This window comes from Euphorbia lathyris, chromosome 2 (assembly GCF_963576675.1).
Source record: "Euphorbia lathyris chromosome 2, ddEupLath1.1, whole genome shotgun sequence".
NCBI classification, from domain to species: Eukaryota; Viridiplantae; Streptophyta; class Magnoliopsida; order Malpighiales; family Euphorbiaceae; genus Euphorbia; species Euphorbia lathyris.
Genome location: NC_088911.1, coordinates 13,914,547 through 13,986,635, shown reverse-complemented (window position 1 = coordinate 13,986,635; position 72,089 = coordinate 13,914,547). Strand labels below are relative to the sequence as shown.

The 72,089-nt window shown below is 35.5% G+C and overlaps 3 protein-coding genes and 1 pseudogene across 5 annotated transcripts; 2 read left to right on the top strand and 2 right to left on the bottom strand.

Moving 5' to 3' along the window:
- Positions 1-23,864: 23,864 nt before the first annotated feature.
- LOC136216676 (uncharacterized) lies at positions 23,865-28,335 on the bottom strand (annotated as a pseudogene).
- Positions 28,336-44,061: 15,726 nt separating this feature from the next.
- Positions 44,062-48,256, bottom strand: LOC136216749 (uncharacterized). Its single transcript, XM_066003315.1, has 8 exons — positions 48,084-48,256; positions 47,907-48,011; positions 47,152-47,299; positions 46,420-46,509; positions 45,834-45,888; positions 45,591-45,713; positions 44,669-44,725; positions 44,062-44,383 (listed from the first exon to the last, which is right to left on the bottom strand). Exons 1-8 carry the CDS (start codon positions 48,254-48,256, stop codon positions 44,253-44,255), a joined length of 882 nt encoding a protein of 293 aa, XP_065859387.1. The 3' UTR covers positions 44,062-44,252.
- Positions 48,257-48,472: 216 nt separating this feature from the next.
- Positions 48,473-55,012, top strand: LOC136216748 (DNA repair protein RAD51 homolog 3). 3 transcript variants are annotated; one of them, XM_066003313.1, is made up of 10 exons: positions 48,473-48,604; positions 49,052-49,150; positions 49,863-49,985; positions 50,118-50,151; positions 50,392-50,462; positions 50,552-50,772; positions 50,989-51,120; positions 51,772-51,838; positions 53,020-53,235; positions 54,660-55,012. In XM_066003313.1, exons 1-9 carry the CDS (start codon positions 48,493-48,495, stop codon positions 53,193-53,195), a joined length of 1,035 nt encoding a protein of 344 aa, XP_065859385.1. In that variant the 5' UTR covers positions 48,473-48,492; the 3' UTR covers positions 53,196-53,235; positions 54,660-55,012. The 3 variants fall into 3 exon arrangements, with proteins under 3 accessions (XP_065859385.1, XP_065859384.1, XP_065859386.1); XM_066003312.1 differs by having other exon boundaries at positions 50,546-50,772; XM_066003314.1 differs by lacking the exons at positions 50,118-50,151; positions 50,392-50,462 and having other exon boundaries at positions 50,546-50,772.
- A 10,647-nt stretch (positions 55,013-65,659) lies between these two features.
- On the top strand, positions 65,660-69,508 carry LOC136216747 (transketolase, chloroplastic). The gene is made up of 7 exons (XM_066003311.1): positions 65,660-66,297; positions 66,603-66,693; positions 66,807-66,912; positions 67,045-67,327; positions 67,529-67,677; positions 67,756-67,909; positions 68,205-69,508. The coding sequence occupies exons 1-7, from the start codon at positions 65,800-65,802 to the stop codon at positions 69,162-69,164; spliced, it is 2,241 nt and encodes a 746-aa protein (XP_065859383.1). The 5' UTR covers positions 65,660-65,799; the 3' UTR covers positions 69,165-69,508.
- Positions 69,509-72,089: the final 2,581 nt, after the last annotated feature.

Genomic DNA, 72,089 nt, shown 5'->3' with positions numbered 1-72,089 from the left:
AATCAATTGTATGGAAAAAAATTCTTTAAAATGATACTTATTTTATTACACTTACATACAATCTAAAAAAAACATTTCATATAAAAGAAAAATATTTTATATCACTTTAAATATTTTATATCACTTTAATTATCCAGTTTCTCATACAAAACAATGTATATGAGTATTTTTAGATGTAAAATCATTAATAATATTGTGTACATTAGTGTGTTCTAAAACACCTCTCTCAATGCATAAAATGGTTAGAGCATTTAACCTACATCGACAATTTCAAATAAATTTTCAATAATTTTAACATTTCAATAAAAGACCAAACTTGAAAAATTGATAATTAAAATTCGATTAAGATGAAGAAAAGAAAAGAATGATAAACAGAAAATTGAAAAACTAAATTCCAAAATCACTTCGCTTTAGTGGGTAAGTTCTTGAAATTTGAAGATTTTAATGGGTTATCCCAAATCACATCTGAAAACCAAAGTAAATCAGAATTTTATAAATTTCTCAAAGACAAAAAAAAAAAAAGTCTATTGGCAATGGCAAGTTTCACCGTTATAGTGGTGATGGGAGAATAAAATTGATTATATAATTGACGAATTTAAGATGAAGATTAATGAAAATATTATCGTTTAATCGTTGGGATTGATAGGTAATTAAAGAAAAGAAGAGTTTGAGAATTTGGAAAGACTCAAATTGGAAATTGATATTTTACATCCATTTATGGCTTAATAATCATTATCTTATTAATTTTTTTTTTTTGAAGTAATTAATTTTTTTAATCATGTATAAAACTAAAAATCTATTACTATATTTGGACCCTCCCTCATCCCTGGGCCCTGGGCAGGCGTCCCTCCTGTCCAGGCTCAAGGACGGGCACGTGCATAACATGCCAGAGTATGGGTTGCACCGTTCGCTAACCTTGAAATAAACTTCATTGTAAATCTAGGGTGATTATGAAGTAACTCTCTCACATCGATAATTACTTAACCAAATGTCGTAAGGTCTCTTCGATGTGCCAATACCGAGTGAGTTACGATTTTAGCATCCGTCTCAAATACTACAGAGCTGTAACCTAAAGATTGTACCCAACCAATGCTCTCCTTCAAGGCGATTGCCAAAATCACAAAATCATTTAAGTCACGAAATCATTTATTCTCGTAAGTCAAAAGATTTAACTTAAAATTTTAAGTTTATTAACTAATATTTTTAAATTCAATACTTATTTTTAGTATTTACTCAAACAGTTATATCATTTAATACTTTCGATATTTATAAAATTTAACACTTAAAATTCAGTACTTATTTTTTCATTACTTAATTTTAAGTTTTATCAAATGCCACCTTAGTATTTATAATACTATATTTTCTTAATAAAACTCAAATATAAAAAGTTGATGCAGCCTTGTTTGATAACCAACTTAATCACTTAAATTAAAATGGTAAACACTTGTTTAATTTAAGTGTGTTTCTCTGGTAACAGTGAATTTGTTGAAACAAAAGAAAACCGAGGTTCCATGGAACTTGATGGTTGATTGGCTGTTCTGTGTAGACATCATTCGTATCCATGAGGTGGTTATTACTCATGTTTTCCATGAGGGAAACACGACAGCTGACTATTTATCCCGTGTTGGGGCATCAGCTCCGTTGGATCGATGGTGGAGTGGATCTCCGTCGTTTTGTTCAATGCAGGTCTTTAATGACATTAGTAGAACTTCATATAGGAGATTTTATTAGTTTATTGTTTTCTTTGTTTGGGTAGATATTCATTTTTTCATTCTTATACTCTTTCTTTGTAATTCTTTCATTTTTTTTCATTTTTTAATAATATCCGGTTTGCTGGTGATCAGGCTCCGGTTCTGGTTCCAACCTAGTTGGGACGAGGTCGGTTCCCTTTTCCCTGGTTTTTCTGCCTTTACTTAAAAAAAAAATTAAGTGCGTTTGATAACGATTGTTTCTTCACCTCTTAAATTAGTTAATTAAGTCAAAAATCACTTATTTTGATAAGTCAAAATATTTAACTTAACATTTTAAATTAAACATTATCAACTAATATTTTTATAAAAGTTACATCATTCAATACTTTTAGCACTTATAATATTCAACACTTAAAATTCAGTAATTATTTTTTCAGCACTTAACTTTTAATTTTATCAAACGGCACCTAACTTATAAATTGTAATTATACAATATAAATACATGTGAATAAATTATGGCCCGAGCCAGGTTGAAGCAGGCTTTTATAATAAATCTCAAACTCAACCCACAAATTAATGGGTAGTTTCAGGTTTGGATCTGGCCGGCAGGACCGGTCCTAACAATTTATGGGTCCCAGACGAAATAAAAAATAAAGCCCCTTTAAAAAAAATATTTCTACATAAAATTTTAAAATATATTCTTATAAATAATATACAAAAATGTATTTTATTAATGATTATACGGTACATATTATTACGTTCACTAAATACATTTGTTTACGTAAAATCGAAAAAATATTTCACAATTTCTTTAGATTAACCATCAACCTATATTCAAAACATCAATTGGGGCACTTTTATGTTTACAATATCAATTATTTAGGTCCTCTAAAGTCTAAATGTATATGAATAAAAGTGTCAAAAAAAAAATGTATATGAATAAAAAAATTAAACTATGTAGTCCTAGAATTTTTTTTAGCCCCCTCCAGTCCTGGACCCTAGACCGATACATTCCTGGCCTAGGCTTAGGGCCGACCCTGCTGGCTGGACCGGGTTAAATAGAAATTTAATTTGATCAAGTCCGTCCTATTGTATATAAGTTCGGACGGCCTAGGCGGGCTATCGGATCCATGAAAAACTCTTAGATTATCCATAAAAAAAATCAATTAAAATTATAAGCTATTTATTTAACAAACAATATATATATAAAATGACTAGGAGATGACATAAAGAAAACGTCATATTTCATTTTTGTTTTCCAAATAAATAAGAAATATGATTAGGAGGAAGTCATTTCAATAGCCCCACCAAAATTTGGTTGTCCTAATTACAAATTTGATTTGAGTAAAAAGGACAAAAATAAAAGGTAAAAGTTAAATAAATGAGTGGCTTATAGTGGATCCCCTTGTTTTCCATATTTGTTTGTTTTCAAATAGAACAAAATACAGAAATGACATTCATAAGTCATATATCATGACAAAAATTTCCTTACTTTTTTCACATAAAGGGATGTTGCAGGAAATAAAACCTGCACATGTCTTTCCTTCCTGAATAACAAATCTGCCGATTGTTGTTGCGATTTGATGTTTATTATTACAATTTACTGTTTACGGTTGGAAAAAATTGTTTTTTTAAAAAGCAAAGATTCCATACTTTTATTAAAAAAAGTTACGTTTCATGTATAAAAGGCAATAGAAAATCTCTAACCAAACGCCTGAAACTCTTCATTTTAAAGTAAAAAGACAAACAAGAGGAGAAAAAACTAACGGGTATTTGTTTCGAAGAAGCCTTTAATATTTTACTTCAAACCGCAAGAAATATGATGTTTGGTTTGATTTATACAACAACTTTTAGTTTTTTTTAGAAATAGTAATGTTTTGAAGCTTTTTACGAAAAGCTCGTTTTTAGAGCTTTTCATTGATATTGATAAATTTATCTTTCTTATTTCCACAGATAATAAACATGACCATGCTAATAACACTATTATAATATAATAATTTATTTTGAAATCCTAAAATATGAGGCTAATAAAAAAGGAAATACGGATAAAGCATAAACCTAGTGATTTAAAAAATCCTATCATGAAGGTTTTTCCTCCTTTTGAGAGGTCTTCCTCCTTTTGAGAGGTTTTACGATCTTTTTTAGGGTTCCTCCATTTTGAGAGGTTTTCATCCGGTCAGTGGTGGATTGTGGGCTCTGTGATTGTGCTAAGATGGAAGACGATCTTCAAAACTTGAGAATTGTGGAGGACGGATTCGAGTTCGTGGCGGCAGAAGAATCGGCGGTTTCTAACTTGAAGCTCTGCCTTGTCGGCTCTCTCATCACCGATAGACCTTTTAATTTCCAGATTTTTAAGAATCGGATGGCAAGTATTTGGAGGCCAGGGAAGGGGATCTCAATTATCGAATTAGGAGGTAAACTCATTCTATTTCGATTTTTTCATCAACATGACTTGAGATGGGTGTTCGATAATAGCCCGTGGACCTTCGATAACCATTTGTTATTGCTGCATATGCTGAAAGAAGGGGAAAACCCGTCTGATGCCCCATTGACACATACCAATTTTTGGGTGCAATTTCACGGATTACCCCCGGGTCTATTTACGGACACAGTGGCGAAGGCGTTGGGGAATTTTGTGGGAGTGTATGTGGCTGCTGATGTGAAGAATGTCTGGGCTAATGAACAGAGTTTTCTTAGGGTCAGAATCTGTATTGACATTCGTAAACCATTAGCGAGAGAGAAGAAAGTCCGTAGAGCAGGAGGAGAATGGATCACCTGTAAGTTCAGATACGAGAAACTTCCCATATTTTGCTTTATATGTGGCCTCATTGGTCATCTGGATAGGCATTGTGAGGTTTTTTTCAGAACTCTGAGGAAGAGGTGGTTAGACTATGGGATGTGTCGCTTAAGGCTCCGTTTCGCAAGCATAATCTACTAGGAGGTGAGCGTTGGCTTAGGGAGGAAGGGGGGTCATCACATCAGGAGGGTGTAGTTAATCCTGGTCCGGAAGGGTTTCAGTTACAAACTATCATTCAGCCTCCGAGAGCCAGGAAGAATTTGCAACATTTAGCCCGGAACTTTGGGGTCAGCATCTTTGAGGAAGGTGAGATTAATAAGAGGGTAGCAGGGATTCCTGAAACGGAGATGGGTCTGGAAATCTTAGAGGAAAGGAAGAGGAGAAGAGGTGAAATTAGGGTTGGGAAGATGGTGGTAGGCGAGAAAGTCCAAGAGACTGTGGTTCACTCGATGGAAGTTGATAGCACAGTTGGAAGACAGGAGGATAAGGAGCAAGTGAACCCCAATGTCCAGGAATCATCTAGAAGTATTAAATCCATTCCGGCGGACCGAAAGGTCTGCCCACAACCATGAAAATCTTCAGTTGGAACTGTCAAGGTTTGGGCAATGCCAGGGCAGTTCCTATTCTCCATGAGCTTGTGAAAGCTCATAAGCCTGATATTGTATTTTGTTATGAAACTTTGGTTAGCAGCTCGCGTATTGAGAGTATCAGATGCAAGCTCGGGTTCGCAGGGTGTCAGTCTGTGGATAGTATTGGGCGTAGCGGAGGAATTTGTGTTCTCTGGAGGAATGCAAACGATTGCTCACTACTCTCTTTCTCCTCCAATCATATTGATCTCACTATTCAGGATTCTGTCAATGGTGACTGGAGGCTTACTGGTTTTTACGGGTGTCCGGAGAGAGCTAGACGAAAGATTTCTTGGCAAATGCTCAGGAATCTTGTTGCCGCCTCTCCTCTTCCTTGGGCTATTTTGGGGGATTTTAATGATCTTCTTCATCATAGTGATAAGAAAGGTCTTCATGAGCATCCAGAGTGGTGCTATAGGGGGTTCAGAGAAACATTGGCGAGCTGTGGATTGCAGGACATGCCTATGTTAGGGTATCCTTTCACTTGGATCAGAGCAAGGGGGAAGCCAAATGAAGTCCAGGAGAAATTGGACAGGGTGCTTTCAAATGAGGAGTGGTCGGCTAAATTTCCTAATAGTAGCTGTTCTAATGCTATTGCTCCAATTTCGGATCATTCTCCTATTATCATGCACACGAATGAGGAGGTTCCATTTGTATTAAATCGTAAATTTCGTTTTGAACAGAAGTGGATAAGGGAGGAGGATTTGAATGATATAGTGGAAATGGCTTGGGTGGGGAACAGTCAGGTAAATTTAGAGGGGAGGCTTCATGACATGGCTGGAATTCTTAGTAGATGGAGTAAGGATAAGCAGGGGAATCTTCGTAAATGCATTTCGAACCTTGAGAAGCAGCTGTTGTGGCTTAGGGCTAGTGGGGATCCGATTGATGCAGTAAGGTATGAAACCTCTCGAATGGAATTGGTTAAATTGCTAGTTCAGGAAGAAGACTATTGGAGACAGAGATCTAAGCTAGTATGGCTTCAAGAAGGCGATAGAAACACCAGATTCTATCACGCTTTTGCTTCGGGTCGTCGAAAAAACAATAGGATCAACAAGCTTCGTAAACATGGGGGTGAGTGGGTTACGGACAATGACGCCATGGGTCAGATTGCTAAAGACTATTTTGAGTAGCTATTTTCGGAAAGTCATAGTGATTGGGGGCCGGTGGTTGATAAAGTTCAGTCCTGTACCTCAGGGATTGATAATGATATGCTGCTCCAACCATTCACAAAGAAAGAGTTCAGGGATGCTTTATTTGCAATGCACCCCGATAAGGCAGCCGGTTCGGATGGATTTAATTCGGGCTTCTATCAGCACTTTTGGCACATTATAGGAGAGGATATCTTTAAAGCGGGGATTGGTTGGCTCGAACAAGGTATTTTCCCTCATGAACTGAATAGTACTATTATAACTTTGATTCCTAAATGTGAAAATCCTGTGGATATGACTGAACTTCGTCCAATTGCGTTGTGTAATGTCATTTTTAAAATCATGTCCAAAGTGCTTGCTAACAGATTGAAAGAGGTTCTGCCGTCAATTATATCTGTGAATCAATCTGCTTTCATTAAAGGTAGATCTATCCATGACAATGTGCTTATTGCGTTTGAAGTAATTCATAGCCTGAATAGTAATGTTGCGAAAAAGAAAGGGAATGTTGCGCTAAAGCTGGACATGAGTAAGGCTTATGATAGGATTGATTGGAACTATCTTAAGAGTATGATGCTGAAATTGGGTTTTGATGAGAAATGGGTGAGTATGATCATGCTTTGCGTCTCTACTGTGAAATATATGGTTAAAGTGAATGATCAGTTAGTTGGACCTATTATACCTAAGAGGGGTCTAAGACAGGGGGATCCTCTATCTCCCTATCTTTTTTTGATCTGTATGGAAGGGTTGTCTGCTTTGTTAAAAGATAGGGAATGTCGGAACCAAATTCATGGTTGTCGTATTGTCAGAGGGGCGCCGACTGTGTCTCATTTGTTATTTGCCGATGACGCATTTTTGTTTTGTGGGGCTAATATCGAAGAGGTAAGGGAAGTTAAGTTGCTACTTGAGGAGTTTGAGAAAGCATCTGGGCAAGCTATTAATTTCAGAAAATCTGGAATCATGTTCAGCAGGAATGTGGCATCAGATTTAGCTACGGGTTTGTCCAGTATAATTGGGGTGTCAAATCCTCTTAATACGGGAAGGTATCTTGGGTTGCCCTCACTAGTTGGGAGGTCTAAAAAAGCTATTTTTGCCCATTTTAGAGATAAACTGTGGCAGCGGTTACAAAGATGGCGAGGTAAGGGCATATCTAAAGCAGGTAAGGCTACTTTAATCAGAGCTGCCGGGCAGGCAATACCTATATACTTCATGAGTGTTTTCTTGCTTCCTATCTCAACAAGTGAGGAACTACAGAAAATGCTAAACTCCTTCTGGTGGGGTAATAAGAAATCGGGTGAGAGAGGTTTAAACTGGTTGAAATGGGAGAGGTTATGTGCACCCAAGCAGTTTGGGGGACTCAGCTTTCGTAACTTCACTACCTTCAATCTTGCTATGTTGGGAAAATAAGGGTGGAGGTTGTTTACCGACACTACTTCGCTAGTAAGTCGAATCTACAAAGCTAAATATTATCCACGAGGGGATTTCTTGAGTGCCTCTTTAGGCCACTCACCTAGCTTTATTTGGCGAAGTATTTGGAGTTCTCAATTGATCATTAGAGAAGGTGTGAGGTGGAAGATTGGTAATGGTCTCTCAATTAATGTTTGGAAGGATAAGTGGTTAAGGGATGAGACGGATGGCTTTATTCGGACACCTGTGTTGGTTGGGCTGGAACAATTGAAGGTCTGTGATCTGTTTATTCCTAATTCAAAGGAATGGGATATTGAGTTACTTAATGAGCTGTTCCATGAGCGTGATATTCAAGAAATGCAGAAAATTCCGATAAGTCGGGCTGCTGGTGCTGATAAATTGATTTGGCTTGCACATCCTTCTGGGCAGTACACGGTTAGGAGTGCTTACCGGGTGGCTACGGACATGGAAGGCAGTGATAGACATCACATTGCTGGGCTATGGAAGCGAGTTTGGAGTGCAGAAGTTCCACATAAGGTCATATATTTTATTTGGCAACTGGCTCGGAATTGCTTACCGGTTAGGGTTAATCTGCAGAGAAGAGGGGTTATGGTGGATTCGTGTTGTACGATTTGTAATGGCGGTTGGGAAGATGAATGGCACACATTTATTGAATGTGGTTGCGTGCAACGAATTTGGAGGAACAGAGGGCTATGGCGACTGATTCAGGAAAAAGCGACTGGTGCGGACAGTATCTCGGATTGGTTCCATTTAGTTCTTAACAGCCTTAACAAATTAAAAGGTGAAGAGTTTCTAATGCTGCTTTGGAGTATGTGGAGAGAGCGGAACGAGTGCTTATGGAAGGGTAAACAGGCGTCTGATGAGGGGATCTGTTTACGAAAAAAGATTACGCTCGAGGACTGGAATAGAGCCTGTCAGCTGAAAAATGCAGCAGCTCAGCAAGGAAAATCCCAGAACTGCAATTTGTGGCATAAACCTGTACATAATAAGGTTTCTTGCTGTGTTGACGCAGCGCTTTTCTTTAGTGATGTTTCTGCAGGTATCGGGGCTGTTATTCGGGCGACGGATGGAAGTTTTGTGGTTGGTCGGAGTGAAAAGCTGCAGGGCTGTCCGCTGGTACAGGAAGTGGAGGCGGAGGCCCTGTTGAGGGCGATGTTGTGGGTTCAGGAGTTGCATTTGGGTGAGGTGATCTTTGAAACTGATGCTAAACGGGTTATTGACGCGATTCAGACTGAATCGGGGAATGACTCTGAATTTGGGGACCTCATCTCATGTTGCAAGAGTATTCTTAGTTCGAACGACGCATTCTCAGTCAAGTGGATTAGGCGACAAGCTAACGAGGTGGCGCATGCTATTGCAAAGTCAGCCCGTTTTAATACTTGTCCGTTATTCTTTAATTCTTTACCGAGTTTTATTTCACCAAATGTACTTCTTTCTTTCCAGTTATTGGCTCATTAATTCATTGATTCGTTGGTTTCAAAAAAAAAAAAATATGAGGCTAATATTATATGCATGAATAATAGTGTAAAAGTTACTCTTAATTCCTCATGCACTAAAAAAAAGTTTTATGAACCTTTATTTTGTTACATATGCATAATTTGATGGCTTAATAGGCACTCAACCCTCTAAACTTGTAACTTTTTTTTACCTGGCCCCCTCAACTTAGGGGACAACCTCTCAACCCCGCAACTCTCCAAAAACATCACATACAACCTCTTACACCTCTCAACCCCCTTTGCGAGCAATTACCAATCGAAATCCATCTCCGGTAGTTGCTCGCCGAGCAGGGGTCTCAATGGAACATAGGGGTATAAGAGGTTGTATGTGATGTTTTTGAAGAGTTGAGGGGGTTGAGAGGTTGTCCCATAAGTTAAGGGGGGCAGGTGTAAAAAAGTTACAAGTTCAGGGGGTTTGGTGCCTATTAAGCCTAATTTGATTGATTGATTGATAATACATCAATTAATGTAAGTTGACGAGCTAATAATAGTTGATTATGTAGAATTAAAGTAAAGTAAATTAAAGTGAAAAGGAAATGAGAGGAAAAGTGGTTAAAACATTGGGCCTAGTAAAGCAAATTGAAACAAGTGAAAAATTCACGTGGTGTTTTGATGTTTGTTTTCGAAATATTACACGTCTTATGCAAAATTACAGAGACAACTTTTTTTTTTTATATGAAAGAATGATTGATGTATATATAGCCAATTTTGAAATTGCAGCATCCTCTCATTTCAATATCACTTTTGAGGTAAGTTAGTTTCTGAGTCTAAGACATTTCAAAAAGAAAATTATCTCACACTTTAAGAGCTCAACATATGCACGTGAAGTTTGTATGATTAGACTTAGACATTTCTGCATGCATCGCCCAATAATAGGTGCCCCAAGGCTTCACGCTTCAGATATTCAAGGACTGTCTTGAGTGTTTGAAGCACAAAGAGATAAAAATAAAGTTACTGAATACAGTAGTAGAATGGGATGAATCACCGACCGGCGAGTCGTTGTAACGCAGTTTGTCAAAATTGTGAAAATTGAAACAATTTATATAAACAGTTTATAATACTGGTTAAGTAGAGCAAAATCGGGAGTAATATTTGTTGAGAAAATTCATAAATTTTTAATCAAATCAATAATGGTGGTTAAGCATCATGTAAGTGTCTGTTTCTCTTGGGACACACCAAAAAAATGTGAGGACACTTTTTATATATTACACTTACAAGTGATAATTTTTCAACCTAGGAGGCTTACCCCATTTATATCCCCTTAAGAAACTCAAGCAATCTTATGTCTTTTTAGTCTCAATAAAAATTCATATTGACTTAATACATCATTTGTCCATTTCTGAACTTTTAAAGTCTTCCGATAGCATCCTCAATTTGCATAAAATGTTCATTGAACCCTTAAAACTTGCTTAAATAAAATCAATTAATCACTCGGTTGCAAAAAAGTAATCTGCATGCGGAAGATGTGTTGCACGCATCTTAGAATGTTATTACATAATTCACAGAATAGATTAAAAATGAAGTTTTTACTTACTCAACTGTAAAACTTGTCTTCTCTAATATTAGAACCACATACCCCGACCTTGGTCGTTTTACTTTTTTTTAAGACTTGTGCAATACATCTTCTATATTTAACTTACTTTTTTTTGCAATTGAGTAATTAATTGATTACATTTTATGCAAGTTCAGAGCTACCTGGACATTTTATGTAGGTTGAGGAGGCTATCATGACACTTTAAAAATGCAAGGGACCAATCAAGTTTTTTGAACAAATTCAAAGAAAAAATGATGTATGAAGCCTTGATTCAAAGTTTAATAGTTATTTAATTTGATTTAGTGGTTACGAAAAAAAATATTTAATATATTTTAATTAATAGAATTATTAAAGTTAATAGTTAATAAATAAATTAAGGGTTATTAAAGTTAATAGTTAATAAGTAGATTAGCGATTATTGTTTACGGTTTAAATCCCAGCTAAAATAATAAAAGTATAATTAAAGTGAATATGTAGTTTTTTTTTAATTTTATAGTTCTCATGATTTATTCATATCTAGAAAGACCTCCTTCTCTCTAGATCTGCAGCTCTTCCTCAACCACCATAGACCTCCTCCGTCTTCTGTTTCTTTCTTCTCCTTCAACCCTACTTAACCACCGATTGTCCTTTTGTTTGCCTTCCTTTTGCTGCTATCTAGTTGAGGAGGAGGAAGGAAGCTTGTCTTCCTTCTTCCTCCTCCCACCGTCTTTGTTTTTCTGTTTTCGTAGTTATTTTCTTTTTGTTTGTGTCAGTTTTTAGTTGGATCCTATATATTTCATCGTGTATCTGAATCCATTTGAACTGCACCAGTTGGTTAAACTCTCTGTTTTTGTAACATTTTCTGGTTTAGAAAGGATAGAAACGGTAGATCTTATCCGTAGATCACTGGATCTAATTGGTTGTGAAAGAAATGACTTAGATCCGAAGGTTCAGAAGGGTTCAAATGCTGAAGAATGGACTACAGTTGCTGCGCGGCGAATTTGGAGTTACGATCTATATATGTTTCCAATGTTGTTGATGTTTAATGTATCTTTAATGGCTTTTCTTGTTTTTAATAGTCATTTTCTTGCTTTTAATAGTCATTTTCTTGCTCTAGTGGATTATGTATTAGACTTAGCCTATATATATGTGAGGTATTATTCTTTGCTGGTATCATTTGTACTTAAAATTTTATGATTTAATGAAATATTAGCTTTACTATAAAGTTTGACACGTATGATCCATAATATCCTGTCATTTTGGATCCTAGGTGTCAAAATTTAGTAAAAAAAGTTGAATTGGATTAGCTTTATTTAACAAATAGAAACTAAAGTATATCAAATAAATAAAAGATCAGAGGATGTAAGAATTCTAATTTGAACAAGTTTAAGAGTCAAAACTACCATTGGGAGGATACCTATTAATGAACGAATGCTTTACATCCCAACAAATTCACATATGTCAAGTTTTTCAACAAACTAAATTTAATCGGATGGTACGAGACTACTAACAAACTAGAAATAATTGAAACTGAGAAGTTATGGAACAGCTTTTACCACGTGATGCACTAAATGAATTGTTTTCAGTAGTTATTTTTCAGGAAAATGAAAGGAATGATTCTTAGTATTGGAGAGAGACAATGACAGGGAATTATTCAGTCAAAACGGGATATGACCTGTTCCAGAAGCCGGATGGTCCTAATCCGACCTTTTATCATTTTTTTTATTCATTTGGTCCATAAATTTTTGCCTATTTAAGAGAAAGTCAACCCTAATCTGACACCTAAAAATGTACGAATTACAGTCAACTCAAAACTGACTCATTATCTATTTAATAAAACACTAAATCATTAAATTTGTATTGAATTTGTGTCATACTGACAAATCATATACATAATTTTCACCTTAATTCAGTCATAACAAAGGTTATGTTACCGTTGAACCGAGCTTGATAGACGTGTTTCATAATACAAGTTCTTTTATGAATTGCTCAATATCTCTTTTACTACTATTTATTGTAAGAATCTGAAATGTATGGCATTGTATTATGGTGTCCCAATGATAGAGACAAGAGGATAGTTTGAATTTTGAAAAACATACCAAAACAAGTAATGAATCCTATCTCACTTCCTTTTCTTCACTTTTCGCTTTCTAACCCATACCTTTTTATGCTTTATTTCTAGCACTCTCTAAAAGCTAATACTCTTTAACTTGGTGTGAGTAAAGCCATCAATATTTCACACAAAAATAATAATAATAATAATCCATTCGCCACGAAAATTCACTCCAATGGAAACGAGAAATCTCATTTATTTTTTCCATGGGATGATCATGAGTGAAAATTTTCCCAAATGCGGGAATAGGACGGGGATAGGGACCCGTACAGGGACCTCTATTCCTATCTCATGTGGAACCCTACCATATCCCTATAGAAATTTTGCATTGGAGATTTTTAAATTTTAAATTTATATAGATTTTCATATATTTATTTTTATATTTGATGTATTAAGTTTTATAAATTATATTTACCTAATTCTATTATACAAAAAATTTAAAATTTCAATAAATAAAATATTATTTAAATTTTGAATAATATTAAATCAGGAATACCATGTGGATGGGGACAAGACAAAAATTTCTTCGTTTTAAAAATAGGGATGAAGATGGAAATGGAAGAAATAGTCTCCATCTTCGTCCCAACCCATTAACATACGATCTAGTCATACTATTTTTACCAGCAAGATAGACCGTGATATAGTCAAGATATAAATAACTCTCAGATAATAATTTTAATATTACGTGACATATTAATTAATAAAACATTAATGTTATATAATTAACTATATATTTTTTAATTATTTATTTATCTAAAATTTTAGATAAACATAGGTTATGCTTCTTTACACTCTTAAATATATAACACCATATTAAATCAATAAAGTGACACATGACAAGAAAAAACCTCTCCCTCCACTAGATATAGTATAAAAAAAAGGTTATAAATTTCAACAACATGATAATTATGATGGAATTTTTCGAGGTTCCCAATTTGATTTCAACTGAAAAAGTTTCACTTAAAAGCCAATGACAAGAAAAGGTAAACAAAAAGAAATTATATTCTCTTTTCTCGCAATTATATTCAAAAGGAAATGATTACTACTTGTATAATATGAGTAAAATGCAGCCTTTTAAATTTAATTTTAATATTTTCAACTAATATTAATTTTAACTTTACAAGTATTAAAAAAAATAGTTTAGTTGTTATTTAATTGTTATATCAAACATTCTAAATATCAATTATATCTAAATTATTTAATGTGTTACTAATACGGTTATAAAAAAAAACCTACTCATATAAATTAATCATTTTTTTTTGTCAAAGTGTAAAATAATTACTGTATTACTAATATAGATACAAAAGGCTAATAAAAATGTATAAAACTGATTTTTATTTATCAATCATCATTTTCAAATTTTAAATAGAGCTAAAATTGAGTATATTTGGAAACACTAATATTAAATGTGCTCCATTTTATAAATTAGGACTAAATGCAAACTTCTTTAAAAAAAATATTAAAATCAAATTTAATCTTTATCTGTATTATTATCAAACGTGAGCCTTAAATTTTATTTATTTGAACCATTTCTATATTTTATACTTTAGATTAATGAAATACCTTCTTCCTCAATCATAATCACCAAAGAAGTCACGTGAAGCAGCAGAAAAAAAAAAAAAAAAAAAACCCTCAAGGGCTTGTATGTTCTTACCTACATCTGATGCAGTGATTTGTAGAATATCTCAGATGTATTGCTATCATTCATGGTTGATAGGAAGCTATCACACTGCCATGTGACATGAATATCAGATCTCATTTAGAGCACACAACTGAATAATATAAATATAAAGTACATAGTATATTAACATGTACTTGTTGGTCCCGTGTGATTAGTTCCAAGGAGGAGTTAGTAACTAATATAACTTTTTCGTATTAATTACGCTGACTTAATCAATTCTTTAAATTACTTAACTCAAATTTTAGTCAGCACGGCCGAGAGATGTAAGACAGCTTTAGTCAGAGGCTGACTAGAACCGTTTTACTTGTGAGTTGAGAATTAACACTTAAGGTCAGCTTCCAACTCAGCACTCTGATTACTCAGTGTCAGCTTATACAATTTATATCCTGAGTAATTTAAGCAAACAACACATACATATATATTGAGAGAAAGGGTTAGAAATTACTCAGCAAGATTTATCCTGGTTCGGCCTCACCGCCTACGTCCAGTCGCCAGAGTCCTTCCGGGTTTTTTCAATCCAATACTGAGCTCTTTAAAGGTAGAGCACAAACCGTTTACAAGGCAGTTGAATATGCAAGAGTACCTTCCTCTATTCGTCTACTCAACTCCTACTGAGCGCTATAACCGAACACTCAGATTTTTCTCTACCACTGAGTACTAAAACCGAGTACTCAGCACCACTCTCTCAATCTTTTACAATTGATACAAATCTGTTCTTTCTAGATGAAGAACACTTTAGATGAATACAAATTCAATCTAGCTTTTACACAGAGATAGAAATTTGGTATAAGATCTTCTTTCTTGTTTGAATGTGCTTTGTATGTATGCTCTTTTTCTCTTGTATTTTCGGCAAAGGATCCAAGTGGAGCACTTGTCCTTTTATGTTGATTCTGAAGCTCTAATCATTTGAATCTGGAAGTATCCGTTGGATTCAAACGGCTCTCTTGCGTCACATGCTTGGTCAGCATTCAGAATACGCAGGCCAATCCTGTCTTCTGAAATTAGCAGGCGTCAGGCTTGTCTTCTTCTGCCAGGTTCGTCTTCTAGCGCCAGTTTCGTCTTTTAGCTAACGGCCAGTTGACCCATGCATCTCGAAATTGTCTCCGTGCGTAATTCCAAAGCTTCTGTTATTGGTGCAGACAGTTGTCGGATCTTGTCTTCTAGCAAATAGATCATTCGCGCTGTCCTGACGAATACTCAGCTTGAACTTTATAGACGTTTCTTTTGTTCTTTGTCTCTGGCGAGACTAAGTTTGTAACATCCCCACAAAGTCATCTTCTACTCTGCTTCTTCAGTCAGCTTCGTCTTCAAGCTTTAGTTTAGAGGAAGACTTCTCTTCTTTGATGCTGAGTTGTGTTCCACTCAGCTTCTTCAGTCAGCTTCGTCTTTCTTGTTACTTCTGAAGATGACTCTTCTTCTATAATGCTGAGTTACACTCCACTCAGCTCGTGCTGTGTTCTCATGCTGACTTCGTCCTGTCTTACTTTTTATTTCTGTTTTCATTTATACTTATACTCAACATTGAACAAACACATTAGTACAATTAAATCAAAGCACTTAAATTTAATTGCCCCTTAATCATGGATTAACTTAAATAATTTTGTCAAATCAAAATCATGTGGAAAAGTGTTTCAACAAACTCCCCCATTTTGATGTTGGCAAAATATTTAATTGTGGAACTCAGCATTGAGGTTCCCCATGATTGAAATATCTTTTATTCTTCTGAAGTTACTCCCCCGTAAGGGTTGCATCTACTGACTTAAATAAACTCTAAACCTTCTAAGATTTAATCGAGTAAAATTAAGACATGCCTATACTGACTTAGTTCAATTCTAGACCTTCCAAGATCTAATTCAGATGAGCCTAGGTCAGCTTTCAGAAGATTTCAATGCTTGACACATATGTTTACTCAGTTTGATACATAGTCAAATCAGGTATCAAAGTTATGGAAAGATATATCGGAGCTAATGTGTACTGAGTATATTCCTTTTTAATTTTATTTGTTTGTTCATTTAAGACAGATCAGCACAAAGCACAATAAGTAAGTAAGCATCACATAAGATTTGTCAATTTGAATAAAGGATGCATAAATATATATAGATGGTCAACATTAACAAAATAGAACACACCAGATAAAACTACAAGTCAATAACTAAGGCTAGTTAATCTATTTTTTTCTGTTGACTTGAGCTTGGTTAGCTATCCCTTTGCCTTTGGCGGTTCGTTGTTGCTGACCCTGAGTTGCGGAACCAGATGCCTCTCCCATTTTCTGCTGAGTTCTAGCAGCTTGCTTTTCTTTCTCCCCCGTTTTGCCAGCATCAGATGAAGGAGGAGTAAATGTCTCGCGAAGAACAGCACGAGTCAGTTTTGATGAGTACATTTGGAGTTGACTCGTACTCTCCCGAAGACCATCGAAGACTGCCATGCCATCATCTAGAGTGAAAGCGGGGATCCTAATGGTGGAACTGAGCATACATAAAAGATACTCTTGAGATTTCCCGATCCAAGTTATAGATTCTGACAGCTTGGCATAATATTGATGATACATTTTGAGCAACGCAGCATCATAAAACTCACGTTGAGCGTTGGTATGCCGAACTTGCTCAAATGTAGACTGACTGTACTTCAGAATCTCATTAGTCTTCATTTGGTTAGTGTCCATTTCCTCTTTACTTAGGTTGAGTAGGCGAACTGCTTCACTAATTTGCTCAATGGAACACTGGGAGGAGGAGGAGATCAGTTCTCGAGCTCCGGTCAGCTCAGAAGTTAGCTGGGTAAAGAGTTGATTAACCTCAGCAGAGGTTGCATAGATTCAGTGCGCAGCTGACAAAGTATTGAGTTGGCCCTGGATGGAGTTCATATGATTGACCATTGTCAACTAGAGTTCAGCCAGCTTAACTATTGATTCTTGCTTGGGTTGTTGAGATGCGAAGGATGTCATGACACTCATCAAGTCCTTGAGACCCTTGATTTCAGTCAAAAATTGAGTGACAGAGGAAAGTTGTGTTGGCTCAACATTAGCAAACCCAACAGCATCGGTATGAGGTTGATGAATATCCTGAAGTAGGGCTTGAGCTGAGTCGATGATTCTTTGTCCAGACTCAGTGGCATGCAGGAAAGCATATGATTCATCAGTATGTGGTTCAGAGGCCAGAATTGGAATAGCACCGGATGGAGGAGGAGTTTGATGCTGTCCGGAAGCAGATGTGCCAGCTTGGTCAGCAGCTGGACTTTTATTCAGATCACCAGCAGGAACTGACTGGTTATCATTCTGCGATAAAGGAGTAGGAAGAGGTGGATCGGTAGAGATATTGACCTGCTCGGAGTCAGTCTAAAGCTGATTAGTTTCAGAAGGTTGAGGTAGTTCAGTGCTGACCTGAGCAGGATTTTCCTTTGCTAACTCGTTGTCTTGAGTAGCAGGAACTTCGAGCTCTTGCTCGGTAGAAACAGGACCTTGAGGAGCTTTGGGGTCGGCTTGTTCCTCAGCTTGAGAAATAGAGGCTTGCTTTTCCTTAAGTTGATCTGGGGTTGGCTCAATGACGGTGGAGAAGAATTGAAACTGGAGTTTGGTAAGGTCAGTGATTGGTTCCCTTAGAGGAGAATCGTCCAGAAGGTCAATGACTGGAGATTTTTGAGCCTTTCGTTTGAGCCGTTTGCCTGTGTTGTTCTTATTTGTTGGAGGATAGGGATCAGCAGCAATGGAGTCAAGAGATTCAGAGGCTGAGTTAATACCTAGGTTGGCATCAAGGTCTTCTACCACCTTGTCCTTCACTGGTGGCTTTGCATTATGCTCAGCTTGATCAGTTTCAACTTGTTCACTTTGCTCAGCAGCAATATTCTCATTCGGCTCAGCATCAACTATTTTATTTTGCTCAGCAGCTACTGACTCACTTCGCTCAGTAGAGCCTATCTTATCAGCATGAAACTGACCTCCAATATCACCCGGTTCTTCTTCTTGGTCAGTAGGAGTTTTCTCAAGATCAATTTCTTGACTTCTCATAAAGTGTGAGTCTTCAGAGATTACGAAGTCAAGAGGAGGTGCATCAATTGGCTTTAACCCAGAAGTCTTCTTCTTCTTTTTCAGCGGTTGCTCAGGGGTTTCCTCACTTTCTTCCTCAGGCTCAACTTGCCTTTTCTCCGCTGACTTAGGTTCATCTTGAGTTTGCTCATGAGCAGCTTTCTTCCCACTGGATATTATTCTCAGCTTCCTCGGAGCTATGTTGACATCCCTTGCGGATTGGTCAACTTTTCGCTTTTTATCTTGTCTTGTTCGGTCAACGGGCTCTTTAGCAACTTTCTTCCCCTTTATGGTCAACGCATCCTGTGCCGCTTCAACCATATTATCTCCTTTCCTTTCTTAGACTTGATGGGTTGGCCGTATGCTAATCCGAATAGCAATGCCGCTGTGATTTCCGTACCCCAAGTCTCAACTTCTTTGACCGTGCTCACCTGATGGTCCTCAAGAATTCTTGTGATGAGGGAGCCCAACCTGAGTTTCCATGTGCTCCGTTGGAATGCACCGATAAGAAACACGGGCATGTTGAGCGGTTTGGGCATTTATACACTTTATCCCATAAAAAATACTAGAGCATTTATACACTTTATCCCATAAAAAATATTAGAAATTTTTGTTATTTCTTTTTTTTTTTTTTTTTCATCTCATTAAAGAATGACATTAAAGCATTTGTTAGGCCCAACTAACCTGTTTGGGCCTCATAGGTGTAAAAAGCAGAAAATCCAGAAGATGCCATTTTGATCTCTCAATTTCACCTAATATTTAAAATCAATTCTAAAAATAAAAATAAATAAATGATATCTTATTTTATTTGATAAAATCAGTTTAGTAATTTTGCAATAATTTTAATGCTGAAATACTGCTAGTTGACGTACCAATTTTCAGATAATTCGACATATAAAGGGTGTTTGTTTCAGCTTTTCGGAGCAACGTTTAGCGGTTCACTGGATAATTCGATATATAAGGGATGTTTGTTTCAAATATTCGGAGCAACGTTTAGCATTTCACTCCAAACCGTAGGAAATATAGCGTTTGGTTAGATTTATATAACTGTAATGTTTAACATTTTCTCTAGAAATCGCAACGTTTGAGAGCTTTTCATGAATAACTGTTTGTAATTATTTGTTATTGACAAAATCATCATTTTCATTTCCACATAATATTTTTCTTCTTTAATATTATTTCTATTTTTATAACATAATTACTGAAAGAACAAGGTTTTATTGCGTTTAATAAATTTTTTATATTTTTTTTATTTAGATTGTTTTTATTAATTTGTAGAATGAATTTTTTTATTGATTAATTTAAAAATGCACATATTACTATTAGACATTTTAAATACTAACAACAACAGTTTAATATAATTTTATTAAACACTAATAAATAAATAATTAATAACAAACAACAAATAACAACAAAAAACAGTTTTCTGCAACCGCAAACAGTTAACAGCAACTATAACAACTATTACTAACAGCAATCTCGCCAGTTATTACTAACAGCTGAATCAATAGGCTCATAATGTTATGGTAAAAACAAATACTGAATCAAAACCTTAAAGTATTAGGTGAATACTTAAACACATAATTTAACTTTTGTCTCTCCTAACGCTCAATGTCTACTATGATAATTGGTGTCATTTGTCGTCTATTTATATGATTTCATATTTCGTGTAGTGACGGAGCCAGTGACCCATATTTGAAGGGTTAATTTAATCATTAGATTGGGAGTAATTTTTTAAAATCGGGTTAGATAAAAAAAAAATTGACTTTCAGCAATCTAAAACTTACACATTTTAATGTATTGGAAGCTAAAAAAACCAAAAGTATCAAACCTAAAAATGGTATACATTTTTAATTTTTATTACTCTAACGCTAAGTTCTTAAAACATTACAATATTTTTACCTTTTTAAGTTTTAATTTTTTTATAATTTTCACAAATTAAAATTTAATTAAAAAATTATGTTTTTTAGGTGCCCGCTATGGTTACTTTGTTTTTTACAAAGTACCGTTACTTGGTGTGGTTTTCACCATTGGATTAATTTTATGCTCCAATGGTGAAAACCACACCAAGTAACGGTACTTTGTAAAAAACAAAGTAACCATAGCGAACACCATGTTTTTGAAGATAACTGAGTTATTTGAAGTAATTTGAAAGTACTTAATTTCATTTTCAGTTCAGTTTAACATTCAGTTCATTTATTATTATTTATTAAAATTAATATTATTTATATATAATTGTTTATAATTTATTATTATTATTATTATTTATATATAATTTATTATTATTATTTATCTTTAATTTATCATTATTTATTATAATTATAATTATTTATAATTGGTATAAGGTAGCAAAATAGACCTATGGTTTTTGGGGAAGTATCAATTTAGGCTCCACGTACAAAATAACACCAATATAGGCTTAACGTTTAAAAAAGAGTACTAATTTAGGTCTCGATAACAGCACGAGAAACGTCATTGATATTACTCCGTTAAGTTCTGTCAATTGTACGTGGAGGGAGAAATCAGAACTTAACGGAGTAATATCAATGACGTGTCCAATCCGTTATCGAGATCTAAATTGGTACCATTTTTTAAATGTTAGTTATATATTGATGCTATTTTGTACATGTAGCCTCAATTGATACTTCCCCAAAAACCATAGGCATATTTTGCTACCTTATCTCTTTATGTAAATTTGTGTTTGCATGTAATTTGTATTTTTAGTGAAAATTAGACTCATTTTTATTTAATTTTATAGGCTTTTATCGAGCCAAACTTTTATTTGATATTAAATTTAGTTTTATCTTTAATAATATATTTATTTATTATTATTGTTGTTATTATTATTAGAATCATTATTATTATTATTATTATTATAAGCTTATTAATGTCTAATATTATCATTAAAATTATTTTAAAGTCTAATATCACCATTATTGTTAAGTTCAGTAATATTAATGACGTGTCCAATCTGTTATTAATGCCTAAATTGGTACCATTTTTTAAACGTTAGACATATATTGGTGCTATTTTATACGTGGAGCCCTCAATTGATACTTCCCCAAAAACCATATGCCTATTTTGCTACCTTATCTCTTTATGTAAATTTGTGTTTGTATGTAATTTGTATTTTTAGTGAAAATTAGATTCATTTTTATTTAATTTCATAGGCTTTTATCGAGCCAAACTTTTATTTGATATTCAATTTAGTTTTATCTTTAATAATATATTTATTTATTATTGTTATTATTATTATTATTAGAATCATTATTATTATTATTATTATTATTATTATTATTATTATTATTATTATTATTATTATTATAAGCTTATTAATGTCTAATATTATCATTAAAATTATTTTAAAGTCTAATATCATCATTATTGTTAAGTTCAGTACCATTCAGTTAAATTCAGTTCAGTATTCAGTAGCATGCAAGGGGTGTTTGGTTGCTCCTTTTCAGACTCATTTTGCCTTTTCACTTCAAAAGTGAGAGTTTTAAGTGTTTGGTTAGTGACCTCCTGTTTGCTTTTTAAAATTGAAAAGCAAGATTAGGTGTTTAGTTAGTGGTCTTCTGTTTGCTTTTTACACCCGAAAAGCAGCCTTTTACAAAAGCAGAGAATCTCTGCTATTTGAAAAAGCAGCTTTTTCCAACAGCAAACAGCAAACCGTAACAACAACAGCAAACCATAACAGTAAACAGCAAACCGTAACAGTAAACAACAAACAGCAACAGCAAATAGTAGGTAAAACAAACGAGCCCTCAGTTCAGTAACATTCAGTTCAGTTCAGTTTTTTTTTAACGATAAAGAACAGAATCTTATTTAGAAAGTAAAATTCAAACAAATAAAAGATTTATTAAAACAAAGAATGAGTGTCATAAGATTAGAAACAGCTACCAGAAACCGTAAACAGCTACCAGCAATTGTAAACAGCAAACAACAAACGATAAACAGTAAACAACAACAGTCGAACCAAACGGACCCCACAGTTTGCAGTGGTGCAGATAAGAGGACTGCAATAGAGTGAAGGTATGAGGAAACTTGATGCTTGCAGATGATACATTTTCGGTAAACAGATACGAGCTTTTGTAAACAACAACTGAATTAAACAGACCCTAAATATTGCACTGATCCAGATAAGAGGTCCGCAATAGAGTTAAGATATGAGGAAACTTGATGGTTGCTTGAATAAGCAGATGATACATTTTTGGCAAATAACTACTAATAACCGTAAACAGCAAGCAGCAAGCAGTACACAGCAACAGTCGAACCAAACGAACACCAAGTTTGCAGTTATGCAGATAAAAGGCTGCAATAGAGTAAAGATATGAGGAAACATGATGCTTGCTTATTCAAGCAGATGATACATTATCGGCAAGGCAAAGGTAACAATTTGTGTGAATGACTCCTATGCATATCAAATTAGTGTTTAACAAGTCAAATCTTACTTCGACCCAAAAATTAAAGATAAATTCATGGCTCTTAAACTTTACACTTACTTTCATTATAGCCTCTAAACTTCAAAACATGACATTTTGACCCTTAAACTTCGCACTTTACTAACATTACGGTATTTTACCGTTGACAAAGTCAAAATGCTTAATGACGATCTCAAAATGAAAAACTCCCAACAACTAAAGTTGTTTAGAGCCATATTTCTCATGCAACCACTATTTTCAATTTTCAAACTTTCGATCTCTTAACCAAAAAAGACTTACTCAAAACTAAAATGTTCAAAAATTAAAGTTTGATAGAATATCGTTTCTATTAGCTCTAATCTAAGGTGAACAATTACCCATTATTGGAGGAGTCATTGTAATCTACCTTAAAAGGAGACCATTGTGCTAGTAAAGTGCAAAATCTAAGCGCCATAATTTTTTATTTTAAAGTTCAAGGACCATAATGAAAATAAAAACAAAGTTCAGGGAGCATGAATGTAATTTACCCAAAATTATTGGTATTAATTTAGGGTCTACCAAAATTTGAACCAAATTTATTTAACAAAACAACAACTTGTTGATTTCGCTTACATTTCATATTTTACCAACTCTATTCAATATATATTAATAATTTTAAATATTCGTGTTTTTTTTTTTTTGTTGGCTTAGACTTTAATATCTTACATTCACATGATAAGGGCTAAAAAAGATCAATTTTATCTTTATAGTATAAAATAGTTCAATTTTACTCCCATACTAGAAACCTTAGTTCAATTTTACTCTGCACAATAAGACATCAAGCAGAAAAATGGTTCATCCAATAGAAAACTTCCATCCTATTGATTTTGCCATTACAGTGTCAACAATATTCATGCCAAACTTATCATTTGAGGAACTGAAAAGAAAATTACCAGTCCATAATCAAAGGCTATGTTTCGAAAAGTATCGGTCGTCTATCTGGCCATGATTCCATCTTTTCAAAGAACTTAACAGGCACGACACCATCAAAACCTTCGGTCAGGATCACCCTATTGTCCGAAATGTAAAGTTTCAGTCCCTCTGAAGTTAACAGAACATCAAAGAAAAGGGAAATGCATCAGTTTGTTATTTACCATGATCAGCAAACTGAAAGGTAGAAATAATGAAAATGCATGTGGTTTTTATCATGGACTTGAAAGATAAGTAAGGTTATATTACCTTCTAAGCCTTTGTTTGGGAGTTTGGAGGTTAATGGAGGTGAAAGTTAAAGAAGGTAATGGAAAGGGAAGGGAAGTGATGGAATGGAAAGTTAAAAGTTAACCTTGTTTGGGAGTTTATAGGATGTAAATGAGGTTAAATGTTTAACCGAGTTTAAATATGGAGGGGAATGAAGGTTAAATTTACACTGCAGAGACAAGAAATTTTAAAAAACTTTACGTTACTCCCATTAACCCCCAATTTGGAGGTTAGAGTTTGGAGGTTAGAGTAAGTAAAGATTTAACCTCATTAACTTCCATTTACTTTCAAAAAATAACTCCCAAACAAGGTTAACTTAATACTTAACCTTCCATTACTCCTGTTTACTCTCATTAAACTCATCCCAAACAAGGGCTAAAGCTTTTTTGATATCAAGATATATCAAAACATTAGAATCCTGCCTCATACCTGACAACAATGAAAACCATATCAGAAGCGATATACAGTGTCCATCTCTTATGATAAATCTTAATGACTCATCGACTAAATATAGAATAACATAGCGAAAAACAGTTTTACCCCTAACATTATAAATGGTATAATTGAGGACCTAACGTTGGCCAATGGGGCCAATTTCAAACACCATTAATAAAATCCCCGCATCAGTCATAAATCATATTATTCCACTCTACATGTGTGCTATGTTATCACTCATAATTAACCATTCAAAGACACGTGTATACATGTGGCATTATATGGGTCTCATCTCAGCTGGATTCTTATCACACATTCTGAACGAATTGGACAAAAAAAAATTAAGGAGGACTAAAATACTATGTCAAGCTTAAAAGCATTCCATCTCCAGATGTATTATGAAATCACAAACAATGCAAAACCTTTACTTTATGAACCAAGTTTACCAAGTTAGGCCCTCAATCGTACCATTAACGACAATAGATGTAAAATTGCTCTTGACTAGCAATTATAATTTATATGGATATTTTTGTACCTTATCCCATTAAAATATCATGTGCAACATCGAAATGTATTATTCTAGCAATTAAATGATTCGGTCTGTTTTCTTTTTATTTGAGAATCGAGACAAATTCCACATATAATCCACGACTGGTAAAGAACACCAATACCATGCATGACCACTTGAAGGTTGCTCTAATATCTTACCACTTATCACTTCACTATCAGTTAGCAAGCCAAATGAACATGCAATCTCTGCATGCGCTTTGAGCCATACTTCAATATCGACTCCATGTTCTTTTTATAGGTTCCATGTACACACACTACAATCACAAGGAAGAGCCGGAGCAGTAAAACACTTAATAACCAAATCTAAGAAAATAAGAAAAGGGAATAAATGATAGTATTCTTTCAGAAGGTAAGAACATCGCCAAAAACTTATTTTTTTACCTGGAAATTCCTCAGCTGAAAGGATTGGTTTTAACAAACTGTCGGATTCAATTGTCTACATGCATATAATTAAAAGGTTAAAAATCCCAAAAGAAAAATGCAAAATCAAAAAAGTGATTTCATTTTATAACAGTTTGAATCATTACCTTTATGGTATGACCTTGGTTTGCACGAATCAGAAGCTCCCCATTTTCCTCAAGGAGGCTGAACCGCTGCTTACTATCCTTCCTGACAGCCTGCAATTAAAGAAATCCTCAAACTTAAAATACACATATATAGGGAAACAGGAAAGAAGAAGATACTAATGATTGAATTGAGGAACAAGGCTTAGAGAGTAAAAAACAGAAAATATAACCTCTTTAATGTCATCAATTGTGTGTGACCTTAGTGGAATATTGGCAAATGTTTTCATGTTCAACTTTAATAAGTCTTCAACTTTCACAAACCCATCGTTGCGCACATTCAAATTCAACTCATGGCGCAAAATTCGCATTCTGAGAATAAGAACCAAATCATACACAAATATTAAGATACTTAAATATTAAACTAAATATAACACTGCCTATCTTGCTGCCCGAATCATTTCGGGACAAAGGCTTTGTTGTTGTTGTATAACACTGCATATCTTGCTCCGTTAAGAAAGTGACAGAGCAAAAGGAAAAAGACTAATTAAATTCCTCACTAACATATTCACCGGTGAACTTGTGATACACTATCATCAATGTTTAACATGCCAGCAGAATTCATTACTAAGATCCTTCCTGATATCAATAACAAGGAGAGTAGTTCAAGAGCTCCTTGTGTTTGAGTTCATTTCATGGGATTCTAGTTTAGAAAACAAGAGTAAGTTTGTCTAAATGCGAGAAAATAGGTGTCAAAACAGGTTATCTGTGTCATGTGAATGTTTTTCACATGATTCTTCATAGGGGTGTCAATATGGGTTCGCAGGTTGTAAACCTGTCGTGTCGACTTACTCAGGTGACCCATTTATCCCAACCCTGACCCAACCCATTTAATAAATGAGTCGACTCGGTACGATTCGTTTAAGAAGCGGGTTGAACGTGTCAACCTGGCTAACCCATTTAATTTTGCAACTTCATACTAAAAAAAATTCAACTAAACAAAATGAAAAAGGAAATAAAAACATGCATAATTGCATATGAAAATATAAAATCCAATACAAACTAACAAAACTTGGGTAGTACTAGTCATCTGTAAAAATATAATTTTCTATCATTCTCACTTTACTAACCCAGTATCGTGAACAAAGTGTAAAAACAATGAGAAACTAAAAAAACGAAACAAATAAATTCAGTATCTAATTTGATTAAAGCTAGCCAAACAAAGAATAAGAACCACGATAATAATAAAAAGAAGAAGCAAAACAACTACCTAGGTTACCAATTTGATTACTATTAATTTAATTGATTATGAAATTCATGTCTTTGAGATCGAAACAAGAACAAATAGAAGTTAGGTTCAAGCTTCTGGAATTTTTTAGCATAGATGATCTTTGATTATTAATGTGTATTTTGTTGGTTAATCCATGAATTTGGTGCCTACTACACCATCATGAATCTAATTTTAATATAAAGAAAAGTTTAAAAACTTTTATAATAAGAGATAAAAATTTAGTGACCATAATTAACTTGGTTTAGATTGATAGTCTATTATGAAGACATATATAGCCGATCGCTTAAACCATTAACGACAACTGATCTACGGGTTGACGGTGATCCTAGTCAGTTTCTACAAAGGGCCCTTTAAACGTCAAACTTCTCGTCAATTTGTCTATTAGTAATCCATCTTGGAGGGATTGTTTTTGTGGTTAAACCTAGATTCATTAAAGGATCCGCACTATGGACTAATTCTACGAAGTCTCTATAAGTCTATGAAGACATATATAGCCGATCGCTTAAACCATTAACGACAACTGATCTACGGGTTGACGGTGATCCAACGTCAGGATAATCCTGTCCCCTATAGTATTGTTTTTATGTTGACTTAAAGTCTACGATCAGTGGACATTGATATGTCTCATTCACCACTCGCTGCCAATCCTACCCAATCCATTCCTCGAAGCCTTTCCACTGCCCTTACCAATGCATGAGATGTCCTTATCCATACTTTCGATCGAGTTTGCTTAGGCCCAACTCTCTTCCTATGACATGTAGGTGAGCTATGAATTCGAAAAACGGGAAGGTTATGGGTTCCAACCATCCTCTTGTTTTTTTTAACAAGAACTTATAAATATTTTTTTTAATAAATTTTTATTTAATTTTTTTTTTGGTAAGATGAAGCAAAAAAAAAAAAAAAACTAGCGAGGCAATAGCCTGGAAAAACAGACTCCCACAATATCTTCCAGAAGCAAGTTTGACATCGATTCCGGAGGTCTTGAGAGAGTCGACCCACCTAGAGCCGCAATGTATCCATCTGAAGCTAAACGATCATCAACTCGGTTCTGCTCACGAAACACATGGGAAAACTCAATCTGATCGAATTCTTACTGAATCCTCTAGATTGCCTAACCAGATTATGCAAAAGACCCCGAGAACCATGAATATCGATAATCATCTGTATAGCCTCAAGATTGTCTGATTCCACCTGCAAACATTTTATATTTAGCTCGGAAGCCCTCCTCATCCCTATTAGGATGCCCCAAAGCTCAGCCACAAACGACGAACCGATCCCCAGGTTCTGTATAAACCCCGAGATCCAATTCCCCAAATCGTCCCTAATAACTCCTCCAGCCGCGATGCTGCTCGATAAACCACAGGACCCCATCAGAGTTCACCTTAAACCACCCTACCTTGGGTTTTGACCAGCTAACCCACACAACCTCTTTAGCAGCAGTTCTGTCCTTGATTCTGTCATTCTGAAAGCTCTCCCTAAACCACCGGTAATTCTGCAAAATCGTATCCCTGATACAAAAAAATAGGCTTTGTTTCTTCCCCTAAACACTTGCTGATTCCTCAGCTTCCAAATCTGATGACAGGCCGACGCAAACAATTCGACTTTATTTTCCAACTCGTCCAGCGTATTTCCCATAACACACTGATAAAACCAGTCCGACGGCGGTAAGGAAAAAAACTGATCAGCTATATTCAGTGGTAAAATAAGCTGCCAAATTTCCATACTCTTGCAATAGTCCCTGAGTGCGTGAGTGACGGACTCCACCGCTAAATTACATCTAGTACAAACGTTATATTTTATTTTCTAAATATAATCATGTTAACATTATTAATTACTTACAATAATTGGTTATTTTGGTAACATTTTTTATTTTATTTTTGCTAAAACAAAATTTCTACTTTTAGACTTAAAAATATAATTTTTTAATTAAATTTTAATTTATGAAAATTATATAAAAAATTAACAATTAAAATAAAAAGTATAAATATTATAATTTTTAAGAAATTAACGTTAAATTTATAAAAAAAATAAAAATATCTACCAGTTTTAGGTTGAATATTTTTTAATATTTTAACCTCAAATACATTAAAATGAATAAATTTTAAATTGTTGAAGGTAAAAAAAAAACTAAAAGCTAGACTTTAGAAAATTATCCCTCCAAATGTGGATTTCGGGCTCCACTGCTTGATGCAACAATTATCTCGTCGTTGAATGTCTAAAAATTTATTATTTTTTTGAGTTTCTATGTAAAGAGATTCAAATATATGAATTTGAAATTAGAAACGAATATATGAAAACAAGGCTTAACTTACTGATAAATAAGAAGAAAATGAATTAAATTTTTATTTTTTATTTTTATATACATATAAAAGCATTTCTAATAATCATCTTCATTCTTTGTTCTGTCGAATTTGACGAGTGAAGCAGCGATGTTGCTACTTCAACGCAGTCATGTTGCAGAGCCGCATTTGGCTTGTTTCTTCACGGATCGAAGTTGGCTCTCCATTTATTTTTTATATAATAACTAGACTTAAAAAAAAAAAAATAGACTTATTTACAAGTCTGATTATCCGCCTGACTCGTTTAAATATGTTTCCAATAAGCTCGTCTTGGACTTGGACATAATAAAATGATAATAAGGCATGATCTTGATCCGTCTAGACCCATTTCTAGATCAGGTTTTGAACGTATAAAATTGAATTGGCCAACTATTAAATACTAATTATTAAAAATTTATAATATTTATATCTTATAATATATAAAATTAAAATTATAACTTGTTTAATATTTATATTTATTATTAAAAATATATATTTTTTAATTTGAGTGTATGTGGACTGAGTTTTAAATTTAATTTTAAATCTGAGTCTATGTATATTTATATTGTGCTGGATTAAATATATTTAACAGGCTACTTCCTAAATGTTTCAGTAGTTATTCTCAGAAAAAATCAACACATCTCATTTCAAGTTTTTCTTAGCTAGTGATAATTTATAATTGCAAATAACATTTCTTAATTATAAATAATTATTGCTCAAAATAGAAAAATAAGTCAACTGCAACTTGTCTTTGCAGTCCAACTCAAGCAGAAGTCAAATTCGCCAATGTAAAAAAAAAAATCACAAACAAACATCTAAATGGAAAACCCAAAAACACTAATTTAAAAAGAAAAGATTACGATATTTGATGGAAAATGCGTTAATTAACTTATTTAAATCAAGCTCTGGACTTTTACGGTTATTAAATTAATTCTTATAAAATATATAAAAAAATCTCGCTTTGGATGAGTGGAAATGTCTCGCTTTTAACGAGTTTAGCGTTTTTGCTGCCTTCCTTTTTAATTTGGTTTTGACGATTGACAATTTTCTAGCTTTTGTTTCTGTTGTCAATGATAGTGTCATGCTTGCCGAGGAGAATGCGTCGGGATTAGTTATGCAGTCTGAAGATGTTATTGAACAAACAATGCCTTCCTTATGGAGTTTGGTAGGAAGATTCCTTACAGAGAGGGACTTTCGGATCTCCTTTATGAATAATACATTTGTCGATTTTTAGAGACCGATCAAAGACTTATTCATTGCTGATTTGGGTCCCAATCTATTCCGGGTTGACTTTTTTTCACACATTGGAAAGGGAAAGGGTCGTCAAAGGAGGTCCTTCGACCTATGAACAACATCTGCTCATTATTGGAAGGATGGAAGACATACAATGTCCATGTTCCATACTACTGCTGTCGACAGAGTTTTGGATCTAGGTATTTGACCTCCCTATCGGTTTTATGTCTGAACGAATTGCTGTTAGTGTGGGAAATTTCGTGGAAAATTTTGTAGAATCGGCTCCGAAATGGGAAGAACATGTATGAGGATCAAAAATTTACTTGATGTAACAAAACCCTTGAAACATAAAATGAAAATAAGCAAAATGAGAGGGGAATTCTCTTGGATTCACTTCCGATACGAGAGACTTCCAATATTTTGTTTTTACTGGAATTTGATAATTGGTTTTAGGCTTGGGAAAACATGGAAATTATAGTGTGAAAAGGGGTATCAATAGCTCATGAGATCGATCTCTACTCCTCCATAGGTCACGCAAATTAACTGGAATTTGATTGGGAATCTTTCGGTGCCGTCAAAAGTTAGGAATTAATTTGAAGAGGTTGTTGAAACAAAATTTTCTAAGAGTTTTTGATTCTGACAAAAATAATTTGAATCAGAACCCCAAATTAAATTAAGAATGAAATCTTAAGTTTAAATTAAGTTGTTATTCACTAACATGTTTGTTAAGTAGTTTTCTAATAAACTTAAGCACAAGCTAAAGAAATGAGCTTGAGAAAAGGAAGTCCAAAAGATACTATCTAGAGACCCTAATATTTCAGAAGCCCATACATAATGGATGGACAGCTGGCAACGCCTGACAATAAGTACACTACTACAGAGGACATGTCCCTTCAACGTACCTCTATCACAACCACATTAGAAAAGGTTGCAGAAAACCATGGCTCAAGACATAAGGGACTTTTGGAAGTGCAGTAGAACTTCTCGCCTAAAGGATGAAAAGATGTCAGAAGCTGATGTGACAGGTTCCGTCCGCTCAGAACGGTTATTTCCAATTCAAACGGATATCTTACGAACCCCGCCTATAAATACCATGTCATTAGCTCCATTTGAAGTTGACGAAATATACAAGCTATCAAAAGAGATCAAATCTTCAAAAGAGCTAGAGCAATATTCAAATACACAAGTCATTATTCATATTTGTGTTCGTCCAAAATATTATCTAGATCTTCATCGTGTTCTTTACAAAGAACTTCATTTGTTCATAGTATCATTCCAGAAGCTCTGTTGTTTGCTTCGGTCAAAGGCAAGCAATAGAAATATAGATAGCTGCAAGATATTGTAAAGGAATGTACTTTACAGAAGCTCTATCTATTTGTATGAAAGTTTGCGCTCTACCCGTGAAAGAGTGATTTAGTGTATTAAAGCTCATAAGAAGGTATCTTGGAGACTGGACGTAGGCTAGAGGCCGAACCAGTATAAATCTACTGAGTAACTATTTCCTAAACTCTAGCCTATTGCTTCTGATTATTTATGCTCTATATCTGATCTCTTACAATTACATAATTGCCTCTGTTGTATTACTATCCATTAAGCATCAAATATTTTCAACAGAAGCTACATCCAACTAAGAAGGAAACTTAAAGACAATAACTAAGATCAGATATGGTCTCCTAAACAGATCCATCTGCTTAGTTGAACCAGTCTCTGATATTATTTATTTTGCCTTTGTGCTTAATAAAAGTTGTGCACGCCAAGTGAGTAATAATTTTAAAATTACTTAATAGTTCCATTCACCCCTTTTTGGAACTACTATTACCTCACAAGGGATCAACAGAGCTAGGGCAAGATGCCTTCCATTGATGGCTGCTCCTAATTATCGCTTTGTTCTGCTCCTAATTATCGTCAACTTTGGAACTTAAGCTTGATGGGAGATTTGAGTGTTATCTTTCATGATTTTTCTAGTTCCCGGTCTCATATCCAAAGCTCCTTTGCCAAGTCTGATATAGGGTTAGGTGGTATGATCTACTAGATTATTTGGTCTCATCAAAATAATGGGGTTTGGAATAATCAGTGCCCATATATCGTTGTGTTGTTTAGCAAGACGACTGCCTTTTGTTAGTACGCACAAATATGTGCAACATGCCCTCCTTCTCACTCTGTTAAGGTCCCTAATTATTGGCATCCCCCACCCATAGATTTCCTTAAAGTCAGGGTAAATTTAATTAATGGTGTATAATCTTTAATTTGTTTCACTAATATGTACGAACTTATAGGTGACCTCTCATTTTAATGTACATCCGGTAAAAATGACCGGTCAACATGAAGTCAACACGCAATGTCAGCCGTTTGACTAGTTAAAAAGTCAAAATTTGAACCACTCATATGATTTTATGATCTTGTGGTTTTTGGATCTAATTCCAATATATAATATATGTCGGGCTAAACAGGAACAAGAGGGATCCACCGAAGAAGATCATTCTTCTTCCCTTTTTTCGGAAGAAAATGAGTGTCATTAAATCATTAATCTGACACATGAATAATTTCTCTAGACTTGCGAAAATATCTCTCTCTATTGTAAATGTTATACATGTCTCTCGTCGAAAGATAAGTCTTTGCTTTCCTATGTTTTGCTTTTTATTTATTGAATAAATTGTTTGATTCATCTGCTATGGTAGATTTGGTAGTTTCTTCTTTATTTGTAATTTTTGTTCTTTCTCCTTTTATGAGTGATTGTGGTATATCTCCCTATATAAGTGGATGTATGTTTCCTTCATGAAAAAACAGAAGAGTTTTGTCTATCATCACATAGATCTAACTCAATGAAAAATCATTAAGTTATTTCGGAAGAAAAAGACTATGAAGTTGATTCTGGATGGAGAGTGTTTCTCGATGTTGTGTCAAAAATAGTTTCAAGCAATGTCTACTATTATTGCTTTATAACAATATATGATATTGAAGATACAGATTCAACCTTTTATGATATACTTCTGGATTGTAATATTTTAATCGTTTACGATCAAAATATACTATGAATGAAATACTCCTGAAAATGAAAAGCAAAATAAAATAATATATATTCTTTATTTTGGCAATTATTGCTCTTTTGAGTTTTGGAAAAGAGAGGCAAAATGTTGCATAGTCAAATGAATTGAAATTTCTCAAACAAAAATACACCTACTTTTCCTTTCATTTGTTTAATGAGTAGTAAAATACAAGTTTGCCCCATAATTTCAAAGAATTTCTTTGTTGAATTCGTCTGCATTTTACTTGGGAAAAAGCAAAATCAAACTATATTTTTTTTTATCACAAGTAAAACTAGGTCAAAGTTTTTTACCATAAAAGTAAAATTAGATTATTCCATACGATTAAGTTTCTTATAATTTTAGAAGCAAATTGGTCCTTTATTCATAATTTTATATTGAATATCAATAATATTTGAAGGACATGTATAATTTTTTTTTTAAAATAAAGTTTCATTAATGAACCAAAATATGGCAAAAGTTTAACATCGAAAAAGAAATAGAACTTGGAATAGTATCAAACAAACAAGGACTAGCATTTTGAGAAGCCGCTCTAGCCAAGGCATGAGCTACTCCATTTGCTTGTCTTCTAATGAAGTGGATAGTAAATCCGTTGTTAGTATTCAAGAGATTCCGACATTGAGAAACCATATCCCCAAATTCAGACTGATCCTCTTTATCCGACTCAATAGCATTTGTCAAAATTTGTGAATCCATCTCAAATAACACCCGCTCATAGCCAACTTCCAACGTCCAAATAATTGCTTGCAGCAGTGCCCAGGCCTCCGCCTCCCTTACCTCCATCAGCCCCTCCTTGACCGCCGATCTAGCACCCTTAAAACCACCATTTTCATCACGGAACACAGCCCCGCAACCAGTTTTTCCAGCAATAGTGAAGATACTAGCATCTGAACAACAAGAAATTACCCCCGCCGGAGGTCTATGCCACAACGCCTTGCACAACTGCAGATCAGAAACAGCAGGCCGATTCAAACTTCTTCTCTCTTTTGCCATTTTCCATTCCGCCAAACATCTACTGCTACCAACAATTAAACTAGCAACAGAAATTATAATGTTTTTCCAAAGCTTTTCATTTCGCGATCGCCACCAACTCCATAGAAGCATCATGAAATTTTCCACTTGCTCCGTCCCCCCTATCCTGCAAAAATGAAAGAAAAACGCAGCAAAATTCTCCGCATCATCACTTGCAATATCAATTATAGATTGTAATCCCGCCTCCCTCCACAACTCCTTTACTTTGGGACACAAAATAAACAGATGCCAAACATCTTCCAAATCCAAAGAGCAGACAACACAATCGGCATCAATGGGAATTCCCCTATTTCGTAACTTCCAACGTGTTGGTAAGCAATCCCTAGCCAGATGCCAACAGAAGTATCTGACCTTAAAAGGCACTTCCGCCTTCCAAATAACCTGCCATAAACCCTCAATGTGATAATTTTAATTGTCAGTGATTCTTTCCGTAGCCAATCTATAGGCACTCTTGACAGAATAACATCCATCTTTCGACCCATGCCAGATAAACTGATCCCGCCTTCCACCAATCCTAGGGGCTGATCTACTAATAGTCGTAATATCTTGTTCAGAAAAAAGCTCCTACAACATTTCAATATCCCAATCAATCGAATTTGGTATAAAGAGATCGGAAACTCTCAAATTCTCAAGGCCCTCAACCATCGGAGTGGTAATCTTTAGATAAGGCGAATCCCTCAACCAAGGATCTTTCCAAACATTGATAGATTGCCCATCTCCAATTTTCCATCTACCTCCATTTTGAATCAATAACTGAGAATCCCAAATGCTCCTCCAAATGTAGCTAGACGAATAGCCTAATTTTGCGTTCATAAAATCCCTATCTGGATAGTATTTTGCTTTGAAGACCTTACTGACAAGAGAATCGGGAGATGACATTAATCGCCATCCTTTTTTTCCCAGCATTGCCAAATTAAAGGCAGTGAAATCCCTAAAACCCAAACCTCCATATTCCTTAGAAATACACAGCCTTTCCCATGACATCCAATTAATCCCGCGTGATCCATCCTTTTTATTTCCCCACCAGAATGAATTTAGCATTCTCTGGAGCTCAACAGCAGTCGAAATAGGTAGCATAAACACACTCATGAAATATATCGGTAGAGCTTGCCCCGCCGCCCTAATTAGCATTGCTCTCCCCGCCTTTGAAAGTGGTTTAGCTCTCCAGTTCTGTAATTTTTTCCAAAGTCTATCCTTTAAATGAGCAAAAATCACCTTTTTCTTCCGACCAACAAGTGATGGAAGTCCAAGGTATCGGCCAGTATCAATTGGTTGGTATACTTCTAAAATAAATTGAATCCCCTCCACCAACAAAGGATCAACATTGCTACTGCATAGAATACCCAACTTAGTAAAATTAATAGCTTGACCCGATGCCTCCTCATATATGTTTAAGAGCCTTTTAAGTTCCCTGCATTCCCCAATATCCGCTCGAACAAAAAGAAAAGCATCGTCAACAAATAGTAAATGTGATACAGCCGGTGCCCTTCTACACACTCTACTTCCATGAATCATACCTCTCTTTTCAGCATCCGAAACAAGAGCTGAAAGACCTTCCACACATAATAAGAAAAGATATGGTGACAAAGGATCTCCCTGACGTAATCCTCTTCTAGGTGAGAAAGGGCCCACAATTGTATCATTCACTTTAATCGAATATCTCACAGATGTTACACATAACATAATCCACTTAATCCATCTATCAGAAAATCCCAATTTCAACATAATAACAGCAAGATATTCCCAACTGACTCTATCATACGCTTTACTATCAATCTTAAGAGCAACTTCTCCCTTTTTTTCTTCCCACATTTCTTTTCATACTATGAATAACCTCAAAGGCAATAAGCACATTATCATGAATAGACCTTCCCTTAATGAAAGCAGATTGATTCTCAGACACAATATTAGGTAACAAGCCTTTCAATCTGTTAGCAAGCACTTTAGCAAGTATTTTATAAACAACATTGCAGAGGGCAATAGGTCTCAAATCTTTCATAGAAGAAGGTTGTTCACATTTGGGGATTAAAACAATAATTGAATCATTAAGAGAAGGAGGAAATTTACCAGATTCTAACCATGAGCTACCAGCCTGAAAAATTTCTTTTCCCACAAAAGACCAGAACCGTTGAAAAAACCCGGGATTGAAACCATCCGGGCCCGGAGCCTTGTCCGGATGCATCTCAAACAAAGCCGCTTTAAACTCTTCAACTGTGAACGGCGAACAAAGTCTAACATTATCTTCCGGAGTTACCTTAGTCCTAATTACATCAGTGATATGTGTTGCTGAACAAGTTCCCGCAGCAAACAAATTAGAGAAATAGTCTTTAGCCACCTTGCATAAATCATCAGGATCAGACGCCCAACTCCCATCATCTCGCATTAATTTTATGATTTTATTCCTTCTGCGTCTTCCATTTGCAGCAGCATGAAAAACTTTGGTATTAGAATCTCCCTCCCTCAACCATTGTATTTTAGCTCGCTGCTTCCAATGATCTTCCACCTTGAGAAGTCTATCAATCAGCCTTAGGCGCACCGCCTCAAATTCCACAGCCGCACTTCTTGTCTGGAGTACTCTGAGCTGTTCAAGGCGAGTTGAGCAAGCCTGAATTTCCTCTTTCTCATTTTTTAACAGACTACGACCCCATCTTGCTAATGAATCTCCCAAAGCCGATAGTTTATCCAACAACGGCCTACCCAGCGAACTTACCCAACTCTGAATAATGGATCCTTCCAAAGCATCTTCCCTCAACCATTTGTTCTCAAACTTAAACGATTTACAAGATCTGCTGTCAGACTCTGGATTTGTCCGTAATAGAATAGGGCTATGGTCAGACAAGGGTGCCATTGTATTAACAAGAGAGGCAAAAGGGAAATTTTGTTGCCATAGTGAATTAGCCAATACCCTATCTAACCTCTCCTGAACTTCATTCTCTTTTCCTCTATGCCTAATCCAAGTGAATTGATAGCCCGCCATTGGAATATCAAACAAATCACAGTCGTTTACCACTTCTCTGAATCCCTAATAGCACCAATTAGGATGATCATTTGTCCCTTTTTTTTTTATCTTCAGTGGATAATAGATCATTGAAATCTCCCAATATGGTCCATGGGAGCAACGATGCCGAAGCAATAGAACGAATAAGATCCCATGAAGCTCTTCTACGATTCCTTTCAGGGAACCCGTAAAAACCAGTAACTCTCCAGTTGCCTCTAATCGAATCTACCACCTCCAAATCAATATGATTATTTGAGTAAGATAACAATGTACAATCTGAAGCCTCTTTCCAAAATGCACAAACCCCTCCACTATGACCCGTACAGTCAACAGAAAAACACCCCTCAAACTTGATCTTATTTTTCAAGAAATCAATACGTGATTTAGAAACCAAAGTTTCAAATAGGAAGATAACATCTGGAGTGTGAACCCTTACAAGTTCACAAAAAACTGGAACTGCCCTGGCACTCCCCAATCTACGGCAGTTCCAACTCAGAATTTTTATATGGATAGGCAGACCCTTTCTCTCGGGCCTGCCGGTGAACCATTTTTTGGAATGGACTCCATTGCTGAAAATTGACCATCTTTCTTCCCTTGTCCCATAACAGTCTCCACAGTATCACAGACCATTAAACTAACTGATTCACTCCCTTCTCCTGTCATAAAGCGTCTCCGTTTCCTATCATCAGGAACAATAAGAACCTCATTCTTACTGTTAATATCCTCAACTATTTGGTCATCAACATACAAACCCCCTCCTGTTCCAAGATTATGAGCTAACAGAGATAAGTTCAATGCACTCGAATTAGTTCTACCAGCACGTTCCTGCCAGCTAGAAATTTCCTCTTGTTCCTCCCTCAGCCATCTCTCTCCACCCATAGTATTAAACCGTCTGTTTGGTGCCCGTATACTAGCATCCCAATTTCTCACAATCGCATCAAGAGGTTGTTCAAAAAATCTAACACAATGACGATCAATATGACCAATCAAACCACATATGAAACAAAATGTAGGTAGCTTTTCATACTTAAACAAACCTACAATCCAATTACCCCTAACCCTACGAATCTTCTTTTCTTTCTTTAAAGGTTGTCTAATATCAATACAAACGCGAATTCGTAGAAAAGTTCTTTCAGCCGACCATTTATTTTTATCATCAAAAGATATAAAAGAACCAATGTAATAGGACATGTATAATTAATCTTCTTTATATAGGAAAAATCTTTAGGGCCTTGATTTTTTTTTTTCATTTTTATACATTTAACCTTTTCCTTTATTACATTGAATAATTATAATCACACACTATGATGTTTCAACAAAACAACTAGATATAAAAATTTAAATTAATTAAAAATATTTGGCCGAACTTCATATATATTTTTATGATTGGAAAATAAAACTTTACCGTTATATGTATTAAAGAAAAGGGCAAAGCAAAAAAAAAAATTGCCTATAAGAGCTCATTTCGGTGTGGCATCCGTGTTGCCCACGTTGTGTGGGTGCGCTCCTAACCCAATGATGGAACGACTGTACCCCCTGCGCGTGAGAGAGCCTTTCCCTTAGTAATTACTTAATGGCTTGTGAAGGTCATTTATTTATAAACTAGTTAACATTCTCATTTCTTTCCTATGTGAGATAAGAATGCTTAGTTTATTTTTATCTTCTTCTAAAGCATTTTAAGTGGTTCACTTTAAGCGTCAATTTCTCATTCATCACTTGTCTGTTTTGAGTTTATAATATACCGTTAAAAAGACCGCATGTCATAGAATACGTTTACATATTTCAAATTATTCTAAATTCTATTTATCCATTATATATTTAAGTCTCAAGTTGATAAAAAAAATAACAAACCAAAAGTTGTTTATAATTTGTTTTGGATATATATAATTTATAAAAATAATTTTAAATTAATTATATATATAAATATTATTTATTTATTTATTACGTTATCCGGTTCGACCAATCCGAACCATCCGGTCCGAGCAAGTGACCCATGACCCAGTCACCAACCCGGTTTGATGTCCGGTCCGGTTCTGATAACATTGCTTCTCTGGCAGCACCGTGGATGAGTACTCAGAGTTTCGCCATCATCACTGTTCATTGTTCTCACCTCACCGACTAGCTGTTTTCGTTTTTCATGAAAACCGGGAAATGTATATTTTTCATTTCTGTATTATTTCTGAAAGTAAGTTTGCAGTGGTGCAGATTATAGGACTGCAATAGAGAGGATACATGAGGAAACTTGATGCTTGCATGAATAAGTATATGTTACATGTATTTTCGGTAAGGGTACGTAACAATGGGTGTAAATGTGTTTAATAAGTCAAATTTTGCTTCAACCCAAAAATTATGGATAAATTACATACGTGGTGTACAACTTTTACCTGTTATCACATTTTGGTGTACAACCTTCAATTTTACACACTAAAGTGTACAACCTTTTAGTAACTTCCCACTAAAGTGTACAGCCGGTAATTATGACCGGTCAACGCGGGTCAAACTGCCAAATCATCACTTTTCAACTCATTTCTTTAAAAAAAAATAAGACCCACTAAATATATAATTACTCTCCCACCTTTAAATAATTATCTTCATATTTATATATCTAACTCATCTCTTTCCTCCATTTTTAAGTTCTTTCTCTCTCTTTTCTTTTGTATCACCCTCTCTCTCCTCCATTTTCACACCTCTTTCTCTCTTTCATTTGTATCATCCTCTCTCTCTCTCTAAATAAAATATCTCCTCTCTCTAAACTAAATATTCATGGCTAAATATGAAAAAACCAAAAAAGAAATTTAATCACACGAAGGTTTGGTGAAAATCGGCTGCGGTTCAGGTTTAAAGTGTTTCTCTAATTTCAAGGGGTAGAGAACAGGAAATTGCGGGAGAGAATCATCCACAAAGTGTGAAACCCATTCAAGCTCAGCCAAATTATCAGCCCGCAGTTGCAAACTCAATATTCCTTAATTAATTCATCTCATCCAAAATCAATATTCCTTAACCAATTCATCTCTGTTATAATCAATACTCCAAAATCAGTGACGAAAACATAATTAAAAAACTTACAGGAAAACAAGTTCACTAGCGAGAAAGGAATCGGAAAAAGTGATGAAGTTAGAATGATTATCATGGCGAAGAAAGAGAATCCTCATATAATTGAAGTTAGAGTCAGAGTCCTCTCCATCGACGGAGGCGGCTACTTCCGGTATTCTTGCCGCCAAGTCACTTTCTCATTTGGAGTCTTGCCTTCGCTGGAAATCTGGAAATTCCAGTGCTTCAATTTCTAATTACTTTGATGTTGTAGATGGCTCTGGTAGTGGAGGTGTTTTAGCTTCTCTCCTTTTCACTCGCAGCAAAGATGGACGTCCTCTGTTCACTGCCGACGAAGCTTTTCGTTTTCTGATTGAGAATCACAAGAAGCTTAACCAGTCAGTCTCTTCAAAAGGTCTTCTACGGCGATTTTGCTATCCGCGGGGAAGATGGAGAAGTCGTTACGCTTAGGCAAAAAAAAAAATTTAGCAGGAGGGGATATTTTTTTTTGGCTTTTTCAAGAGGCAAATTTATTTTGGGTTTTTCAGTAGAGGCAAATTTGCCTTTTTCATATTTAGCATAGATATTTAGTTTAGGGAGAGGGGATCTTTTATTTAGAGAGAGAGGGTGATAAAAATGAAAAAGAGAGAAAAAAAAGTGTGAAAATGGAGGAGAGAGAGGGGGACACAAAAGAAAAGAGAGAGAAAGAAGCATAAAAATGGAGGAGAGAGATGAGTTAGATATATGAATATGAAGATAATTATTTAAGGGTGAGATGGTAATTATATATTTAGTAGGTCCCATTTTTTTAAAGAAATTAGTTGAAAATTGATGATTTGGCAGTTTGACCCGCGTTGACCGGTCATAATTACCGGCTGTACACTTTAGTGGAAAGTCACTAAAAGGTTGTACACTTTAGTGTGCAAAATTGAAGGTTGTACACCAAAGTGTGATAACAGATAAAGATTGTACACCACGTATGTAATTTACCCCAAAAATTATGGATAAATTACACATATGGCTCTTAAACTTTCCATTTACTTTCATTATGACCTCAACTTCAAAATTCTTCAACTTTATATTTTACTAACATAATGATTGCCCGTTTCATCATTGACAATCTCAAAATGAAAAAATCCAAAACTTAGAATTATTTAGAATTATACTTCTTGTAGAACCACTATTTTCAATTTTCCAAATCTCAATTTTCAGAACTTTCTCTCATTAAACAACCATTTTCTATCACTTAACCACCACAACAACAACAACAACAAAGTCTTAGTACCGAAATGATTCGGGGTCGGCTAACATGAACCATCATATAAAACCGTCAAATCAAGTCGTGTCAGCGACACAAATTCGCTCCCTCCACTCCGTCCTATCCACTACCATATTTTCCTCAATTCCCAGTAAACTCATATCACTCTCGATCACCCTCCTCCAAGTTTGCTTAGGTCTTCCCCTACCCCTCACCACTACATCCTTTTGCCACTCTTCGGTTCTCCTAACCGGCGCATCAAGCGCTCTACGTCTCACATGGCCAACCCACCTTAGTCGGTTTTCTCTCATTTTATTCTCAATAGATGTGACCCCTACTTTTGTCCTAATTATTTCATTACTCACGCGATCATTTCTCGTATGACCACACATCCATCTCAGCATACGCATCTCCGCTACCGACATCTTATGGGTGTGGCAGTGTTTCACTGCCCAACACTCCGTACCATATAACAATGCTGGTCTAATTGCCGTCCGGTAGAATTTTCCCTTCAATCTATTAGGCATGTCGGGGTCACAAAGGAAACCCGTATCACTCTTCCACTTCGACCAACCAGCTTTAATCCTATGAGCAACATCTCCATCTATTTCTCCATCCGTTTGGATAATAGATCCTAAATACCGGAAGCAATCCGAGGCCTGAACAACTCTCCCATCTAGGGTGATTGTCCCTGCCTCCCTTCTCCTATGACCGCTAAACTTACACTCCAAATATTTTGTCTTACTTCGGCTCAACTTAAAGCCTCTAGATTCTAGAGTTTGTCTTCATAGTTCCAACTTCCTCTCCACTCCTTTCGTCTCATCAACCAACACAATATCATCTGCAAACAGCATGCACCATGGTATACCATCTTGAAGTGAACTTGTTAGTTCATCCATAACGATGGCAAAAAGAAATGGGCTTAGTGCGGAACCTTAATGCACTCCAATCGTAATAGGAAACTCTTCAGTCTTCCCAACACTAGTACGTACACTCGTGCATGCTCCCTCATACATGTCCTTTATGATGTCAATATATTTCCGCGAAATGCCTTTCCTTATCAAGGCCCACCAAGGTACTTCCCTTGGTACCTTATCATATGCTTTCTCCAAGTCAATGAAAACCATATACAAGTCTTTCTTCTTATTTCGATAGTGCTCCATTAATTGTCTCATTAGATGGATGGCTTCCATAGTTGATCTTCCCGGCATAAAGCCAAACTGGTTTTCCGAGATCTTCACCGTCCTCCTTAGCCTTTGTTCGATCACTCGCTCCCAAAGTTTCATAGTCTGACTCATTAATTTGATTCCCCGATAGTTGGCACAATCTTGGACATCGCCTTTGTTCTTATACAAAGGGATTAAGATACTTTTCCTCCATTCTGATGACATCTTATTGTTTCTCCAAATTTTGTTGAAGAACGTCGTCAACCATTCGATTCCTCTTTCTCCCAAACATCTCCAAATCTCAATAGGGATGCCATCAGGTCCTACTGCTTTCTTCAACTTCATCTTACTTAATGCCATTTTGACTTCACCCTTTTGAATTCTCTGCAGGCATTCATGATTTATCATATCGTGATGGATACTTATATCTCCAACATCTTGTCTGCGATCTCCATTAAATAAGTCATCAAAATAAGACATCCATCGTTCCTTGATATCCTTATCTCCAACTAGGACTTTCTGGTCCACATTCTTCACACATTTAACTTTTCCGAGATCTCGCGTCTTCCTATCTCTCATCCGAGCAATTCTATATATGTCTCTTTCCCCTTCTTTCGTATCCAATCTTGTATACAGATCCGATTCACCTTTGCTCTATCACTTAACCAACGGTAAAAAATAACCTCAGTACCAAAAAGTTCAAGAATTAAGAATATCATTTCTATTAGCTCTATAATGAGCACTTAACTAATATTGGAGTGATCATTTTGACCAATGCTGAAAGGAAGTCATTATGCTAGTAATAAAGTACAAAAAGTAAGGGCCTTAATGTTTGATTTTGAAGTTCAAGAACCATAATTTATGTTGCTGACACGACTTGATTTCATATGACTATTCATGTTAGCTGATCCCGAATCATTTCGGGACCAAGGCTTTGTTGTTGTTGCAGTATAAAATAGTTCAATTTTGCTCTCATACTAGAAACTTTAGTTCAATTTTACCCTGCACAATAAGGACATCAAACAGAAAAATGGTTCATCCAATAGAATATTCCCATGCTAATGCTTGTTATGATCCTATTGATTTTGCCATTACAGTGTCAACAATATTCAAGCCAAGTTAGCACATCATGACCCAAAAAATTCCCTCATCATGGCCAACTTATCATTTCAGGGATTGAAAAGAAAATTACCAGTCCATAATCAAAGGTTATGTTTCAAAAAGTATCGGTCGTCTATCTGGCCATGATTCCATCTTTTCGAAGAACTTAACAGGCACGACACCATCGAAACCTTCGGTCAGGATCACCCTATTGTCCGAAATGTAAAGTTTCATTCCTTCTGAAGTTAACAGAACATCAAAGAAAAGGGAAAAAGTTAGCCATTTATCATGATCAGCAAATTGAAAGGTAGAAATGACAAAAATGTAGAGTGACAATTTCGAGTTATTGTGTTATGTGTTATGTTATCTATATGTTCCATATGATTATATTCGATGTAAATGTAAGAAAAACTTATTCATGTTGATTGTATTGTGTCAGTCAGTTAAATCGTGTGATCGTTTCAAAAATTATCACCCTTATAATTTTGCATGTGGAACTCTAAAGACAAGTAAGGTGAAACTACCTTGTATAGCTTTTTTGACATCAAGATATATCAAAATATTAACATCCCGCCTCATACCTGACAAAACAATTAACCATATCAGAAGCCATTCAAAGTGTCCAGTCTAATAATGGATCTAAATGCCTCATCAATTAAATATGGGATAACGTACAAAAATTCCCTATGGTTACCGGTCAAAAGCAATTTTACCTCTAACGCTATAAATGGTACAATTGAAAGCCTAACGTTTGCAAGCTGGCTGAACCAATTGCAAACATCATTAACGGAACCCTCTTCTCAAGCATGAATCAAGTTATTTCATTCTATTTGGGCATCATATTATCACTCATCAATAACAGATTAAAAAAACACATGTATACATGGCACTGTGTGGGTCTCATCTTGTCTGGATTCATATCACTTTGTTATGCACATGTTGGACAAAAAAAAAAACAAATATTTTGTCGAGCTTAAAAGCATTCCATGCCCGGGCCTATTCTGAAACCACACGCAACGCAGAACACTTGCTTTCTGAACCAATTCATATGCAATTGATGCAGTATATGAACAAAACATTTGGATTTTTCCATTTTGCCAAGTTAGGCCCTCAATTGTGTCTTCATCACGTTAGGGGTAAAATTGCTTTTGGCTTGCAACTATAAGGGTAATTTTGTACCTTATCCAACTAAAAATCTTGGGTAATAAGAACTAAATTTTGTCATGACTAACAAATATCACGTCACATGAAACATTGAAATGTATTGCTCTAGTCATTATCTTTCCATCTTTTCTTTTTATTTGAGACAAATTACAAATGATCTAGCTTATTATGGTGAACACTAGAAAGCAAAGGGAACTCTAGCATGCATGACCAGCAATAAGCTACAAAGAAATGGCAGCACATCTCCAAAATAACCAGTTGAAGGTTGCTCTAATATCTTACCACTTATCACTTCACCATCAGTTGGCAAGCCACATGAAAAGTGAACATGCAATCTCTGCATGCGCTTTAAGCCAGACTTCAATATCGATTCCATGTTCTTTTTATAGGTTCCATGTACACACACTACAATCACAAGAGCCGCAGCAGTAAAATATGTAATAACCAAATCTAAGAAAATAAAAATAGGGAATAAATGATAGTATTCTTTCAGAAGGTAAGACATTGCCAAAATTTTATTTTTACCTGGAAATTCCTCAGCTGAAAGGATTGGTTTTAACAAACTCTCAGATTCAATTGTCTACATGCATAAGAAATCCAATCCGTCAGACAAACAATTCACCAACAGCAACAAAGTTACATCACTCTCTCCATAGGTGTGCAGTAATCAACACAATTTAAGAGTGCAAGAACTAACCACAACACGCGATAAAAATTCAATTAAAAGGTTAAAAAGCAAAAGTCATCCACTTGTCAAGAAGTAATTGCACTCAAAAGTACGAGGAAAAACTGTATGAAACATACCTACCTCTTTAATATGCAGGTCATGTTTCACGGGTACTATAATAATTATCATATCAGTGCTGACAACCCGATATAGTACATTAACTTCAAGCTAAAGCTCGACAAAGAATTAAACAAGTTTTTTGTAGTCAATAATCCAAGCAACTAACAAAATCCCAAGGGAAACAAAAAATTAAGAAATTTGTAGTGCCTATATTATGAATGCTGAACCAAAAGTGATTTCAAATACTTCATCCTTATGGAAATCCCTCAGTGTCCAAGTAAATGATAAGATACTTTTTCATTTTATAACAGTTTGAATCATTACCTTCATCGTGTGACCTTGGTTTGCACGTATTAGAAGCTCCCCATTTTCCTCAAGGAGGCTGAAACGCTGCTTATTATCCTTCCTGACAGCCTGGAAATTAAGAAAGCCTGAAATGTAAAATTCGGGGTAGCATATGCAAGAAAAAACCCACCCATGTGCATATCATAAAATTTCAGCATGTTAATGATTACATGTACATTTTGCTCTCTATTACACCTCTTAGTAACACACTCATAACTAACAACCATCACCAGTTTAAAAAAAGCATAATCCATTGACCAGTTTGCATACTTATTAGTAGCAAATTGTGGTGCAACCGGTAATTGTAAGATTACTATTTATGAATCTTCAGGCTTATGTGATTTTATAACTCATTGCAGCTAATCTACCAAACAATGCCAACGCATATAAGAACCTTTGAAATCCATGAGAAACACATATACATATAAGAACCTTTGGAAGCCATGAGAAACACATACATTTAAGAACCCTTGAAATCCATGAGAAACACATATACATATAAGAACCCTTGAAATCCATGAGAAACTATTGCATTCTTCAATCTCTTTAAATGATATTGAGTTTTTCAAAATAAATTTTATAAATAGGTAAAAAAAATCCATAGACAATATTGTTCATTGAAGTTGCAAAGTATAGATTTTGCCAACAAAGGTTAAGAGTCAGCAAATCGCAATTCACAAAAATAAGAGAAGACAGATTTGCTGAACAAACCTCTTTAATGTCATCAATTGTGTGTGACCTTAATGGAATATTGGCAAATGTTTTCATGTTCAACTTTAATAAATCTTGAATTTTGACATATCCATCGCTGCGCACATTCAAGTTCAACTCAGAAGCCATATGACGCAAAATTCGTGTCCTGGGAATGGGAACGAAATCATACACAAATAAGATAAGTAAATATTAAACTAAATTTAACATTCGTATGCTTTGCTCCACTAGGAAAGTGATGGAGCCAAAAAAAAAAAAACCTAAATAAATTCATTTCACTAACATATTCACAGGTGAACTTGTGATAGACAATCATCAATATTTAAAATGCCAACGGAATTCATTATTAAGATCCTTCCTGATCTCAATAACAAGGAGTGTAATTCAAGAGTTCCTTGTGTTTGAGTGTCGTTGAAAGAAGCTTTCATGGGATTCTATTTAAGAAAACAAGAGTAAGTTTGTCTAAATGCGAGAGAAAATTAGGGGTGTCAAAACAGACTATCATGTCATGATTATGTGAATGTGATCTATATGTTTTCCACATGATTCTATATGATATAAATGACACAAAAATGATAAGTAGTCTTCGCCTTTAAGAAATTGACAGCTCTACAGAAAATCAACAAAACAGAACAGCAAAAAGAACTGCATATATATTCAGTTATTCAAATAAACAAGAAAGGGGAAACTGATAATCACCAGGAATGCAATGGAATTCAAGCATTTGATTAGCAAAAATGAAAACCAGAGCTTACAAGAGTCTCCCAAGAGCATCAATTTTATCCTTGCCACCTCCCCCGCCTCGACCACCGCGGCCTCTTGATCTTTCTCTATTGTTGTTCATTTCTGGACCTCTTCCACTGTCACAAATAATAATAAGGTCAAAAGAATTTATTAAATTAAGAGTAAAAGGAAACGAAAAAAAGAAAAACCTTCTACTGGACTGAGCAAAAGAGGAGAAGGGGGAGCTCATGTGGTTAAAATTGTCTGCAAAGCGAAAGGAAGGAGAATCTGCGAGCAAGGACAGGAAGGGCGGTCTAGGTGCGAGATAGGCACAGAAACAGCTTACAAGTCGAATTCTGCAGCAACTGCCCAAAGCCCACATATGTGAGAAATGATGACGACGGAGCGGAACGACAGCAAATGTTTTATTTTACAACCAAAGAAGTCCAATAATGAACTAAGTTGAGAGAAATTAACAAATTAAAGGAAGGAATTCAGGATCCGGTTCCAACCCGACCCGGATGGTTATCCTTCGCACACGGCGCCTTAAAACAAGATTTTTGCGCGCCAAAATCTATAAAACCAGCAAATCGTCGCACTGCGCACGGCGGAAGGGATATGGAAGTATCGAGACTACCGTTGTCAGCGACACAGAGAGGGAAGCTAATATCAGCTGGCTATACTTCTCTTTGCTCACTTTCTTCTGTTTCCTCGTCAGATCTTGCTCGTGGTAAAGTAAACTTGTTCTTTATTGCTGCTGTGTTCTTTTTTAAATTCCTCCTCGTATACATTCGCGTGAATTTATTAATCTTTTATGGCTATTCACGTATATAAGATTGGCAAAAATTCATTTGGTTTTTCTCATTCTGTGATGTCGTTTGATGTTCGTCCAAATTGTGCATGAATGACCGTACCTACCAAGTGTTTGTTGATATTACTGAGTGATTTTCAAAGTTAAGAGGTTTCTTCCCCAATTTTCATAATTCCTTTTTCTTCTTTGTTATTCATAAATTAGGAAGAGGAATTTGGTCACCATGTCAGTAGCATAGTCGTAAAATTTTACTTCCATGGCTTCGTAAAGGAATTTGAGATCACTGTCTTATGCGACTTGAGTTCGTTTCGAGCCCAGCTTAATTGGTTTTGATGACGCTTTGTTAATGTTTTTATGCTTTGACAGATTTAAAAATTTCAGACAGTGAAGCTCTTGATATTCTGAACGTTGCATCACGTAGTAGTAGGCTGGACAGGGTGGAAGGAAGCCATTCTGTTATCAATGGTAACCATTTTGTCCATTATATTTAACAATTACATTTCTTATGTGGTCTTGTATGTTAAGCTAGGGAACTTCAGATATAACATGCTTTCCTCCTATGTTAAATGGAAACAGAAACCCGAAATGATATTTGTAGAAAATACAGGAACGGAACTGTGGGGAAATGTGTGTGTGTATATATACACACACACACATTAGAAAAATTACATACAAGTCACATAATTGAGGGGGAAGAGAGGTTTTTATTTTGAAAACTTTCACAAAATGATCTAGAAAATATTAGAGATGTATTGGACGTGTGATTAGCATTGTTCCACTTCTGTAAATATATTATTTCTGAGGAAACAAGTTTCCCTATTTTAAGAAATGAATTTCCATTTTTTTTTTTTAAATTACAGAAATGTGACCCGAAATGTTTCATGCAAGTTTTCCAAGAGTTCCAGTTTCGGAAACGCTTTAAAATCAAAGTTTCCACACAACATAGCTTTCCGCTGATAGCTGCTGATTTACTGGTATGCTAATGGATATTTGGCAATTTGAACCATAAACTAATCTGTGCATACTTATTAAACTAATGCTTTGCCTAAACTGGATGGAGATTTGAGGGTTGATCATATTTACCAATGCTTTTATACATTCACATATAAGCTACATTTTCATATATGTAGGAAAATGATTATTATCTGTATATTATTTGGATCTTTTTTTATAACAGGTGCACAGAATGCCTGGGACATGCTTCACGAGGAAAAGTCTTTAACACGCATCACCACATCTTCTGCAGATCTAGATAACATCCTTGGTGGTGGAATAAGTTGTAAAGAAGTAACAGAAATTGGTTAGTCATTCTTTGCATTTCTTCATTGATTTCTTCATTTAGTGAAGCAAGCAATTGTCCACTTGTCCACGAGTATTGAAGACTAAAAGCAGCCATTTCTTTTGCTGAGGGATCGTCTTCTGCTTATTATAGGTGGAGTACCAGGTATTGGTAAAACACAGCTCGGGTATAGGATCTTATCCTTCTGTTTCTTTTGATGTGTGCATGTCTGGGGATCTATGTTGCACGGAAACACGATTTTAAAGTGTTTCATGTTTCTGAAACCGAAACTCTGGGAAACTTGTATCAAACGTTTCAGGTCATGTTTCCATATCAGTTTCTGTGTAACATAGCTGTGGACACATGCAACTAGTTGTGTGCATACTGTGCATTTGTAAGGGAAGCGTAATTATGTTCCACTTTGTAGGATTCAACTTGCAATCAATGTTCAAATCCCACCTTATTGTGGTGGTTTAGGAGGAAAAGCGATTTATATAGGTAAAGAATGATTCTGCTATCAGTACTTGTTTATTTGCAAACTGATTCGTGTTTTTATAACAATGCACTTCGACAATATCTAGATACAGAAGGCAGTTTCATGGTGGAGCGTGCTCTCCAGGTTGCTGAAGCATGTGTAGAGGACATGTTGGAATATAGTAAGTTTCTACACAAAGGCATGCAAACTTGTCAAGCAGCAATGCAAAGCAAGGATATCCTGGGAAACATATACTATTTCCGTGTCTGCAGTTACACAGAGCAAATAGCCCTTATTAATTACTTGGATAAATTCATTTCAGAGCATAAAGATGTAAGTAATATGATGGGTCCCTGCTTTATGTGTTTTCTGTGGGATTTTATTTTTCTGAAAATGGTTCTGATACTGTTAGAAAGACTCTTTTATCCAAGGATACTTTCCATTTGCTGATACTTTGATCTCATTCTTTGCTTTCCTATTTTTAGGTGCACCCTTTGTCTCTATTATGGCATCTGTAACCTTTTTGTTCTTAAATATGTTATTTAACAGGTCAAGGTTGTAATTATTGACAGTATTACGTTCCACTTCCGCCAAGATTTTGATGATATGTCCCTCAGAACAAGGGTTCTAAGTGGAATGGCCTTAAAGTTGATGAAGATTGCAACAAATTTCAGGCTTGCAGTAAGAAATATTTTCCTGATAACTAAATTGCAAAATTGTAAATCACACTAAAGGTTCAAACTTTCATTTCAAATGAAACAACTTCAATGTTTGTGTTCAAATTTCAACTTCCTCCTCCCTTTTCTTCTGTTTAATTATCTAATATCAAATATCAAAGAGACCATAAGCAAAGCTTTTGAAAAAGGGCTTTCCTCTGATTGATTGTATACATGCTTCTACAGAATGTTATGTTTTTCTATGGGTAAGTGACACATTTGTAGTCAATTCCTAAACTATTTCTCTAGTTATGGTGGATTTGAACTTTTTTCTGTTCCGGTTTCGTGGTGTTTTTAGTTAACTCCACCAGTCATAATGACTTTCAAAAGATCTTTTTTCAGACAATCAGACAGTCCGCCTGTCTGACAGACAGATTGCTTTGAATGTCTTGACAAAAATCTTTGGCAAATGCCATTATGATTGATGGAGTGAATGAAAAACATCACAAAACCAAAAATAGTTTAGGGATTGGCCACAGATGTGTCAATATCCCGTTTTTCCACATTCAGTTTATCATATTCATACAAATGGGTATGATCTTAAGATCAATCCTTGAACTCTTTTTTATTCTGTGGTTATTGTCTGACTTTTTCTTTTGTTTGTCAATTTTTCCAGGTAGTCTTATTAAATCAGGTGACAACCAAGCTGACAGAAGGTTCCTTCCAATTAGGGCTTGCACTAGGCAAGTATTCTCAATTAGCTCCACCTCTGTTTTTTTGAGTAAATTACATCCTTGTCTATGTTGCATGGAAACGGAAAGGGATACGGAAACGAAAACGGAAAAGCATTACCGAGAAACGTAATTTCTAAAAAACATAGGGAACGGAAACGTGTAAATATTAAAAATACAGAGGCCTGTTTATAAATGTTAAAAATATAAAAATATATTTAAAAAAAACAAGAACAAGATGAAGAAAGTCCAATCTCAATCGAGATTTAAGAAACAAGGATTATAAGAGAAAAAAATATAGGTAAGTTCTTTAAATTGAAGGATACAAGGAATAAATTATCAGTCAAATAAGAAGTTTCAATTTTACTAATTTTAGACTAAATAATAAAATTGATCCATTGTTGTATGCCCTAGTTCTTTGTGAATTTTTTCTTACTCGGACCCGCCTTTGACTACTCCTGAGAGATATAGTGGAAACATTTTGTTATGGTATCATTTCAACGATCAACTGCTCCCATAATGATATCTATACTACCTAGAAATTGCAACATAGAAAGTTTGAATTTCCAGAATTTTAATGGAAATAGGCAGAGAAAACCGTTTAAAAACTGAGAGATGAGTTTCATATTTTGAGTAATTACAGAAATGTGTTCAGAAACGTTTTGTATTTGTTTCGGAGAGTTTCGGTTTCCCACATCTGCCGGAAACGGTGAAACGCTTGCCACAAAGAGTTTTTGTGCATCATAGATCCTTGGACCTTGAACTATAGTGCCAGTAACATTATGAACAGTAAACTTTATTTCATGACATAGAAGTCCTTGTACTTTATATTATTGTAACATTAAAATCCAAATCAAAGAAATTCTCTTTGAAAAAAAACGAAATAGTGACCTGAAATTAGGTATGTGACTATAATTTATGGTAACATGTAAAAAAGAATGAATGATTCAAGTCATCCTTTTGTTAATTTTTTGAATGGATTTTCTTTGATATAGAATTTAATGTTACAATAACCTAAAGTTCGAGAGTCTTTATGTTACTAAATGAAGTTTAGGGATAGGGACCATGATATTAATAGCCCTATAGTATAGGGGCATGGTTGTATTTTACTCCTTTTTTTTTCATGATGTTTATGTCTTTTTTCTTTGTGTTGCATATTGCCTTAGCATGTCGTTTTATTACTCTGTGGTTAGGTGATAGCTGGTCGCATTCTTGCACGAACCGGATCATTTTGTACTGGAATGGTAATGAACGATATGCATACATCGACAAATCACCTTCGCTTAGATCAGCATCAGCACCTTATTCAGTGACCAGCAGAGGGATCCGGAATTCTACTTCAAATTCTAAACGTGCAAAATTGATGTAAACAGAAGTTTGATTGAAAGATTGTTAGCTGGGAAGGGCAGGTAAGTAACTGGTTTTATATACCTTCTGCTTGCGCAATACATATAGAAATGGATAAGGTGCAACAAAAATATACCTAAAATGTTGACGGTCAAGAGCAATTCTAGTTCTAGCTTTGACAATCAAGAGCAATTTTACGCTAATGTTGATAAGTTGGGTCAATATGAGAAATAAATCTTTTCATTTCCATTAAGTATGTGTGTCATTTCATGGTTGATCAGTCAAAATTAAAAATCTAATTTTATTATATAATTACAAAAAAAATAAAAAATTTCTTAGAACCAAATGATATGCAACTTATGTAGAATATGAGAATATAATATTGGTGTTTTTTTTAAAGATGTCTGAAATTGATCAAACTTGCCAATATTAAAATTGCACTATTTTAGACGTTAATGTTAAAATTGCTTTTAGTTGTTAACATTAGAAGTATCTATGCACCTTATCTCATAGAGAAATGTAATCGTCCCGATTGTTTATTTTAGCAAGCCATAAAGGTATTAAAATACACCAATTGTTGTGCCGATGTAATTGAGGTCCCAACATTGGCAAGCTAAGATAATTTCAGACATAATTACTCTATCTATGAACCATGTTATCACTCATCAATAACAGATTAAAGATACGTCTACACACTTGATATTATGTAGGTCTCATCTTGTCGGGATTCTTATCAAATGCCTTGCACATGTCGGATAAAATATTTACAAAAAAAACCCAAATATTTATCTGAGCTTAAAAGAATTTATTCTCAAACCTATTTTGAAACTGTAAAACCTTGATTTTGAACCATGTTCAAGAGAATATGTAAATAAAATATTTCATTTTTTTTAAAGATATCTAAGCTGTTGGATATAACTGGATATAACTGATATCCACAATATTAGACTTACCTCTCATAACGAATCCGGATCTAACAATTAAATTAATCAATAGATTAGACTTACATCTTGTAACACAGATCCGTTGAACGGTAGTAGAATTGATCATCCTTTTGCTCCATATCACGGATCTAGGAGATTGCTACACCCCATGAACAATCTCCGTTTGTTCACGAACTAAGAGCTCACCGAGGAACAGAGGGGCGACGGCTACAGGGAGTTTTCGCAGAGAAACGGCCTTGTGCAGTTTCTGATGTTTTGCCTTTGTGTATAATGTAAATATCAGCACTCTGCTCTTTTAGGTTTAGCCTCCGTAGCTTTCTATTTATAGCTAGGCTAAATCTGAATCCTAATCCTAACCCTAACATAAGCAAACAACTTTATAATTAATTATATCATTTATAACAGTATAAGTACTTGAAATTATTCTTGATACGCAAGAGTAGGGATATCTTTTCTCTTTTTGTACCTTGTTCTTTTAGCAATGTTTTGTTTCTTCTTTTTGGTTTTTTTAACAGTTCTTTTTTTTCTTTCTTTCTTTACAGTGCTGATGCTGAAGCATATTAATGGATCCAACGTCATGTGTGTGTTTGTGGTGGTTGAATATGAGATTAATTTATTAATCTTTTCAAGCAGACCAGATTCGTCATTCAATGATTCTTCTCCATTTTCAAAACAAATATGCTGCTTGGTGCTTTTGGGTAGGTAAAAATCCCTAAAGAGCACTCATTCTAAATTCTGCCATTTTAAATTATAAGGTAGCAGTCATGTATGGAGGCTTTGACTGAATCTAATTAGCTCTTGAAATATGGTTTAATAGTTAGTTAGATAATACATTCATTTCAAGAACTACATACTATATTTTCAAACTATACTGTTGCACTTCTCATAAATTATCTAATTTTATTTTTAAGTGAAAAAACAGAAAAGAAAAGGCAATTTTGCATATTTATAAGTTGCCACAGAAATCATGTTAGCTCTAACATGACAATTGACGCTTAAATACACTTTCTATAAATAATATAAATAATTCACTCTTAATGATTTAAAAGTGATTAAGACTTATCAGCTCCAACAATGCTCTCCATATTCACTTTTCAATAATAAATTATTAATAAAAAAATGAATTATCTCATGTTCACTCTTTATTTATTATTTTTATCATTAAAATTATTAATTATTGTTATATTTACTAATAGCAAAAGGAGAGACTTCTCAATTATAAATTATTAATAAAAAAAATGAGTTAAAGAGGCACTAAGATGTGAAGAGAGTTTCTCTATTAATAGAGATGATGAGGAGGTTTTTAGTGATTTGAACATATCAACATATCATATTGTCAAATCAATTAATTATAAACGCGTAAAAACGAATGTTTAGTGTACTTCTTTTTTTAGAACTTCAGAATGCAAATTGAGATGGTTTTTCAATCGTATTATATAACACATATAAAATATGTAATTATGAGAGTGTTTGGTTGTTTTTTTCATCCTTCTGTTTGCTTTTTCATTTCAAAAGTGAGAATTTTAAGTGTTTGGTTAGTGATCCTTGTTTGTTTTTTACACCTGAAAATTAGCCTTTTAAAATAATAGAGAATTTCTGTTTTTAAAAAAAAAACAGTTTTTTCAAACAGCAACCAACAAATAACAACAATAAATAATAGATAAAATAAACCGACTCTATATATGATATACAAAGCTGATAATTGAGTATCATATAAAGCTGATAATTGATCCAGGGATTGTATTTTCGCATTAAAAATTGACAAACCCTAATACAAGATAACTGTGTTGAATTTAAGGTTGAAACGAACACTCTCTATTTTTTATTTATTTATTCATTCGGGTTTGCTTGGTTAGCAGCTAGGGTGTCAATCTAGTTGGGATGTCAGCCTTAACCAAGTATCATCCCTACCTTTATTCAAAAAAAAAAAAAAAAAAAAAATGTTTGAAACGAAAGTATGGTGTTCAAAGTTTCTCAACTTTTATGTCAGCTTATGGCCAGCAATAATGTATTTTATCAGAATATTTTACTACTACATATTTGCAGCCAACAATTACCTAATTAGAATAACTCCAATTAATAGGGTGCACATGGTCCAGATCTAATTGGAAATAATTAATTCAACCGTAACTTTATGTATTTTTGGTTAGTATGAAAGAAGAGCCATTTTCCCTCACCAAAAAAGATTTTGAACAAAATTTCAACTTGAAGCAATGTTTTATTTTGGCGTTTTGGACCATCTAACTACCAAATCATTTCCCACTTTCTACTTACCCCCAACACCTACCTTTTGTGTATTACTATAACATTTTTTCATAATAATCTTATCAACTATTATTAGCGTCACTAATTAATTTACAAATTTAATTTTAGTATGCCTTACATAAGTTTCAGATTAGTTTTTGGGTAATTAGTATATAGATATTTGATATGAGGATTGTGGGTTAGGCTATGCTTACTTTGTTTTTTACAAAGTAATGTTTTTTCCACCATTGGATGGTGATGAACTTTGACAAAGTAAGCTCATCCAATGATGGAAAAAACAAAGTAAAGCTTACTTTGTCAAAAACAAAGTAAGCACAACACAAGTTGAATTTGTGGGAAGAAATTTCAAAATTATTTCCCACTATACATATTAGCAGGGAGAAATAAAGGGTTTAAAGAGGATTTTATAGGAAGTTTCTGGTCTTCCAACTCAAAAAAAAATACCCTTCATAAAAAAAATTAACATATGTATCCCACTTAATCTAAATCGTCAATTAAAAAGACTATTGTACCCTCCTTCTTCCTTGTTTCATCGGAAAATCAATATCATCCTTGAAGGCTTTTATTGATTTTGACGTCCCTGTTAGCTTAAGATGAGGACACGTATCCTTTTGACTCCCAAAGTTCTTTAGAGCTTCGGTCTCTAGAGACCTTATGGGACTCTGTCATTTGAGGAATGATTCGACATTCCATAAATTCTAGCCCTTCGGACGTTCTGCTTGGAGCGATGAAGGGGATGCTACATCTCACGAGATCTATTGCTTTCTTAAAAAATAAGAAAATGAGATTCGTCACCTTCACCCAGGAAGTAGTACATGAGAGGAACTCCGTGGATTTTTTCTTAAGGTTCCTAAAGAAAGCTTGTACTAGGTGGAGTGGGAGCATGACAAGCCCAAAAAACAAGTATTGGATTTGAAGAAGATTAAGACCGAGGCTTGACTTTTGAAAAAAGATAACAATGAATTACGACAGGGCGTGATTTGCCTTGAAAAAAAGCATGATGATTCGATGGCAAATCCCAGTTCTAATATGGAGAAGGATTAGAAGGATTAGAAGGATCTGATGATCTTTGGACTTATCTCTTCAATAAGTATCGCCTTCGTATTTTGAGGATGCTAAGAGAAAGACATCTTGATTTCATCTGAGGAACAACCCCTCACCAAGAAACGCACAACAGTCAGGCTTAAGCCCTTTAGTGATGCCCCTATGAGAAATGCTATTGCTGAAGCAACTCCAGCAAACTCTAAGAACAAAGGGAATAGGAAGAAGTATGATGTAACTCTTGCTGAGGAAGAAATACCTGCAGAAGAGGCTGCAGCTCTGAAAAAGACGCTCAATTTGAGCAAGGCTGAACTTCCTGATGCCTTTGTCGGCGACTCCTCTGGGCCAGACAACCAGCTCAATTGGGTCGACAGCATTTGCCCTTCACAATTGCATAAGGTACCTTCATTTTGCGGCACAAGGCAAGAAACTCCTCTTCCTCCGACATCACCTACTCTCAAAATCAGCTTTGTTGAAGAAATCTCCTCCGAACAAGACTTTGAGCTTGATCCTGATTCTATAGAAATTCCTTTCCCTTCTTTTCAAAATGATGACAACCTAACTGATGAGCCACACAAGGAAAACCAAGCCTTTGTTCCTAACTCTAGGGAACAAGCCTACTCTGAATCCAACTTGGGCACAAATCCTGAAATTCCTGCCTCTGCTCAAAATATTTCCCATCCTTCTGAGCAAGCTTCTGACAAATGAGGCTCATGCTTCTGGTTTGCATACCTCTCCTCAAATTTCTCTACCATTCTCATCCAAACAGCCAGAACAGGCTAAGGCACCAGCCTCTGAGATGTGCCCTGACCCAATCCAGACCCCACCAACTGCTGCCAACATCCAACAGCTAGCCATTTCTCCCTCATTTCTGAATGCAACCTCTAAAGGGAACAAGATATTGGAAGCTGCCTTTTCTTTGGTAGCAGATATGGCTAAGTCTCACGCTTCTGCTTCCTAAAACTCTGATCCTCTTGCTGAGTCAAATCCAATCAACGAGACAATGCAGCTGTTGAATGAGATGTCCAACATCAAATCTATTCTCAACACAATTGTTGTTTTGGTCTCTCAGCAAGGCTCTCACAACTTTGCTGATCGAATGGCAGCAATCCAACTCATGATGATCCAACACATGAATCTTCTTGAAGCTAAGATTCGAGCTCTTCCAACTAATGTTCCATCTGTTGAAGACATCTCTGAAAGACTATCTTCTCAATTCCAGCAGATGAACTCTGAGCTGATCAAGGTCCAGTAGAAAATTGGTTCAACCCCAACTACTACTGTTGATCAACTTACTAAATCCATACGACTTCTGACAATCAACAGAACTGCCATAGAAACTTTGGACTAAAAGACCTGTCCCATCTACAAGCAAAACGTCGATACTTTCCGACAGGTGTAGACTCTAGACCGTGTCCTCCCGTACATCCACCAACAATATAATACTGCTCTTGCTAATTACGTTGTTTGGAGCACCAAAGCCTTTCAATTCATCATCAGCAGCATGTGTAACTTTGGTGCTGTTCCTCTAGAGCAAATTTGCATTGGTCCTTCTATCTTCAATGGTCTGACCCAAAGCTCTCAAAAGCTTCAGGCCTATATTGAACAGCTTAACTCCCGAAGTGTTGGTAGTTATGCCTCTCCTTCTGGTTCTTTCCCCATATCTGATGCTAGCAAAAAGGGGGAGAAAACTGAGGAAGAACTTAAAGCAAAACAAGATAAGGCTGCCACCTCTGGACAAGCTTTAGTATTAACTCAGCAACATCCACCTAGACATAAAAAGTTTAACATTGTTCAAGTCAACCTTAAACCTAAACATTAAACCTTAGTAGATATTGACTTGTATGTTTTGTGTTTGATATGCTTATATACTGATTAGTCTTATTTTATTATCTCTGTATGTTGAGTTATACATATTACTTCTATCTTTTCCAATATTGCCTCTATGTGTTTAATGCTTCTGATTAATATCTCTCACTCTAATCTTACATAATCGACTCTAACTAATCAACACTTAATCTAAAAATAAATCAAGGATAAACACTCTAAGTATCGAACAAACTCCGATATTTAGTTAGAAGCTCTGATACTTAACTACATTAAAGCTCTGAGATTCATGCATTTAGGACTTTGATAGATCCTCATCAATTCAAATGATCTGATACATGAATTCAAATGCTCCGATACATGAATAAATCTAAGGATGCTACAACTAAACTCTGAGTATCATTATACTATACCTTTGATATATATTTCACTCTGATTAAGCATGCTTATAACTCTGAATTTAATTTTTACTATCGAACTTAAATTGTCTAACATTCTTTCTCTCTTAAGTAAAATTATTTTCACTAGTTCAACCCTTACGGGGGAGAATCCAGAAGCAATGTAAGTTCAACTATTATGGGGGAGTTTAACACTTTAATTCTTAACCTCTAAATTTTTGCCAACGTCAAAATTGGGAGTTTGTTGAAACACATTTCCACACTAATTTTGATTATGACAAAAATATTAAGGAAAATTAATATTCCCATAATAAGTAACACATTAAAATTAAATGTTGATTTATTTGGACTAATGTGTTTGTTAAGTGTAAGATTAAAAGAAATAGTCAAAGGCCTTAGAAGATGGATCAAAGGCTCATGGATCAACTTCAGACTTATAGCAAGAAGGATCCAGAAGCTCAATGCCATACCTCAAGAGAAGGCTTATTCGAAGGACAGAAGATCAAGGCACAAGAGACAAGATCAGACATTGACTCTGTGCGATTGACATTGTATAACTAAATAAGGAAAGATTCAGAAGCTCCAGACGGCTTTCCCCTAGTCAACTTGGAAACTTTGCCTGATTTGGTTAGACAGACAGATTGCCTCTGTCGAAGATTAGAAGCGTGGCACCTCGGACAAAATCACGAAAAAGAGAAAGAAGATCATTGGCATAGGACACTAGTCTCTGAGGATGAAAGGGACAAAAGAGTAGTTTCCCTCCAACGGTTATTTCGAAATTCGAACTAGTTAGCCCTCAAGGTGTCACAATAATAGCCCCATAATTTGCTGCATTTGTGGACGACCATCAACGTTGAATTCAAAGAGAATCTCTATTGAAATCCCAAAAGCAAAGCAAAAATCATATACACACTCATTGTATTTATTTGTGTAAAAAAATCTAACTTCACACATTGTATTCTGTGTCGGAACAAAAATTATCAATAGCTTATAAAGTTCAAAAGCTCTTCTGTTTGCTTTGGTTATAAGTAGACAGGAAGAGAGGAGAATAGACAGCTGAGTGTGGAGTGTAAAGGAATGTACTTTACAGAGCCCATGTATCTATTGTAAGGGTTTGTGCTCTACATGTGAAAGAGTTCGCTAGTGGATTAAAGCTCAGAGGAAGGTACTCTAGGGACTGGATGTAGCCAGGAGGCCGAACCAGGATAAATCGTTGCGTAACAATTTATCTAACCCTTTACTTCTAATATAACTATATTGCTTGCTTCTGTGCGTAAATTATATATCTTGTGATTCTGACTGTTATACTCGATAGCATACTTAATCAAGTCACATATGTTGGTCCCGTGTAATGTAATAGGATTAGTTCCAAGGTGGGGTTAGGAACTAATATAACTTTTTCGCTTAATAAGGCTGACTTAATTGAATGTTTGATAATTTAACTCAGCTTTAGGTCAGTAAGGCTGAGTGAAGTATGAGACAGCTTTAATCAGACAATGACTAGAGCTGTTTCAATTGTGAGTTGGGAGATAACACTTTAGGTCAGCTTCCAACTCAACACTCTGATTACTCATCGTCGGCTTATACAAATTATATACTGAGTAACTTAAGCAAGCAACACATACATACATATATATATATATATATATATATATATCAAGAGAAAGGGTTAGAGATTACTCAGCAGACTTATCTTGGTTCGGCCTCACCGCCTACGTCCAGTCCCCAGAATCCTTCCGGGCTTTTTCAATCCACTACTGAGCTCTTTAAAGGTAGAGCACAAACTGTTTACAAAGCAATTGAGTATGCAAGAGTATCGTCCTCTATTCGTCTACTCAATCCTACTGAGCGTTATAACCGAACACTCAGATTTTCTCTACCGCCGAGTACTAAAATCGAGTACTCAGCTCCACTCTTCTAACCTTTACAGTTGATACAAGATTATTCTCTCTAAATGAAGAACACTTTAGATGAATACAAATTCACTCTAGACTTTTACACAATGATTGGAATTGGGTGTAAGAACTTGCTTTTTCTAATCAGACAGCTTCTCTTTTGGATCTTTTAACTTAGTGAAGATCTTGCTTGTCTTTTCTCTTTTTCGTAATTCAGCTGAAAGATCCAAGTGATGATCTTGTCCTTTTATAGCAAAATCTGAAGCTTCAATGGTTTGAATTCGGATATATCCATTGAATTCAAACGGTCTTCTTGTGTCATTCATTGGTCAGCATTCAGAATCGCAGGTCAATCCTGTCGTCTGATTTTAGCAGGCATCAGGCTTGCCAGTTTCGTCTTCTTGCGCCAGGTTCCGTCTTCTAGCGCCAGGTTTGTCTTCTTGCCAAATGACAAGCGATCCATGCGTCTCGAAAAGGTCTCTTGCTGTAATTCCGAGGCTTCTGAATTGGTGCAGACCTTTGTCAGACTTTGTCTTCTAGTCAACAGATCATTGGTGCTGTCCTGGCGAACACTCAGCTTGACTTGATTGCCGTTGCCTTTAAGATCTCCTGTGAAGGGGCTGAGTTACGTTCTACTCGGCTTCTTCGGTCGGCTTCGCCTTCAAGCGTTATTCTGAAGAAGACTTTTCTTTTATGATGCTGAGTTACATTCTACTCAGCTTCTGTTGTGTATCTTTGCTCATGCTGACTTAGTTCTGTCTTTCTTATTTGAACACTTAGTTCCTGTTCTCGTTAGTAAACTTTACTCAACATTGAACAAACTCATTAGTACAATTAAATCAAAGCACTTAAATTTAATTATCTTAATCATGGGATTAACTTAGATAAGTTTGTCAAATCAAAATCATGTGGAAATGTGTTTCAACAACATAGAGGTTGCACCCAGTTGCGTAGCCTAAATGTTGAAGTCAATAAGCATAATCAAGCTTAGCTTCTATTCAAAACAGTAAATTAAGTTTGCTTCTGATTCTGAGTGCCTCGTGCTATAAAATTAATAGTGAGAAAATTTATAAAGCTTTAAATTTATTTATAGTTCCATTCACCCTTTTTGGAACTAGATTCTATCTCACAAGGGACCAACACTCGATACCTAAGATAAGATAGAAAGATGATCAACGCAAGATCGTTGACCGACAATTCCACTCTGATGCCAAAGTTAACAGAGTTTTGGACATGATATCAATCAATTAAGGGTGATTACAATAAATGTGTGTACGTACCTCGATTATGGTGTTATATCATATTTATAACATGCCTATGGTAAATCCGCCAAATGAGACTCTCCTTGTATTTTTCAAAAGACCGTCATTCTAGATAATTTGTGTTATACCTGATTTGTTGTATTCTTAACCGGGTTTGGCGGGTTCTAATTCGAGCATAATTCAGATGTTCTCTCATTGATCTATGTGTTTGAAGAAGATTGATATCCATGTTTAGTTCAATATGACAGTTTCTATTGATCCGGACATCCCTATTAATCTAAGATGAGAGCACGTATATACCGATATTATTTTGTACGATATCAAATATAAAGGTAAATTGCCATCAATATCGTTCCGGGTAGGCTGTATTTTTTATCCTATACTACCTGGTTTCGATATTTCCAGATGTTCCAAATAACAAGTGTCGCTGATTCCGCAGCTCATAGAGACGAACTCAACAAGCTATCAAACCAGCAAAAGATATCAGATACATGTTCCATACGATTATCAGAAAAAAATAGCCCCCATAATTGTTTTGCAAAGACACAAGAGATGAAGATGTGTGTTTCGTCTTCCCCGACTGATTGGCATATAGGACACCGATTTGGAAGAGAGTTATGATGTTTTTCCAGATTTGACATTGTAGGCAAGCAACACACGAATAACCTCCACAAATAATTCTTAACTTTCGGAGCCACCTGCAGTTTCCATATTAGATTCCAATTGATAGTGTTCGACAAAGATGATGTATTAGCTTCTTTTGCTACAGCGGCCCAGTATCCGCTCCTCACTATGTAGAAATTTGACGGTGTAAATTGCCAAAACCACATATCTTCGCTGCCGTGATTTCGTTCAGGTATAGAAAATAAGAGCTTTCGATCACGGTCGTTGAGAAGCAAAGAGATTGTATCCACGTCCCAGTTTCCATGCTGATTTTTCAAATCGCTGACCATCTTAGTATTGCAATTCGTAGGCTTTGGAGAGGAGACAAAAGGATTCAGCGCGTCCGGGAGCCAGGGATCCTCCCAAATCCGAATTGAGTCGCCTCGTCCAACCTTCCGTCTCAAGCCGTCGCGAAGAACAGAGCTGCCTGCAATGATACTTCTCCAAATATATGAAGGATTATGACCCAAACCTGCATCAAGAAAATTATTGTTAGGAAAATAACGAGCCTTGAGAATTTTTGCCACCAGCGACTCAGGATCTTGCATAATTCGCCAGCTTTGTTTAGCTAAGAGAGCTAAATTAAAGAGATGAATATTTCTGAATCCCATGCCACCTTCAGATTTAGGTCTACATAAATCTTCCCAACGCTTCCAATGAATCCCTGATGGGTTAGCCCCTGATGATTTCCACCAGAACCTGTTTAATAATTTATTCACTTCATCACAGAAATCCTTAGACATTAGGAATAGGCTCATCAAATATGTGGGGATAGATTGCAATACTGCTTTGATAAGAATTTCCTTTCCAGCTCTTGATAGGAATTTCTCCTTCCAGTTGTTTACTCGGTTCCAAATTCTATCTTTGAGAAAACCAAAAACCTTTGTCTTACTTCTTCCGATGTCAATTGGGGCTCCAAGATAATTGTCCAATGCTGAAACTTCACCGACACACACCTTATTTACCACTTCGACTCTGTCTTGAATCGGAGTATTGGTGCTGAAAAACAAAGAGGATTTTTGAAAGTTAATTTATTGCCCAGAAGCTTTCTCATATGTCGACAAACAATCTTTAATACAGCTAGCCTCATCCTTGTTAGCCCGGAAAAATAAAAGACTATCGTCTGCGAAGAATAAATGAGAGATTGTAGGTGCAACTCTTGTTAACTTGAACCCATGTAATTTCCCTTCCCGTTCCCTAGCTGTCAGTAGAGCTGTTAGGCCTTCAGCACAAATAAGAAAAAGGAAGGGAGAGAGCGGATCACCTTGACGTAAACCCCTTCGAGGAATAATTGGCCCAAGCTCCCTATTATCTTGAATGATCTTATACGACACAGTTGTAACACATAACATGATCCAATTGATCCAATTTGTTGGGAATCCCAGCTTCTGAAGCATATTTCTCAGGAATTGCCATTCAATACGGTCGTAAGCTTTGCTCATATCTAATTTAAGTGCCGAACAACCTACCTTACCCTGTCTGGGACTTTTCATTTTGTGTATGAACTCATATGCCACTACAATGTTGTCGTTGATGAGTCGTCCGGGAATAAAGGCACTTTGACTGAGTGAAATTATATCAGGGAGAACTTGTTTGAACCGGTTTGCCAACATCTTGGAGAGAATTTTAAATAAAACGTTGCATAAGGCTATGGGCCTGAGATCAGACACAACTTCCACATTTTTCTTCTTCGGGATTAATACGATAAGAGTGTCATTGAGATGCGGAGGTAATTGTGTTTCTCTTAGAATCGACAGGCACGTTCTGCAAACGTCCGCCCCTACATATACCGATATTATTTCGTACGGTATCAAATATAATTTTCCTTTATATATATATATATATATATATTTATAAGGCTAATTTATAATATACATTTTGTTATACAAGAGACAAGAGACCCATTGATAGAAATTGGCCTTCGGAGTAACCAAAGCTAAATATAATTTTTTCAGTTACAAAGGGGTAAGGTAACAGAAAAAACAATTAAAAAAAGAAAATTGCAATTTTTTTTTATTTTTCATAAAAGAAATAGAAATAGGAAACTAAAATGTAAGGCAGAGCATTTCCTAACTCCTACCCATAGTCAACGGTTGAGATTGAGTTTTCCTCCTGATCTAATGGTCAGCAAAAATGTCACCTGTCATCTTGTGTAGACGAGAAGATCAAGCAAGAATTGGAGATCACAAGAAGTTGTTGGCTGTGTCTCGCTTTAGATAAAACCCCCCAAACACTCCCTTACTCTCTCTCTAAAACAACAACAGAGCCGAAGAAGAAGAAGAGGAAGGAAAATTTCACAAAGACGGTGAAGAAAGCGGCTCTGCAACAACAATGGCGTCTACTTCATCTCTATCTCTATCTCAGGTTCTCTTAGCCCGAGCCATTTCTCATCAAACCTCCGACAATCACCACCGCCTCTCTCTATCTACTCCTTCTCTTCCTGCTTTCTCTGGTCTCAAATCTACCTCTTCTTCTATTCCACGCGCCACTTCTTCCCGCAATCGTCGCCGTATTCCTTCTCGCGAAGTTTCTCAAGTTCGCGCTGCTGCTGTTGAAACTGTTGATACTACCACTGAGACCTCATTGGTTGACAAATCTGTGAATACTATTAGATTTCTTGCTATAGATGCTGTCGAGAAGGCTAATTCTGGTCACCCTGGTTTGCCTATGGGATGTGCTCCTATGGGACATATCTTGTATGATGAAGTGATGAAGTATAACCCGAAGAATCCTTACTGGTTCAATCGTGATCGGTTTGTCTTGTCTGCTGGCCATGGATGTATGCTGCAATATGCTCTTCTTCACCTCGCTGGTTACGACAGTGTTCTGGTTGGTTGTTTTTGTTAATTTTGTGCTTCTTTTTGCTTCTATGTGAAATTGTGAATCCTTGCCATGGTTTGAGTCGTTAATTTGTTAATGAAGACTGAATATAAATGGATCTAGATTTTGTGTTTTTTAAGAGTCTGGCCTCTATAATTGACTTTCTGTTTAAGCTCTATATCTCTGCTTAGTTGCTATAGGATTATTGTTTTCCCGTTCTTCAATGAAGATGATCATGATTTAGCTTGATTATAATTTTGGGGACAAGATAGATTAATTTGCTTAGATTCTCTCTTTTTGCATTTAATCAATAGGAAGAAGACTTAAAGCAATTCCGTCAATGGGGAAGCAGAACCCCTGGACACCCTGAGAATTTTGAGACTCCTGGTGTTGAAGTTACTACTGGTTAGACTTTGATGTTACTTCTTACATAATTTCAACTGCAATAATTTTATCAAATTATCAGTATTGCTTATCACTGAAATTGAAACTCATAAGCTTCACATTTTTCTTTGTAGGTCCTCTTGGACAAGGAATTGCCAATGCTGTTGGTTTGGCATTAGCAGAGAAGCACTTGGCCGCTCGCTTTAACAAGCCAGACAATGAAATTGTTGACCACTACACGTATGACAACCTTTTCTTTTCTGTTATTATATTAGTTAGAATTGTTCTGTACTTCTGTTTAAATGTTAAATTGTCGATAGTTGATATATCATTCTGTTGTCTTATATGGTTATGTGTTCATCTTTCCTTTAGATATGCTATATTGGGAGACGGTTGTCAAATGGAAGGAATTGCAAATGAAGCTTGTTCTCTTGCTGGACACTGGGGGCTAGGAAAGCTTATAGCATTCTATGATGACAACCACATCTCTATTGATGGTGACACAGAAATTGCATTCACTGAGAGTGTTGACAAGCGGTTTGAGGGTCTAGGGTGGCATGTTATTTGGGTGAAGAATGGAAACACTGGATACGATGAGATTCGTGCTGCCATCAAGGAGGCCAAGGCTGTAAAAGATAAACCCACCATGATCAAAGTGAGATGATCCCTCTCTTACTGTGTGTTTTTCAAGTGAAGTGGAAAAGTGACTCTTTCCTAAATTATCAGTAGATAGGAAGTCTTCTGATGTCCTAATGGAACAATGCAGTGGCATGTTTGAAGCTGCTATGCCATATAAGATACAAGTTATAGCATTTCTTAATGGTGTTTCTGATGAAGTGTTTGTCCTTCTTTACAGGTCACTACAACAATTGGTTATGGATCTCCAAACAAGTCAAACTCATACAGTGTGCATGGAAGTGCACTTGGTGCCAAGGAAGTTGATGCTACTAGGCAGAACCTTGGATGGCCCTATGAGCCTTTCCATGTTCCAGAGGATGTTAAGAAGTGAGCAAATGCTAACTATGTTTCTATCTGTTTTGTGCACTTGATTTGATTTTCATCGCTCTTCTTTTTTACCATCAGGCACTGGAGTCGCCATGTTGAAGGAGGTGCTTCGTTTGAAGCTGAATGGAATGCAAAGTTTGCCGAGTATGAGAAGAAGTACCCGGAGGAAGCTGCAGAGTTCAAGTCCATCATCACTGGTGAATTACCTGCTGGTTGGGAGAAAGCACTTCCAGTGAGTAGAGCTATTCATCATTTATCAGCTTCATATTTCTCATTCTTTTTATCTTTGAGGGTCACTTTAGTGATTTATTACTTGCAATATCTGAAAACAGACATCTCATATTTTCTTTGGCAAGCATTATGACTTTTTGGATATAATGTTCAGTAATTTCCCCCCTGAATTCGACCTCATGTCTCATTTGGAATTGGTCAGAATCAGACAACCGCATATGCATACTTAGGGACAGTATGAACTCTGGATTTTCGAACTAAATAATCTTTTGATTCTTTACTATTGAATTTTACAGACATACACTCCAGAGACCCCTGCAGAGGCTACTAGAAATCTATCGCAGACCAATCTTAATGCACTTGCTAAAGTGATTCCTGGTCTTATTGGTGGTAGTGCAGATCTTGCCTCTTCAAACATGACCTTGTTGAAAATGTTCGGTGACTTCCAAAAAGACACCCCTGAAGAACGGAATGTCAGGTTTGGTGTCAGGGAACATGCAATGGGAGCTATCTGCAATGGCATTGGACTCCACAGTCCTGGCCTCATCCCATACTGTGCAACTTTCTTTGTTTTCACTGATTACATGAGGGCTGCTATGAGGATTTCGGCCTTGAGTGAGACTGGTGTCATTTACGTTATGACCCACGATTCCATTGGTCTTGGGGAAGATGGACCAACCCATCAGCCAATTGAGCACTTGGCAAGCTTCCGTGCGATGCCAAACATCTTAATGCTTCGACCAGCTGATGGAAATGAAACTGCTGGTTCATACAGGGTCGCGGTCCTCAACAGAAAGAGACCCTCTGTCCTTGCACTTTCTAGGCAAAAGCTGCCTAATCTTCCTGGAACCTCCATTGAGGGAGTTGAAAAGGGTGGTTATACTATTTCAGATAATTCGACAGGAAACAAGCCTGATGTCATTTTGATCGCAACTGGTTCCGAGTTAGAAATTGCTGCCAAGGCTGGTGACGAGCTAAGAAAGGAGGGTAAGGCTGTAAGAGTTGTCTCCTTTGTGTCATGGGAGCTCTTTGACGACCAATCAGATGAGTACAAGGAAAGTGTTTTACCAGCAGATGTAACTGCTAGAGTTAGCATTGAAGCTGGATCAACATTCGGATGGCACAAGATTGTTGGAAGCAAAGGCAAAGCTATCGGAATCGACCACTTCGGAGCAAGTGCACCAGCTGGAAAAATATACAAGGAATTTGGCATTACAGCCGAGGCCGTTGTTGCTGCAGCCAAAGAAGTCTGTTAAACTCTGGGATTGGGATTTGCATTTGAGAATACTGCAAAGAGGCTACCCAAAAACAAGTTTTTCTACTACGACCCGGTCTCTCTGTTAAAATAATAAAGGAAAAAAAAAACAAAACAAAAAAAATTCAAGGTTAGATTTTTCTTCTGTTGCTCATAAAGGTGATGAAGTGAGCAACACAATCCAAAAAAAGAGGAGAGTTCGATTATGAACATTCTTGAGTTTGTAAACAGCTCTTGACCTATGTTGAGTTTTGTAATTTGCTGGTCTTTTTACTTGTAGTGAGGTTGACAATTATTTTAATGCTGCATCTCAATTTACTCAGAATGCACATGCATAAGCTTTCACACCGAGTCTCCTGCTCTGCTCTGATGACATTTTCTTTTATTGTTAACTCACTTAGGGTCGTTAGGGTCCGTTTATTTTAACTGTTGTTTACTATTCGTTGTTGTTTGTAGATATTAGTATATTTTTTCTTCCAAAATATTGGTTTAAGTATAGAATGGCTCAGCTGTGTCAAAAAGAAGAATAGAAGAAGCATGTGACTCCTTTGTGCATGCTCCACTTGGCGGATATAACTCTGTCGAATATTACGGATTGGCTGTTTAATTGTCTAGACGTTACTGAATAGTATCTTGTATCTGAATCACTAAAATGAGATGGACAGTGTTTAGATTAGTATGGACCATATATGAACGATAGTTGGAGTCAGCGGTAGTGGTTCTCCTAGAGTTCCCTCTTGTTGGATCCCTTCAATCCTTTAGCGAATGCAGCAAAAGGAAGGAAAGTCCATGGACCGACCCCCTAATCTCCATCCTGTAGGAACTACGAGATTAACGCGAAGGACACCTTTGGCATTCAAGGTCGTGTTGAATAAGTGGAAGGCATTAGCTGGGGATTAGTGGGTGGTTGAAAACATTTGTCATAAAGAAGAATGCTATTAGTAAAAGAAAGCAACGGCCAATACTTAAGCAGCTAGTTGAGGAGGTTTGAGCAGAGTGGTGCACAGATTGGTTCTGACCCACCAAACCAAATTGTAAGCAAATGGAGTCAGCAAAGTGATGGTGAAATTTTAGCCAATTTGGGAATTTTTGTGGTGGTTGAGGCTATTGGTTCAAGCCCCACCACCTATCCACATTATCATCTTACTTGGCCTTCTTAAATTATAACTAAATTATTATAATTATGATACTATAGGTGATGCAGGAATAACAAATTTCGGCATATTCCTCTAACCAAATTCCAGCATATTCTCACTAGCTAATTAATTTCAGAAACTCTTTGGGGAAAGAAAAAAAGATATCTTGTCCACAGACCACAATCATATATTGTCGGAGATTAATATAAGATATATGATTGGGCCTTAACTATCAGCTCGAGCTTTTAGTTCAATCGGTTCCTTGACATGGTATCAGAGCCACTATGAGCAAACGGTCGAGGGTTCGAGTCCCGGCAACCTCATTAATTTGTGGAGGGCATTTGCGTGTGGGGGTGTGTCGGAGATTAATATAAGATATATGATTGGGCCTTAACTATCAGCTCGAGCTTTTAGTTCAATCGGTTCCTTGACATATATCCGTATTTTTTAGAAGAAGTTATTAATAGTTATTTCGGATGAAAAATCAGCATTACTCGGTTTTCGTTCTAGAAAAGGGGTTACTTCAATATCTTTGGCTATGATTGTTTTCGTTTCCCATATGCTTCACATTTTATTTTGTTTTCAATAACTTAGTAACTTTATTGAAGAATATAATTATCAAATAATTGTCCATTTATTGAGTAATAAATTTCAAGCATTAATTTTGCATTGAGTGGTCAAAATGTATTAAAAAATTCCAATTCATGAAGAAAACGTGTACAAAAAATTACAATAGAGGCAAATGTTATCAAATCAAATAATAAAAAAAATAATTTCAAAAACAAAAAAATAATAAAAAAAAATAGATGTTGGCAGAATGACTAGCTGCATTGTGCAATTTTTTTTTTTTCCCTATTTGATTATAATCTTCGTGTGTTGAGGGTGCAATTGCAGTTTCCCACTAAATTTGTCCAGGCAAAGGGACGCTACGAAGGATGGTTAATGATAACCAGCCAGTATAATTATATACATTAACACTCGAACTAGGGAATTTCTAATTTAAATTTATTGCACATAACTCTAAGATCTTCACTGATGTTCTTAATGTTCTTAATTTTTTTTTGTCTACAAGAGCATATTTTTTGAATTAATGATCTATTTGGTCATTTGAATGACTAATAAGATTAATTTAGTTCATATCAAGTTTGAGTCAAGTTGGTATCTAAAATAAAATCAGTCCAAAAACATTACGCGGTGATTGGTAGTTATCTTATACGTGTCACTTTCTCATGTAATACGTGTCATTTTAGACTAATTTAATCTTAAATATCAAATTAACATGGTTTTAGATTAAATTAATCTTGCTAACAAATTTATAAATTTTTTTAGGGTTAAGGTGTAAAAATACCCCTAACGTTTTGGGTCAGGAGTAATTTTACTCCTAACATCTAAAATGGTGCAATTTTACCCTTAACGTTAGAAGCCAAGAGCAATTTTACACCTAACGTTAATAAATTAGGTCAATTTCAGACACTATTATAGCACACAGATATTTTTGTTCGTTATTATGCACCAATTGCATAACAATTCGTTTTAAAAAAAGGATTTCATGTTTTTTTTATAATTTAATAATAGAATTTGAGATTAATATTTACAAATTCGGTGAATTTTTTGAATTTTTTTTTTTGTCTAATTCGTACAAAAAGACAGTATATTTTTTTTATTTTTTTATTTTCACATCCCAATGTATGTTTGTGATTGGTTACTGATTAAATGACACACGCATGAAGTGTAGATGACAAGATTCATGACCGAAAAGACAGTTTGATCAATTATTTCTCAAATTGACC

Coding starts and splice junctions, on each gene's coding strand:
- LOC136216749 (XM_066003315.1), bottom strand. CDS start 48,256: ATGTGGGCTTTGGGCAGTTGCTGCAGAATTCGACTTGTAAGCTGTTTC. Junction 48,012..48,083: donor TTTGCTCAGTCCAGTAGAAG/GTTTTTCTTTTT, acceptor TATTTGTGACAG/TGGAAGAGGTCCAGAAATGA. Junction 44,726..45,590: donor TGATGGTGAAGTGATAAGTG/GTAAGATATTAG, acceptor TTGTTTTGTCAG/GTATGAGGCGGGATGTTAAT.
- LOC136216748 (XM_066003312.1), top strand. CDS start 48,493: ATGGAAGTATCGAGACTACCGTTGTCAGCGACACAGAGAGGGAAGCTA. Junction 48,605..49,051: donor CTCGTCAGATCTTGCTCGTG/GTAAAGTAAACT, acceptor ATGCTTTGACAG/ATTTAAAAATTTCAGACAGT. Junction 50,773..50,988: donor TCATTTCAGAGCATAAAGAT/GTAAGTAATATG, acceptor GTTATTTAACAG/GTCAAGGTTGTAATTATTGA.
- LOC136216747 (XM_066003311.1), top strand. CDS start 65,800: ATGGCGTCTACTTCATCTCTATCTCTATCTCAGGTTCTCTTAGCCCGA. Junction 67,328..67,528: donor ATAAACCCACCATGATCAAA/GTGAGATGATCC, acceptor CCTTCTTTACAG/GTCACTACAACAATTGGTTA. Junction 67,678..67,755: donor GTTCCAGAGGATGTTAAGAA/GTGAGCAAATGC, acceptor TTTTACCATCAG/GCACTGGAGTCGCCATGTTG.